At 40.6% G+C, this 69358-nt stretch overlaps 8 protein-coding genes across 15 annotated transcripts in view; 3 read left to right on the plus strand and 5 right to left on the minus strand.

The window, feature by feature from the left end:
- Positions 1–1276: 1276 nt before the first annotated feature.
- Positions 1277–3925, plus strand: cdkn2a/b (cyclin-dependent kinase inhibitor 2A/B (p15, inhibits CDK4)). The gene is made up of 2 exons (XM_061679934.1): positions 1277–1617; positions 2940–3925. Exons 1-2 carry the CDS (start codon positions 1492–1494, stop codon positions 3189–3191), a joined length of 378 nt encoding a protein of 125 aa, XP_061535918.1. The 5' UTR covers positions 1277–1491; the 3' UTR covers positions 3192–3925.
- On the minus strand, positions 3835–15555 carry mtap (methylthioadenosine phosphorylase). 2 transcript variants are annotated; one of them, XM_061679933.1, is made up of 9 exons: positions 14801–15555; positions 14345–14431; positions 14205–14263; positions 13460–13627; positions 9339–9441; positions 9024–9263; positions 5426–5548; positions 4857–4942; positions 3835–4630 (listed from the first exon to the last, which is right to left on the minus strand). In XM_061679933.1, the coding sequence occupies exons 1-8, from the start codon at positions 14822–14824 to the stop codon at positions 4904–4906; spliced, it is 843 nt and encodes a 280-aa protein (XP_061535917.1). In that variant the 5' UTR covers positions 14825–15555; the 3' UTR covers positions 3835–4630; positions 4857–4903. The 2 variants fall into 2 exon arrangements, with proteins under 2 accessions (XP_061535917.1, XP_061535916.1); XM_061679932.1 differs by having other exon boundaries at positions 3835–4942.
- A 100-nt stretch (positions 15556–15655) lies between these two features.
- toporsa (topoisomerase I binding, arginine/serine-rich a) lies at positions 15656–20407 on the minus strand. The gene is made up of 2 exons (XM_061679931.1): positions 20256–20407; positions 15656–18743 (listed from the first exon to the last, which is right to left on the minus strand). Exon 2 carries the CDS (start codon positions 18738–18740, stop codon positions 16584–16586), a length of 2157 nt encoding a protein of 718 aa, XP_061535915.1. The 5' UTR covers positions 18741–18743; positions 20256–20407; the 3' UTR covers positions 15656–16583.
- Positions 20408–20751: 344 nt separating this feature from the next.
- ndufb6 (NADH:ubiquinone oxidoreductase subunit B) lies at positions 20752–24320 on the minus strand. Of its 2 annotated transcripts, XM_061679662.1 has the most exons (4): positions 24045–24320; positions 23737–23829; positions 22387–22431; positions 20752–21414 (listed from the first exon to the last, which is right to left on the minus strand). In XM_061679662.1, exons 1-4 carry the CDS (start codon positions 24222–24224, stop codon positions 21349–21351), a joined length of 384 nt encoding a protein of 127 aa, XP_061535646.1. In that variant the 5' UTR covers positions 24225–24320; the 3' UTR covers positions 20752–21348. The 2 variants fall into 2 exon arrangements, with proteins under 2 accessions (XP_061535646.1, XP_061535647.1); XM_061679663.1 differs by lacking the exons at positions 20752–21414; positions 22387–22431 and adding an exon at positions 22440–23203.
- A 237-nt stretch (positions 24321–24557) lies between these two features.
- Positions 24558–27620, plus strand: LOC133404247 (uncharacterized). 3 transcript variants are annotated; one of them, XM_061679970.1, is made up of 3 exons: positions 24558–24821; positions 26325–26589; positions 26912–27620. In XM_061679970.1, the coding sequence occupies exons 2-3, from the start codon at positions 26326–26328 to the stop codon at positions 27581–27583; spliced, it is 936 nt and encodes a 311-aa protein (XP_061535954.1). In that variant the 5' UTR covers positions 24558–24821; position 26325; the 3' UTR covers positions 27584–27620. The 3 variants fall into 3 exon arrangements, with proteins under 3 accessions (XP_061535954.1, XP_061535955.1, XP_061535953.1); XM_061679971.1 differs by lacking the exon at positions 24558–24821 and adding an exon at positions 25060–25438 and having other exon boundaries at positions 26963–27620; XM_061679969.1 differs by lacking the exon at positions 24558–24821 and adding an exon at positions 25065–25438.
- Positions 27621–29748: 2128 nt separating this feature from the next.
- LOC133404541 (P2Y purinoceptor 1) lies at positions 29749–31460 on the minus strand. The gene is made up of 2 exons (XM_061680522.1): positions 30962–31460; positions 29749–30276 (listed from the first exon to the last, which is right to left on the minus strand). The coding sequence occupies exons 1-2, from the start codon at positions 31307–31309 to the stop codon at positions 29749–29751; spliced, it is 876 nt and encodes a 291-aa protein (XP_061536506.1). The 5' UTR covers positions 31310–31460.
- A 2033-nt stretch (positions 31461–33493) lies between these two features.
- On the minus strand, positions 33494–52347 carry sun2 (Sad1 and UNC84 domain containing 2). 4 transcript variants are annotated; one of them, XM_061679887.1, is made up of 17 exons: positions 52273–52347; positions 52051–52110; positions 45631–45739; positions 45442–45545; positions 44297–44701; positions 44164–44211; positions 42936–43010; positions 42697–42842; positions 42151–42201; positions 42018–42053; positions 41465–41659; positions 41260–41388; positions 39367–39463; positions 38530–38645; positions 38264–38437; positions 36744–36833; positions 33494–35627 (listed from the first exon to the last, which is right to left on the minus strand). In XM_061679887.1, the coding sequence occupies exons 3-17, from the start codon at positions 45735–45737 to the stop codon at positions 35511–35513; spliced, it is 1890 nt and encodes a 629-aa protein (XP_061535871.1). In that variant the 5' UTR covers positions 45738–45739; positions 52051–52110; positions 52273–52347; the 3' UTR covers positions 33494–35510. The 4 variants fall into 4 exon arrangements, with proteins under 4 accessions (XP_061535871.1, XP_061535870.1, XP_061535873.1 ...); XM_061679886.1 differs by having other exon boundaries at positions 52051–52337; XM_061679889.1 differs by lacking the exons at positions 52051–52110; positions 52273–52347 and adding an exon at positions 48699–49055.
- Positions 52348–68857: 16510 nt separating this feature from the next.
- The window catches only part of pdgfba (platelet-derived growth factor beta polypeptide a), an 18120-nt gene continuing 17619 nt past the window's right edge, over positions 68858–69358 (plus strand). The window contains exon 1 of the mRNA XM_061680345.1: positions 68858–69358. This exon is cut by the window's right edge and continues 202 nt beyond it. The gene's annotated coding sequence lies outside the window, so the exon portion shown is untranslated.

The raw sequence follows: 69358 nt of genomic DNA on the forward strand, positions 1-69358 counted from the left end.
CAATCTCCTGCAGGGATCCAGATATAAAACATTGCGCTTTGAAATGAAAAATCCAAGTGCAGATGATTTTAGCCATGGAACTATAATAATACACACAAATACTGTTATGGGTCTCTGTACACTGTGTGTCAGGGGTTTTACGCCAGGAAAGATCTCACTTTACATCAGTAACAAACAAAAACAAAAGTTATGAAAGACAACACCCCACAGGGAACAATTTTAAGTCCCCTATTGTTTAATCTGAATATGCTCCCTCTTGGCAGTGTCATCACGCAGCATAGAGTAAACTTCCAAAGTTATGCCGAAGATACGCAGCTATACATCTCTATGTCTCCTGATGACACCAATCCCAGAAATGCTCTTTTTAGCTGTATTTTAGACATCAAATCCTGAATGGAAGAGAACTTTTTCCACTTTAACCAGGACAAAGAGGGACCTGGGCCCAGAGAAAGAAACTTCAACTAAGTGACTAAAGTCAGGACTTTGACCAGGCCACTCCAAAAACTTCATTTTATTTTTTTATGCTATTTGGTGGTTTGTTTTGGACCACTGTTCTGCTCCAGAACCCAAGTGCGCTTCATCTCGGGGTCACAAACTGATGGCCGAGCAAATTGCTTCAGGATTTTTCTGTTAAAGACCAGAATTCATGGTTCCATCAATCAAAGCAACCATTTAAAAACTGCATTTAATTTTTACCTGGGTTATCTTTGTCCGATTTGACATTTATTTGATGATCTTAATGATGATGACCCAAGCTCAGCCGTGACCCGAATGATGATTAAAAAAACAGATGAAGGGATGGCTGAATGGATATTGGCAATATATGGGTTCAAACAGTTTTATTTTATTTATTTCAAAAATACATATTTAAAAAAATGTATGGATGAAATATATGAATCTTCTATTTTATATTCCAATTCGTTTACTTCCAACGCAATGTTACTCTTTTTGTTTTGTATGTATACTGTTGTGAAGCCTTCATTTCCCCAATTGGGTCGATCAAGTTTATGAATTCCTGTGGCTACAAGACCACTCACATGACACGATTAAAAAAAAAACACACACACACACACATCACATCACATAAACTGAGACCGCAACCGCTCTTATTTACAAAAGCAATCGAAATAATATCAAGTCATGACTTTATGACATGTTATCTCAAGAGTTTCTTTTCTTTTTCTTTTTCTTTTGTCACGCGGTTGACAACGCGGAAGCAAAACAAAAGGAGTGCGCATGCGCACACCACGGCAAACAGGGCGATGACATCACCCATTCAAAGCAGACACGGAGAGAGAAACAAGCCCGGGCACATTACTGCATTTATGTCGCCTCACACTGACAGCTGCTCCGCTTTACATACCAGCACCGAGACTAGAACATAAACAATAACAACAACACGCGTGGATTGTCAAGACATTTTTTTTTTCCTTTCCCCCCCACTATCGCGGAGTACCTGTGCAGGGGACCAGGGCGACCGCGACTGCTTCGATGACGACTCTGGAGGATGAGCTGACGTCGGCGGCCGCCACGGGGAACGCGACCGAGGTGGAGCGACTCCTCCGGGCAGGGGCGGACGTCAACGCGGCCAACCGGCTCGGTTACACCGCGCTGCAGGTCATCTTTTTGTTGTTGCTTTCCCCCCAACCTGTGCACCTTTCACACACACACACACAAAACAGAATCAATTATAAAAGAAACGGAAACAAAACACATTATTATTATGCCGACTATGCCCTGCTCTATACAACAATAAACACGTAAGGGCTATTTTGTGATTTAAAAAAAAAAGGTTTTACTAATTATTGATTGATTGGTATCATATATCGTCAATGACAGAGCACACCCTCTGTATATAAAGAAGTATACAATTAAAATACAATGAGATCAAATTAAAATATATATATATTTTATCTATAAAATGAAAAGTGCTATTTTCTCATTACTAGAAATGAAATACGATTTCAATAAATTATATGCCAAAGTATTGGTTTGTCCATTCATTTTTAATCGAAATGAATTAAAAGGTTTTTTTTTTTTAAAGTTAGATTTTTGTTTCATCTTCAGCATAAATAACATCCAATCATGAAATGAGCCGCCATACTGTTTAAATAGGAAACATAATGCAGTACATTAGGAACTATAAAATAGATGATGAGTGTTTAAAATGATGGTTTTGTTATTTGCTAACAATTATGTATTTAATCCAGTCAGGTGTTGCCTCGTTTTCCGCTCATCAAACAACCGACTGAATGCCCCAAATAGAACTTTTATGACAAAGTAACAAAGTAGTTACTACAGAAATAAATGACCGTGATGATGGCTGCAAAATTGATTAAAATGAATTTTTGTTTTGTTTTGTTTGTTTCGTTACATTGTCACCATAAATAACACACAGCCATTAAAAGAATCGCCATACATTCTAAAAATTACAATTTATCTTTCAATATTCAATGTTGCGTTGAGGGACAGTTAACAATGACTACAAAAACAAAAAAGGTACAGGTACTTGCGATAGAAATGATCTTGAAGAATGTTGCTAAATCATTGCTTCTACATTTTTAGACGATAGATGATATGATTAAAAACGCAGTTCTTAGGTTCAAGTTATGTTTGGTTGCATTTTCAGCATAAATTAAACAACGCTAAATCAATCACTGTAGTAAAGCGTTTTATTATAGCCGTTTTGTTGTTGTTGTTTTTTTGTTTTTACATTTAGAGAGCATTCATTTTCAATCAAAAGTGATTACAACGCACCCTGTGCAAAAAAAAAAATGCTTCCATGTTTTTGTATGTATTGATTTACCCTCTGGATGCTGAATATTCTTTTAATTGAGATGAAAAGGTCCAAAAATAATGTTTTATAAGGCCTTTTTTTTTTTGTTTGGGTGTTTTTCTTTCCCCTTGCAACTACCTCGGTCCTGCTTTCCCGTCCGAAGGCGATGATGATGGGCAGCACCCCGGTGGCCCAGCTCCTGCTGGCGGCTGGCGGCGACCCGAACGTGGCGGACGCGCGCACCGGGAGCACGCCGCTGCACGACGCGGCCCGGACGGGCTTCGGCGACACCGCGCGGCTGCTGGTCCGCTTCGCCGCTTCCCCGCAGGCCAAGGACCACGCCGACTCTCGGCCCGTGGAAGTGGCCCGGAGACACGGCCACGCCGACGTCGTGGCCTTCCTGGAGACTTTGTGAGGAACAGTTTTTTTTTTTTTTTTTTTTTTACTTTTTTTGAAAGGGGACTGGACTGTCCCGTTGAATTTATTTATTAAAGGGTCAGGCACTAAAGACACTTCTCTGAATCCGGATTAGGTTTATATAGAAAGAAGGTTGGAAATTTCCACCAGACTTTTTTTTTTTTTAATGTTATTTATTTGCATATTTGGACTTTTACTTGAATAACTCAAATCATCAAATTGACTTATGTCGCTAATATAGTCTATAATTGACGGTTATTAAGATTATGGATTTTAAAACACTGTCTCGACAGAGCTACATATTTGAAAAGAACAGCTCATAAACAATTAAAAACCAAGTTGTTAACAACATTTATAAAAAATAAAAAAATAAAAAATAAAATAGTTGTACGTCAATAAAGGACATTTTGATTAAGGTTTTTAAGTAAAATGAGGTTAGTGTGGAACGAAGATAAATGGTGACAGCATGGAGAGTTAAGACGGAAGGGAATCAATAGCACTTTTTGCACAAATCACACACCCTTCCAAATGCCTTTTGATTTTCATTTGTATCATTAACTCTTTTATGGCTCATAAAGTGGCTTTTACCAATCATGTGTGTATTCTGCATCAGCATGTAAGAAATAAAAGTGAATTTCAAATCTGTCCAACATTCACATTTAATAAATCCCTTTAGAGCATGCGAGTGAGTTTCATGTGTTCTACACTTCAGCATCAAAGCATCAAAGACAATCACAGTGTTTATTTACTGTCATATGGCAATAGCTGTTTTCAACAGAGACACTTAAAAAAAAAAATGAAATGAAATTGAAAGAAACAAAATGAAAAATGTGTTTTTAACGATACAGTTGGGGGCATTCACCGAAGTAAAATTTTTTTCAATGGTTGGGGAATTACTTCTAAACTACCTGCTTATATATGTGCGTGTGTGTATTCTTGATACTGCATGCTTTGGAACATATGGTGTTTTTTTGTTTTAAATGTACAGAGAAGCAGCATTACACATTTTTTAGTAAGGATAGAGTTCCAGAGGTGGGGGGGGGACAGGGTCACTAAAAGAAAAAAAAAAGAAAAAATATCCAATAATAACAAGCCAAAAAATATATAAGAAATGGAAATGTGTACAGCGGCACGGTGGACGACCGGTTAGAGTGTCAGTCTCACAGTTCTGAGGACCCGGGTTCAATCCCCGGCCCCGCCTGTGTGGAGTTTGCATGTTCTCCTCGTGCCTCCGGGGGTTTTCTCCGGGCACTCCGGTTTCCTCCCACATCCCAAAAACATGTATTAATTGGAGACTCAAAATTGCCGGTAGGTGTGACTGTGAGTGCTAATGGTTGTTTGTTTGTATGTGCCTTGCGATTGGCTGGTAACCAGTTCAGGGTGTACCCCGCCTCCTGCCCGATGACAGCTGGGATAGGCTCCAGCACGCCCGCGACCCTAGTGAGGAGAAGCGGCTCAGAAAATGGATGCATGGATGGAAATGTGTACAGCATAAAATTATAAAGCATACAAAAATAATATCGAGTGAAAATGTTCAGTTATTTAGTATCTGAGGAAGAAAACTCCTCCCTTGTGGAGATATCAAACCACAAATTGTTGCAGAGACTAAATTAAAATCACTTATGACACTGCGTGGTTTAATTTCCAGTCATCGATGACAAACCCGCAGCTGAGCCGAGCATTCTTTCCTTTTTTTCGGGAGGGGGATCTTCAATGTTTGGGTAACATTACTGCCGACTGAGCCGTCGCCTGCAGGGGAGCAAACAAATGATTATTTATCATCATCGTGTGTGCATTTACAAGAAGGCGGAAAACGTGAAACATTGTTCATTAAAACAATAAAAACTCAAAATTGGAATATTCACCATTCTGTACTCGCAGCAATTGGCCACTTCCACTTGTGCGAGACTATTAGATTAACACATTCACTGCCATTGACGGCTTTAGAAGTCAAATATCCATGTTAATTGGGAAGGATGGCAGTGAATGAGTTAAGTGGATAAATTATGCCTTTATAATTATAATAATGCACAGTTTTGATGGAATATATTTCACAATATGGTTAATAGTGCGGTTTTAGTTTGCAGCGTACAAAACTGACCTGTGTTTTAATATTAGAATACAATATTACAGCCGTATCATCTTGTGTTCATATAATAAATAATTATTTAATTTGATTATTCAACACATTAACTAATACCAAAACACAGTGATTAAAAGCCAGCTCCTTACTTTCAAGGAGGTTATGGTCTGGCTCCAGTCCAACTGGCTGATCTGAGGTATGACGGTCAGCAGGATGCTGCTGGCTTTGTTGGCGTTCTCCTTCATGGTCTTCATCACGTTGTCCACGCAGACCTGCAGAGCGGGAGGACGAATATTGCGCAATCTTTTGAATTTGCGATATATATTACACAAATCACCCCCCCCCCCACACACACACAAATTATAATAATTCCCAGGTGTCTGAAAAACGTCTTGATTAAAACGACTGTGGAGTGTGGAGGAGAAAGGAAAGTCATGAATACATTCAATACTTGGAAATATTTTTTTTCACTTCGTTACTTGTTGGCATGTAGGTCAAGTTGATTCATTTTTTTTTTCTGGCTGTGGCAACTATGCTAGTGACTGCTACCATGTCATATATATATTATATAGTGTTTTGTCTTTACTGTATGTGCCAGTTATCAGAAGCTAAGGCAGAGAGCTCCAAATGTTGCCTTTATCATGAAAGCGCTGCCGTGTAGCCTGCAGGCTTTCACTTGCGAAAAAATAAAATAGCTGAGCTCCGCCCAGGTCGCTGTCAAGTCATGGGTGGAGAAACTCAATGTGAGGATGCTAATACTTAAATTAACTTTTATGTCACAGTAGGGCCAAAATCTGAACAATTTGCTTAAAGGCACCTTTTTATGACACAGGCAGATCAGTTTTTTTAATTTCTGTTTGTATACAAGATATTAAAAAAAAAAATAATAATAATAATGACTTCCATAAAATGTCCCCTTTAACAGCAAGGTGTATATGTGGACATTGTTGTATTGAACGAATACAGTTACCACTAGAGGTCAGTTCTATGTCACAACACCCTCCCCGTCTTTAAATGAAGAGGAAACACCAAAACATATTTTACAGATGTCCCTGCCCACTTGTAGTGTGACTCATTCAAGGACGGCGTGAAACTTGACAAGTCCTCAAAAAGGACTCCCGTGATAGGGAGGGAAAGGTCAGGGGAACAAGCAAATGTGGCCCCTGTGCAATTTGGGTTTTGGTACACTCAAGACCAAAATAACCAAAAACGTACAGTTGAACATTTAAGGTATAAATTTGTCCATTTTCCCACCGAAAAGAATGGAATCTGGCAGCATGCTCGACTTGTGATTCACATGTGCGCCTCACAGTTCCGAGGTTCAGGTTTCGCATCTCTTCCTGTGTGGAGTTTGCATCTTCTCCCTCCCAGTGTGGCTTTTCCTATGGGTACTTCTGGCTTCCTCCCACATTCCAAAAACTTGCATGTTAGCTTCATTGAAGACTCTCAATTGTCCATAGGTGTTTATGGTTGTTTGTCTATAGGTGCCCTGTAATTGGCTGGCAACCACTCATACATCATGTTGTATGTGCATTACACGTCTAACAGTGTCTTTAAAAAAATCACTGAGACACTCCTCTTGTCATTTTTGGCAATGTTTTCACTTGCTCAACACAGAGTGCGTCTGCAATAAATGTCTGGGTGAAACATGAACATGTGTAAACATGGTTCTGGCGAACCTTTTTTGTTGTTGTTGTTTTTCTGGCGGAGCTTCAAGGCAGAAATTTTGCATCGACCTATTTTTGAAGTCGACTTAGTCGAGTTAGTAGATTTTTTCCCCCAGCCATATTGGCGACCATACATATATATTTCTTATTATTGATCCATATTTTAAATCTGTATGAGCCACCCCAGACTCTTATTAATCGTCCCCAGACTCCTATTAACCTCTACCACACTCTTGTAAACATTTTCTTATACTTTTAAACACCTTTTAAACTCTTAATGTACATTTTGTATATTTTCTTGTAATGTTTTTAAAAAAAAAAATTCCGGTTTAATGTTTCAGGCTAGGAAGCGTTTATTTTACCACAAACAAATTGCAGCACACATTCAAAATCCTGCGATACGGCAAATTATGCGTGATATGAATATGAAAAAAACTAAAATAATAATCAGCAATGCACTGAATCTGAAATAGGTGAACCACGACACGATATAGTAGAACACAGTATATCGCTATATAGATTTGCCAGGTGACAAATGTGTCAGCCCCGGCTGTTGTTTGTGTATCATCATATTGAACTTCGTGTGACGCGACAGCAGAAACGGAGTGAGAGGGATTATTTTTATGAGTGCGATGATTCAACGGAGGGATATCAGCGCACCGGTGGCTTCGGAGTGAGCAGCAGGCCGGCGATAACACAGCGGCTGCGCCACGCGTGGGCGACCTTCATTGATTCAAGCCGACTCCGCTTCCAAAGTTCTTGCCGCTGACCTCTTACAGAGCGCTGGCCACATCCTTCCGCCCGCTCCACAGCTTCACAACTACCTCCTGACACCCCCCACCCCACTGCCGCTCCTCTGTCTTCTCAGCTGCCAGCCTCCGGTGCGAGCCCTGCCAGAGGAGGTTGACTCACAATGACTCATAAGCTTCACTGTCTTCATCCTGGCAAACGGCATGAAGCCAAGCCATTGAGTGTGTGACACAAACAAAAGCAGTGAAGGGTGAATTGAGGTCACGGTGCGAGATTCGAGGTTATTCCCCCGCTATCCCCTGCCGGGAACAGCGAAAATCCACGAGTAATTGACAGTTGATATCACCCACAAACGGTTATAATTGCCTATACAAGACTGCGGCAAAGAACTGCCTTTGTCTAAATGAAAACCCTCAAGTCACTGCAACATAGCTCCCTGGCACCAAGATGCAACAAGATGACAGCAAAGCACTATTTGCCTCTAAAAGAAGCTCACCAATTCACTGCAACATGAGGTGTGTCAGAAAAAGTCCAGAAATGATGTCACAAAGGATATATTGTGTTCCCTCACTATATGGCGGTTATGTCCTACCGTTTTATCCCTTTCAAATTTTATTATCAGTTATTGTAATGATTCTTATTATTTTTATGACACTAAATATGTAACTTAAAGCATTGCCTTTCCAATTGTTGAAAGATTTTTGATGGCGGCAGTTTGACTTGGAACAGACTATTTCTAAAGCCATTATTTCCCATGGGAAAGTTTTTTGTTTTCATTTTTTTTTAATTGAAGAAATGGACCTGTCAGTAAAATTACGACTTTTTATCTCAAAGATTTTACCTTTTCTTTAAGAGTATGACTTTTTTTTCCCCTTAAAAACTTATTTCAAAAACGATTTTATAAAATCAAAACACTTTGAAACACTTTCGATGACTTTTTATTTTGAAAAAAATTCAACTTTTCTTTTGGAATTATGACTTTTTAACTGGGAAAAAAAACAATTTTAGTATTAAATGAATTACCCCCCACCCCCCTTGGAAAAAAAAATTGATTTTGTAAGATTATGACTATATTCAGCTCAAAAAAATATTTTCTTGAAAAATATTGCAAACGAATATTTCACGTTTTTGTAAGAACAAACTTTTGTTTGGGTAAATAAGGAAGATTTAAAAATGTATGTCATTCATACAGGTTTGCTAAACTTGCAACTGCTTACAATTAATGTGACAGACAAAACAGATCGTTGTACAGAAAAAGAAAAGTAAAAGTAAGAAGCAGGAGCAGCAAAGACAATCAACAGCACGCCTCTCACAAGCCATAAAAACTCACCGCCTCCTCATGCTCCTTCCAGCAGTCGTAGTCCGTCGCCATGGCGATGCTAGCGTAGCACAACCCCGCCTCCTTGGCGAGCACCACCTCGGGCACCGTGGTCATGTTGATGACGTCGGCGCCCCACTGCCGGAACGTGAGGCTCTCGCCCCGCGAGGAGAAGCGGGGCCCCTCGATGCTCAGCATGGTGCCCCTCGCGTGGCACTTGACGCCTAGCGAGCGTGCTACCTCCACTAGCAGCTGCGAGTGAGCAGGGTTGGAAAAGTTATGTCGGCGTGGAAGGGGACGCATCATTGGACGAGTTTACGTGCGCACCTCTCTGGTCCTGTTGCAGAACGGCTCAGCCATGGGGATGTGACACACACCCGGAGGACTGGTCGGTTGGCCGTCGTAAAGCGTCTGCGCTCTCTTGGTTGTCCTAAAAGCACACAATTTGTTCGTGAACGTTAACTATATTAACCTTGCTTGCAACACAACCGTGCCCATCCCACCCAAAAAAATGCCACTAGATGCCGCCAAAGCACTGGCGAGTAGGAAATTAGTAATTGGTGTCAAGGAGGTATACGAAGTGAACCATCTCGACTGTTTACGATTGTCCTATGTCGGGGAGGAGCCAAGTTTAGCCTGGGTTGTTCATGGAAGTTACGGAGAGTTTTCACTGCAAGTGTAAGTTTTTGCGCTGATCAGTGGCTACTAAAAAGCTCCACAGAGGTCTCGTTATTGCGTGACAATTGCTATTTTTACGCTGCATTTCCTGTACATTTTTCAAAATCTAATAATCTAAGTCTTTTATTTTTAACGGTAATATTGGCAGATGAGTTTGAAATGATAGTAAAGTGTTTTAGGGTCATAGTTTGTGGTATATTTATGATTTAAACTTCTAATATAGGCAATTATAAACATCTTTAGGGGTGGCATCAAGCCTCTTTATTTTTGTTTTTTAGAGAGGATTAGGTCGTACGGTTTACTATACACAAAATTACAGCCACACTATATTAGTGCAAATTTGGCGCTTATTTCGAGTCCAACCCTCCATTTTCTAATGTGGTTGTCCTCATTAGGGTCACGGATGAGTTTGAGCTTATCTGAGCTGACTTTAGGCGAGAAGTGGGGCACACCCTGGACTGGTTCCCAGCCAGGACACTTTTAGACAAACAACCATTCACACTCGCATTGACACACTGAGACGATTGAGAGGCTTCACTGATCCTAACGTGTGTTTTTGACATGTGGGGAAAACGAACACACTAAAGGTTCATTGCTTCTATTTTTGCCCCAGGCCACACCCTTGCAACGGCTTTGGCAATTCTGTTTTGCATAATCCTGTGACCAAACAAGTAAACGGTCATAGAAACATAAAGGTTGTGGCAGATGTCATCATGTCTCGAGCTTCAAAACGAAAGAGGATTCCAGGACAAAATAACCAACGCATCTTCAACATGTCATATGATTCTAAAAGTGTGGGGGAAAAATAAAATAAAAAAAAAAAAAGTAAGCAACTACAATCTGAAAGGTATAGAAGTATTTAAAAGAGCAAGATTTAAAACTTAAGAGATGGAAAAGAGTACAACAGTGAAAGGTATAAAGCTGTGGAACAATCTAAATATAGAAACAATAAAATAAAGCTCAATTAATACATTTAAAAAGCGTATTAAATATAATTTATGAGATGGTTAATTAATATAGCAAGCGGCAAAATAGATAATCATTTGGAAGTTGGGGAGATGCTAAAGGGAAATTTTATTGTGAAATTAAATGTTTTTTCTTTCTGTAAAAAGGCGCGAAAAGCAAGATTTATTCGTCCTCGGCTCCAATTCATTTTAATTTATTTTGTTTTAATTTAAACGTTTATCTAATATGCAATGAAATTAAGTTTTTTTTTTTTCAATAACGCAAATTTAACTTTAGTAATTGAAAAATAGTTACGACACATTTGAAGCACCTTTTAAATCTGTGTTCAAGCTTTCCCAGCATCTGAATTTCATTTACACACAACAAAAATGAGTCTTTCATTATCAGACAAAATCCGTAGAGGAATCTTGTTTAACTTTTTACATACATTACATATAGGTGACTTTCAATAACTTTGAATATCATGGATATTTATTTCAGTAGTTTAAAAAAATGAAACCTATAGATTTACTACACACGTAGTAAACTCTTAACGACTTAGAAAAAAAAATAATAGAAATTGGAGATACTAGGTTGGAATTGGGCTTATGAAAAGTATTTTAAAGTTTCATGAAATTACTGTATACAGTATATATAATACAGTGAGATGGTGCTTCTCAAACTACAGACTTATTTAGAACCTTTAGAAATCTAAAAAGCAACAACAACTAATTGCACGCACACACTATCCAAATTTCAAGTTTGTTTTGACGACAAAATTCAAGAATTTCAAACATCCATGCGAACCGCATTTATGTAACAAGGCAAGACAAATGCGGAAGTGACACAGTAAAAAAAACAAAAAAAGCCACACAAAATAAGCGCACGTAACGTATACGTTCATTTTTCTTTGTGGTACACGAATGAGGAAGAAGATCAGACTAACATTTTCTGAGTTTGTTTGGTCAGCTAATAAAGAGTGCCAAATTCTGTTTAACTTTTATTTTTTAATCCCGTGAGGAAGGTCGTTTTTCCCGCAGGGGTCTCTTCCTTTTCCAGTCATGACTCAAAATTCAGTTCATGCTCAAATACAGTACTGAGCTTCTTCCAGCAGGTCCAACTTGTTCACAAAAAGGAGTTGGATGCTGCCCCCCATTGACTGGGCTGGAAAACGTGAAGCATTTTGTATGGTTACACAAGCTCAAAATGGCGTCTTAAAAATAAATACAAATGAATCTTAACCTGTGGCAAATGGAAGCTAGTCAGTTTAAAACAAAATAATAATAATAAATTAAAAAAAAACAAAAATAAAAAAAAGTCACAGCTGAACTCACAAGTCATACGAGAAATGTGAGACAGACAGGAAAAAGAGTTCCCAAATGTTTAGAGTGTAGTAAAGTTCCTGGCATTCTTCATCTCGCCTAAGGTGGAATGTCAGATTGTTTACATTTTTTTTAAAGGCTCTATGACACTGAAAAAGCATCAGGCAACCAAACTGGACTGTTAACGAATCAGTGCTTGGAGGAAAAAAGAAAAATGTTTAAAAAAATGCATCGAACATGAAGAATTCCTTGCTGTACCACTCAGACACTTGTCACGGTGAATCATGTCCGTGAGATGTGTGGGAACACGCCCGAAATTGTTACAGACCTCCCGTGCAATAATTACAATCACACACGTTGCTCGATTTCTTTTTGTTCCAGTTTCCTATTCCTCAATTGCAATGAATAAAACAACCAGAAATTGCGGTTGTGACAAAGGCGACATCACTGCACATGGTGGCACTGCCCAGATATGCCACAAATTAGGGAACATAGCTCGGTTTTAAAGTCATGCTTCAGTACATACTGGGTACAGTATGGGAACAAAATGCAAAACATGACATGCTTATCCATTAATTGACATTTAAAATGACACAATTAAAAAGATGCATCCAGTAATCACTCGTGAATTCACCTATTCACATTCTTTACTGTGAAGCCTGTCCCCAGTTACTTGCTGAAAAACTCAACTTGCGGTTTAGTGCTCTCGCAAAAGCCCTGAAATGTCACATGATGGCGCCGAAGCCTTATCTAAAAAGGTAAGTAGTACAGTAATTGCACCAAAGTAGTACATTGACGAGCTAGATCTTGACTGAGAGACAGTCTTTGTCAGGGAGGACTGCGTTTAACCTGGGCTGTTAAATAATATAGGTGAATCTTCACCGCATGTGCTTGTACAAGTGCAATTAGAGTGCTTTTTTTTTTTTCCTTTCAAAATCATACCTGTAAAGCCATTTATTTTTAAAGTTAATAGAAGATGGGTTTGAAATTAAAATGTTTTGGGGTCATAGTTTGTAGTATATTTACGGCCACAACGATTAATATAGGCAGTTATTAACATTTGTTTTTGGGGGGTGGGGTGGGGGGGTGCGTCGATCGGGATAGAACCAAATATATTACCAAATATCTACATTAAAATACAAATATGTAGAACTGCTTAAACCTTTTCCACTTAGCAAAGCGCAAGAAATAGTTTGCCGTCTTTTTAGACAAAAAAACAAAAACAAACGCAGACAAGTGTAACGGTTAGTTTGAATTACAGTATGACGCTATAAAACACCAACGGAATTTGCTATTGCTTTGGAACATCAGAGTAACTTTTGGACCCAAGTGGCGATTTGTAGTGGAATGAAAATCCATCCATCCATTTTCTACACCGCTTATCCTGCTCAGTGTTCTGAGCAGCTGGAGCCTATCCCAGCTGACACGCCGGACAGGTCACCAGTCACTCAATCACAGGACAAGAATGGAAAATCAACAATGTGACTTTTGACCTGACCTTACCGGTCAATGAATTGATCTATGAGGATGATGTCGCCAGGCTGGATCTCCTCTCGCAGCGATCCGCACGCCGTGGTGACCAGCAGATGTGTGCAGCCCTCCTCCCTCAGCGCCCAAATGTTGGCCTGGTAGTTGACGTTAGATGGCATGATGGTGTGCTGTCTTCCATGCCTGAAAAGCCCAAGAAGCAGTCACAATGGTTCTCTAAAATAGATCATTTATGCTAGGTATGTACTGATAACCAGGGTTTCAAAGTTTGTTTGGGTTCAGGAAAAATAAAGCAAATGGGGAGCGGACAAAATAAACACTTGTTTTAAAGTCATTTCCATTTGCATCAAAATATTTGTAAATGTTATTTTTCGGCAATAATCGCACATCTTGTGTGTAACCAGTTTACTACCACTCGTGTTATGTAAAAGAATCAGTACTTGCATACAGTTTAGTTGCATTTAACTTTACAATACATTTGCAATTAATCTTTAAGAACTGTTTACAACGTTTTTGTTTTAAAAAAAAGTACTTTTATTTGCAATACATTTTACTTGAATCGTTTTCCCCCATACATTCAAGCATAATGGTCCATATAGATCCAGAGAAAGACACTAGATGGTATTATTACATTTACTCACATTTTGATGCATCTGAAATTCATGGATGGATAGATACTTTATTCATCCCGTGAGGAAAATTAAAATAGATAGATAACATTAATATTATTCTACTATTCTATCAGATAGATGGGTCTTACCTTGCCAGGAGCACACATTCAACGTTTTTTATTTTTCCCAGAATTAAGGCATCTGATGGCTGTCAACAAAAAACAAAATTGATAAACAAACCAAAACAAAAGTGTTCATGTGTCAACGTTGAAATGAGGACAAATTTAACCTTTCCGTACGGCGTGTCAACATAACGTTCGGTTCTTCCCTCCAATATATCCGGATCGTCCAGACCCGAACCGCCGATTATACCAATCTAGGAACATTAAAAACAATTAAAATAAAAAGAAAGAAAACAAAATAAAAACACATTGCATTTATGTGAGATGGTTTGTACTTGGCGTACTTTTACTTTGAAAAGTTAGAGTGACGTAATTTTCCTATCAGTAGTGTCCTCGTGTGAGTGCTATGCTAGCAATGAGGCGTAATTTTGCTCTTACGACTAGAATAAAAAGCACGACTTTGCTCAAATGAAACCAAAACGTGAACTTGTGCCAGCTGCCAGTCTCACGTGAAGCCTCGTGTTTGGCTGTGCTGCTAACCGGCCCGTTTCCGCGTTGAAACACCCGGCGGCTGGTATGCAATTAAACATGGTAAAATTAACTTTTTTTTTTTTTTTTTTTACCTTAACGGGTGCCGAAGAAGACATGACGAGAGTGCCAGATATTGAGAATATTAGAGCAAATTGCGAGTCGAGCAAGTTGAAGCTACTGTACTTAGTGGGGCTGGAGGGGGGAAAAAGAAAATGACATTTCTCTTCCTGTTATACGCGCCCTTCAAAATAAAAGAGAGGCAGCAATCCGGATGTTCCAGGTTGACACTCGCCTTTACTTTTTATTCACCATGTCCTATGATGTAATGTAATGGATTAAATATCTATGCATCTACATCACACAGTACAGTTTATGTATTTGCTTTATTTTAATCTGCTGTCAGGTCAGCATTGAAAATAAGAATGTTGTCAATTGCCTCAACGGGATAAAGGATAAAAACAAACAAAACAGGAGGGCTTGAACCCAGACTTCAGAACTGTGATGTGCTACAAGCACGACCCCACCATGCAGCCCTTGAATCATAATCAATTTCAATGGGTAAATAATTTTATTTACCCATTGAACCCAAATCAAAAATCTCAATCCGATGCGTACGATGTGTGTTGTATGCCTAGTATGGAGGTGGACGCTGGACAACATTAAGTTCTCACATCTGACTTAACACATTTAAATGCTGAAAATATTTTTTAATACAAATACTCCTGCTGATCAATAAGCAACATATGGAAATCATGAGGTGTAGGAAGCTTACCATTACAAAAAGAAATCAATCCCTGAGAACACCTTAGAACTCAAACCCTTTTTTAAAATCAAGTTTAAGAGCAATATCCCTCTCAAGTGACCATCGTTCATCATGGCAATTGCAAATACAGGGGTCCCCGGTTTATGATGGTCCAGTCATAAAAACACAATTACCGCTGTACTACTTGATTGTTGTTGGGGTGTTTTTTTTTTTTTACTGTATTTACAGCCGACGGGTGTTTTTCATACAAATATTTATCTACTCTTGGAGGATTAGTGCATACTTAGACTCTGGCACGTACTGACAAAAATTAAGGTTAGTCGGTGCCATAGGAACAGAACTTCATCGTAAACCGACAGACCAACGTGGCTTTAGCATATAACCAATAATAGACTTTTCCTTCAACTTTTCAACAAGCCACATACGCTGGATTTCGACTAAACCGTAAAGGTTGCTTCATTTTTGCCAAGTACAGGCGGCCCGCGGTTTTATTATATTGACATAGGAAGTTTCAAGGTTATGAACAGCATGCAATGAGCTAGTTTGCACCGCGGCGTGAGAATATATTGTCACGCGGCACAAGAGGAATGCTGAGTTACCGCCCTATTTACTGGTTTTTATTTCGTTTATATTTATGGCCTAGAAGTATTCTGTAATTATGACTTTGCTACTGCGTCAGTGTAAGTTAGACTACGACTTGTTCTGATTTACGTACAAATTCGGGTTATTTCACTGCTGCAGTGGGAATGGAACTCTGTAAACCGAGGACGCCCTGAATGTTTATCGCGAAAGGTGGTGGGGACCTTGGTTTATTAAAACCAAAGTAACTTATCTTTCTTCTTCACTGTCTTGAAAGTATTTGCTCATTAAAACAAAGAGAATTAAGTGAGAGAGGTAAAAATTCAGGTTGAATCTTCCGCTGTAGGAACGGAACTGTGTCTTAACTCGAGGACCCTCAGTTATAGATCTGCTTAAGGGTGAAGAACATAGTTCATGAACATGATGAAGTAAAGAGGTGTTCTGTGTCTGGTGTTGCCACGCCAGCCAGTATCGCATACTGGCTACTGTACGATTAAAAATACTGCAGGCAGGGACGTGAGGGGTAGTTTTTGCTATAAGCTCAAGCCACAAATAGAGTTATTTGGCTCCTCTATGGCGTCGTTAATGGGGGATGGGTCCTTGCTGGAGGTTCCCGCCCGGGTATCATCGGCATGATCGCTGTCACTGTCGATGGTGATCGGTGAATGTTTCTCTGTGCTCCTGTGCCGCCGGCTCTTCTTCTTGTGTTTCTTCTTCTTCTTCTTGTGACGCCTGCTCCGGACACTCTGACTCCTCTCATCTTTCCCGTCTTCGGGTTTCGTCTCTGTGGTGGGGGTGTCGTCTTTGGGGGACGGGGGATTCTCAAGATGTCGGGTTTTGTATTTTCTCTTGCCGCCGGGCTTTTCGTGGTTAGACCGTCTTGTCGACGGCGAGCTCGAGCAAGTCCTGGACTTGGACCTCCGCTTCTCTCGCCGCCGTGATTCCCTGCTCCGACTCCTGGAGCGAGAGCGTCGGTCGGAATGCTTTCGGCCAGCTTGATGGTGGAAGTCGCTCTCTTTCCTTTTGTATTTACTGTCGCTGATCCAGTCTCTGCTGTTGGAGTAGTAATAGTCTCTCTCTCTGATGTGACAGGTAACCGGGCTCCGGCTGTGGCGTCTGCGCTCCGCACTCGACCTTTTCCTCCTGTGCTTTCTGTCGTTCGAGCCGCGTTTCTGGCTGGATCGCTCGCGACCGCCTCTGTCTTTTCTCTCTGATTCGCTTGGTGCCTTGTACACTTTCGACTTCAGAGTACCGTGTCTTTCTTTGGCATCAAAATGATGACAGCGGTCTGCGCCGCTGGGCTCGCTTCTCGGCGACGCTGAAGGATTGTCGCTGTCGAAGCGAACGTGCTGCGGCAAGGGCGGCACTTCTTTAGCGTCGTCGCTCCAGTACTCGTCGGAGGAGAGCTGGACCAACTCGGGAGTTCTCTCGGAGCTCGGCTTGACGAAAGCTACAATGACACAGTCATCGCTCGCTGAAGACAAACACTCATCGACTTGAATGCGTATAGCGTTTCCTTGCGGGGGTGAAGCTTCGATTTCTTGCGCTTCGTCCTCTACGCTGCTATCCGAGTCGGAGTCATGGACTGACTCCCTTCCTGCTCGACTCCGTTCGGCCGTGGTGGAGTACGACGGCCCCGGCGTCTCGTCGTCCCATAGAGAGTGGCTCAGATTGGACGGGGCGTATCCGGGGGTCCTGGGGGGTTCCAAATCCACATCCACATGCTCATCCTCGGAAATCGCTATGACGGATGAGTTGGAGCTGATGTCCGAATTGGAGGAGTGGGCCGAGCCCTCGTACGTGGCGTGCTGGTCGTAGGCTTCCATGTTGAACGGGGACTTGGCGAAGCTTATGAATTCGTGCAGAAAATGCTCCGTGCGGCCCTGCAGAAACGGCCAGAGCTCTTCCTGGATGGCTCTGTCTTCCATGTCCATGCGGGTAATGCGCGACATGATGATGTGCTGGACGATGTTGACCAGGGAGCCATGCGCACCATATAGCACCACAAGCTCTCTTTTTAGCCAAGGGATAAGTCTGTGCAAGCAGGCGGGGTTTTTGCGATAGAACTCGGCCGAGGTGTCCCTAGAACGTCCGCCGTCGCGCACAGCGCGGACCCTCAAACCCTGTCGGTAAAGTTCTCGCCGGAAGTTGACCATTTCTAGCTCTCTGACATTGTGAAACATCCGGCCTTCGCTCGCGGCTCTCCTCTTGGCCGCCATCCTCGTCATCATGCGCCTGATGTAACGAGTCTGCGGCTGCTGGGGAGGATTGGCGGTCGATTCAAATATGACGCCGTTGTCTGGAGGGGGCGAGGTCCTTCCCCACCGCTGCCGATGCATCCCAGTAAGAGTGGTGCGGTACCTAAACCGCACACCGCCAAACATCCCAAATGATCCATTAGTCACTGGCTTCAGGTCATACTGTTTAAAGTCTTGCTCTGATTTTATACTGTGATAAATGGAATTAAACGGCTGCTTGCATAATGGACATTCGGCCTTGTTCTTGGACCACTCGTGAATGCAGCGAAAGCAGAACTTATGCAGACAGATGTCCAGGTAGGCAATGTTGTTAAAGACATCCAAGCAGATCGGACACTTGGAGTCTGGAGACACTTCGGCAGACTTGGCTTCCGGGGTTTTCCTCCTGTCCCTTTTCTGGTTCTGTTGCAGGGCGAGCTTGATTGCAGACATGGTCTGGAACAAAACCAAGTACGGTTAAGATTCTCTCATCACATCAAGGAAAAGAATATCCTGGCTGTCCGATGACAACTTTGTAAGTCCATTTTTACAATGATTAAGACTTAATATTCTCTGCAATATCCTTCATGGACAATAAGATTGGCAACATGACAATATTTCCCCAAAATGACAGTTTGTAAAATGCTGAGCATGGTTGGAATGCCCACTTTAACCTGAGCATAAAGCACAAAGAATTTGAACATCAGATGATGGATTCCAGAGAAGTTTTTTTTTTTTGTGAGGGAAAAAAATGTTTGTTTGAGGAATGTTTTTGTGGTATCGCCTACAGAAAATCAGGTTTATACATTAAAAAAAAAATAAATAAATAAACACCTTTAAATCAGAGTAAAACTGTATTTCGTCCCATCTGCTACTTGGGAAAACCTTTCTCCGATTGGTTGACAAGTTTTGGTTCAAAATATCCACCAGTAGGCTTGTACAAGCCGAAATTCGGCGGAGTTTTTCCGAGTCAACATCAAAATTACTGGGACTTTTCAAACGGCGACATTTGCCCTCAAAACTCGACTTAAATAGCATAAATGGAACATTAAACGTGATAAAAGCAGCATAGGCAGTAGAATAGGTCATGTCCTTTATTAAACAATTGTTTTTTGCGAACGTATTTGCTTACGTGCTCATTCCATGTTTTTTTTTTGTTTTTAACAAAATTTCGCAAAGATTGCCAACACTTCTGAACTGTAACGTTGCTACCTTAACTCGCCAGTTTAATCTGTTTCATGACAGAGCTCGTAACTTAATTTACTAATACTTTATCCTAAATTGTAGTATACTTAGTGGATGCCGTGGCATTCGCTAAGCTCGTTCGTACCTCAAATGTTTTGCTCGCAACACAAAGAAATTGACCAAGCATTACAGCTCGTAACACGGAAAATGTGTAAATTGATGCACTCATAAGTCATGGTACCACTGTACTAAAAAATGAGTAATGCTTCTCTCTCTAATCAGTTTTGCAACACGACTAGTGTATCAGTGACCAGTAGTAATCTTTCATATTATAAAGCAACGCTACCGTTGTCTGCAGAGCAAATTTGGGCCAGATGACATTTGAATTCCATACTATTCTTGGATCCCTGTGGGAGTCCACACCTTTGTCATAACTGTATTTATTTAGCAAATAAATAAATGCCATTGGATGCATTTTACCATATATACTCGGCATGGTTAGGAGTTACATACGAAACCGGTGCACCTTTCCTATTGCTTGTACACCTCACAAGTCGAATGATAATTTTTAACAATTCGAAACGGTATGTTGCCTCAAAGTACATATTTCAAACAATCTTATCACCTGGCCGCTTTCAAGTGATGGTTGTCTGGTTTAAACATTGATGGTATTGGTTAGGGAGTTTGTTATCTAAGTGGGTTAGGCTACAGCTAATGTTAACAAGCTAGGTCGGCTAACTCTCCTCGAGTAGTTAGGTTTTAGATAAAATAAGACATATTTACCTCCGGTTTTCAATAGCGCGTGTAGTTGACTGCAGTAGATCAACACGCCTTCCTGCGTCCCTTATTAGAATCACACTTGTAGTGACATTTGAGGAATTCCCACACACTTCCCGAGCCACGAAGTGTGGCTGAAAGACGTCATTCCATCAGCCGTTGAATGTTGTTTTTCCTCATCCGGGTTGAGTTTCCGACCTTCACAATAATAGCCAGTCACTTCCGCTTTAAGAAAAATAAAAGCACAGTTGGCTTTGATGGGGAAACGATTGGAGTACATTGTACACATCATCATATTACGCCGCACATGATCAGAGGTGGAAATAGTAGAGAAAAATTGTACTCAAGAGTACTGTTTAGTAAAAAGTAAAAATTAGTCCAAGTAAGTAGTAGTAAAAGTTAAAACAAAAAAAAACTACTCAAGTACTGCATGAATTAGAAACTTTATTTTAAAATAACAAAGCAAATTTAACCGCAAAAATGTTCCGAAGTAAACATTTTTTTTTTCTCTACACGCGTGTAACAGCACATAAGGCTCACCAGGCAGAAAAGATAAAAATACAATTCGTGAGTGGAATGTACCTCCAAGTAATTGAGTAAAAAATAGCATTTCTTAACAAAATACTCACATCCAAGTAAAAACAAATGTTGTATTAAAACTACTCTGACAAGATCAATTTATCCAAGTTCCTTAAGTGAATATTATAAGTAGAGGAAATGTAGCATGTCACTGCACACCTGTGCATATTAAAACACAAAATGTTATTATACAATGTTTTATTCTTCATAATTCTTAGACATGTTATGCATATGTTGACCTAAAATGAATTCACTATCAATGATACTTTTTGAAAGTTTTAGGGTCCAGTGCTGCACACTATCTTTTGTAATGATGCTCATTTGAGAAACAGCAAACTTTTGAGGTTTTAGTGGATAGCACATTTGCCTCACTGTCATAAGGTTCTGGGTTTTAATCTGCCTGTGTGGAGTTTGCCTATGTTACACAACAACATCTAAAAACAGACTCACATACATTACATGATTTATAATATTTTAATTGGCTTATTAACAGTTTTTACAAACAAGACTTTTTTTTCATTCAATGATGACCGTGGCTGTCAGGGAGTTCGGGAACAACTTGGCCTGTCTCCAGAATAGTGTCACCCTAAAAAACAAAAACAAAGGATGAACATATATTTATCAAGAGCTGTTTAACACGGAATCAAACCATATAATCCATATTTATGTCCTCATTTAGTCACCAGGGGCGTATTAACTCATTGCAGAGACTTTTGATTTCTTCTCTCATTTTTTGCTGTTGGGAGTCATTTGTTCCCTATTTCTTGTAGGCTTTTTTGCATGTTAAAATATATTTAAAAAAACAAAATATATACACATTCCAAAATATCTATTATTTTATAAATTTAAAAAAATAAACAGAGGCTACGACAAGGTGTTTTTTCCTTTAAAAGTGTATGTTGCCAATATTTCTTTGTGAGACTTTTTTGCATGATAAAATCAATTTTTAAAATGTACACTGTTCCATATTATTATCGTACAAATAACATAATAAAATGAATTGGTGGGGACTTAAATTGGCATTCGGGACTATTGGGAAAAAAAACAACATGATGCCAAATCAGAATTTTCAGATTTTATTTAAAACAAACGAAATATACTACTTATTTTCTTCTGCCAAGAACAGCAATCATACTGCATTTAAAAAAAAACATGAAATATTTCACGATTTTTAGCCCTTGTTCATGGCTGACGCCATTTTGACTTATTGGGCAAAGTTTCTGCGCATGTGCGCATTTGGCAAGCCAGCCGAAGATGGAAACGAGCCTTCGCTGGAGGGGGACAGTGCAGAATGAAAATGGGAGAAAGTTGATCACACACTGGTAGCCAGCGAGCTACCAGTGTGCTGATTTTTCTGTTGCGTTTGTTTGTCTGTATATATTACAATTCTAAGATAACACACATTTCAAGATATTTATTCCTTTTTTATCCAGGATTTTTTTCCTTTAGATTGTCAAACCGGTCAATTTGACCCCCAACCTAACCGGGAGGTTAAGCACAATAAAAATAATATTTTTCAAGATAAAAGCCAGTGCAAAAATGAATAGGTGATACTTACTGGGAAAAGCTTGGGCTTCAATTCTACAATGCTGTATGGCCTTTTCTGTGAGGGACAATAATACAAACAGTAGTTGTTAAAATGTATTTAACTATGGTGTTGCCTTGACGTACGAGTTAAATGTGTTCCATGACCACACTCGTAACTCAAAACATTTGTTGCTCAAATCATCTTTCCCCATTGAAGTGAATGGAAATGACATTAATCCGTTCCAGCCCCTCGGAAAACACACACACAAAAAAATGTTTAGCGTGTTTTTTCAAATAAGAAAAATAGCACTCTACAGTACTGTCGATCCATTTTCTACCGCTTATCCGAGGTCGGGTCGCGGGGCCAGTAGCTTTAGCAGGGACGCCCAGACTTCCCTTTCCCCAGCCACTTCATCCAGCTCTGCCGGGGAGATCCCGAGGCGTTCCCAGGCCAACCGAAAGACGTAGTCTCTCCAGCGTGTCCTGGGTCGTCCCCGGGTTCTCCTCCCGGTGGGACATGCCCGGATCACCTCACCAGGGAGGCGTCAGGGAGACATCCGAATCAGATGCCCCAGCCACCTCATCTGGCTCCTCTCGATGTGGAGGAGCAGCGGCTCTACTCTTAGATCCTCCCGGATGACCGAGCTTCCTAGTTCCATTTGTTTCTTTCTTCCTAGGGGTTTTTGGAGCCGTGCTTTGTCTCGTCCCTCACCTAGGACCTGTTTGCCATGGGTGACCTTACCAGGAGCGTGAAGCCCCAGACAACTTAGTTCCTAGGATCATTGGGACACACAAACCCCTCCACCACGATAAGGTGACGGCTTCCAGGAGGGGTCTACAGTACTGTACTACATAAAAAACACAGTAATAACATTACAACGAAATAGAATGTAAAGAATGAAACATCAGATGATGTAATATGTTATCAGTAATAACATTACAACGAAATAGAATGTAAAGAATGAAACAGATTTCATCAATCATTAGGCTAGCAGCTTTTCACAAGTTGTGTGGTTTGGTTAAAAACGTAATTCTCTGTGTTTTATGTTTTGTTTTACAGGACACTTCAACTGGGAGTGTCAAGTAACAGCTTGAAGCAACCACGTGACCTCTTTTTTGAGGAAATGTTCAACCTGCTGCTTGTGGTGAAGTTCGCCTCTAGCTAAAGGTTTTGCTCACAACTTGCATTCATCCATTTTCTGAGGCGGCTATCCTCACTAGGGTCTCGGGTGTGCTGGCCGCCTACCAGCCAAGCGATAGCTCGTATCGCGAAAAACTGAGAGGCAAGACACCACTGTAATACTCAAATTCCCCCTAACAGGAATAGTACAGACTACTATATATTGTTATATGTGATGCCGAATTATAGCTTCCAACTTACAGCAACATGGTATTTCACGTAGTAGTGGACAACCCAAGCAGGTATCAACAAGCGTGTTAATGTGAAAACGCTCCCTTTGTAGGCTTTGTATGTCTGGAAAGAGAAATATGTTAAGTACAGTTAAACAATATATAGTGCTGTAATACAGCTATCATTAGCAGTCTACGTAAACTGGCGATTGTTACACTGTCATACTAGGTATCATTTCTCCTCTGTATTCATGTTTGTAAGAAAAATGCACAAATCTCTTGACTATGAACGCCCAGCAAGTGTTAGCATCGCTGCTAGCTAGTGTTTGCATTACTCACGTATAGCCTCCACAGGCTCTTGGGCTCCAGAAAACCTGCCCAGAACTTGGCGACGGCGCCGGGAGGTTTGGCCTGTACGACAGGCTCTCTCGGGCTGAGTTCCTGGTCCTTCAGCCACTGCCTTCGGAGCTTGGTGAGCTGCTCGACGCGGAGCTTCTCGTCCGGAGTGTACCCAGACATAATTGTGTATTTAGCCGATTTTGTTCAACAACCTCAGCAATGACACCATGGAGGACGTCGCGTCGGCTTCCCCGAGAGCAACCAAGAGGGAACCGGATGCGGCATCGACTGCTGTACTAGTTGAGTAGCGACCCCTGCTGCACGGAAGGATTACATGCAAAAGAAAAAAACGCTGCCAGTGTCCTTTTCGTTGTACAGTTCGTCTTATTGTAAATTTACTATCATTTTGTATGAACCCCAAGAGAGTTAATACTACTACTACTAATAATAATAATAATATAATAACACTATTTGAGCCCCAGTTATTCTTAGACCACAAATTTGGGATTTAGAAATATTTTAGCGGCTACCCAATAATTGGATATGGCTTCACCATCAGTCAAATCAAATTGTGATTCTAAAATCTCCCCACAACTGAATTAAAGAGGTGTGTAGTTGGATCTGTTGTGGTTGTCAACAACAACAACAACAACACACGCACCGGGAACGTCACAAACAGCAAAGAGTTGTGTATGGACACATTCGTAGCGGTTGTAGGACACTAAACGCTACAATTGGCAAGATCTAAGGACTTCGAACTCGTGATAGTAAATTCAGGTACGCTGCTTAATATTTATTATCAATTGTATCCATTGATTATGTCGTATTAGTCAGTCATCAACACCGTTGACAAGTTTATCCTGGCGACAATGTATGATTTTGTGACACTTGAAATCGCAACTGAAATATGAACGGTACATTTGACCTGGAAATTATGATTGGAGCGGGCGTCTTTAGATTTGACGTAGGGAGTTAGAAGTTTTTGTGGAGTTGACAGTGCAGTTGAGGCCAGGGTGTGTTTTGATGTTTTTCTTTCAGTCGGAATATAAAATATGAGATTTCCGAGTGTACCAGAACACAGCATAGCTTGTACATCACGTCCCAGTCCTCTGCCTACAGGGGGCGCTACTGACGCAAATAAGCCTCATAAAAAGGAAACATTATGGACGGGACCTAGGAGTATATATATATGTATATTTTATTTTTACTTTTTGGAGGAAATGTGCTAGTTTCACTTCTAGTTCTGTGACTAATATGTCACGAAAGTGACAGTTTTTTGGCTGTTTATGCACTTCACGCGACACTTCGCCACGAGCCTTAAGTAAAGCAAGGCAGGTCGGTTTGAGTCTTTTTACTCAGTTCTACATGCTGTTTACGAGGTTTTGCAGCACAAGGTAGGATTCTTTAGATAAAGTCGCATTTTAAGCGCCGTTCGGGTCACTAACTAACAAAGCTAAAGACGTGATTTATACAAAAATTTCTGGGTCTATGGCTCCCTATACTTTTCCTCAGGTGGACTACACATTTAACGTCATCACTGTGCGCCTGTGTTGTGATCGCTATGAACATTAGGTGTTTTTTTTTTTAAAGGAACTATGACGTTTGTTGTAGTTGTTTGGCTGAAACGTTAGCGATGTAGATCAAAGTAAATTTTTAAACATAACTTTGAGGTTTGAACCAAGATGTCCCCATATGTGGCAAATATATCCACACTTCGTACTCATGTAGAACATTTACAGCTCCTTAAATAAGTACAGTACTCTGAAAAAGTACTTAATTCCCCCCACCCCCTTCTCCACTAATTCACCCATATGTGACTTTTTTTTTTTTTTTTTTACACATTTTTTCAAATTACCTTATTACCAAACTTATTGGAAGTTTATCCCCGCTTATTCAAGTGTTTTGGGGGTTTAAATTTTCTTTTTCAATGCAATTATAATGGGTGTCAATTTTTCGCAGATTTTCACTATTCGCTATATACTATTGTACTTGTATTGAAGGTGGGGAAAAAAAGCGAGCTAGCATTGGGTCAGGTTAAAAGGCTTATTCCGCCACCCAAAAAAGGCATTTGAATAGGGGTGTGTAAACGTTTTATATCAGCTTTATCAGTTTTCAAAAGTAGGCAGTAAAAGTAAGTCGTCAGAAAAATAGAAACTCAAGTGCAGATACCTGAAAATCTCAAAGTAAAATCCTGTGGTTTCATGTTAAGTAACATAGACATTTGTTGTGCGTTATATTTTTGTAGGCAATGTCAATGTAATAATGGCTCTTTTTCCGCAGAATGTCCACCACTCTCCCCCGCCATGTTGTCTGGGAGTCAGAGCGCCTAGTGGCCTACCTTCACCCGCGGCCGTGGACGCCCGGCTCCGTGATCTTGGAGCGCCGCGTGCCCGGAACGATGGCGGGCAGCATCTTTCACCTGGAGGAGGCAGAGTATTTATCCTGGATGCTGGGGGCCAAGGCGGTGGCCCAGCTGCTGTGCGACAAGCTCCGGGTGCACAGGTGTGCCCTGGTCACCAGACCCCACGTGGACAGACCTGCTCAGGTGTGCACCCCCATTACCATTGCACTAATTGGAAACCACTTAATGGTGAATACTTTCTTAACTTGCGTCAAGTGTCCTCTAAGATGGTGGAAGAAGTCATAGAAATTTAACAGTCAGCATCATAAAACCCTTAAGTAACATTTAAGAATTCGTATCCGTGAATATATGGAGGATCATTGTGAACGTCTTTCTGGCCAAGGCAGTTTTTTTGCATACTCCTGCTCAAAGTTGAAAACATAACCTCCCTGGCAGAGGTAATAATGGGAAAAGTTGTCGTTATGAGTGTTGTGATGAGTTCCAGTTGATGTAATCTTACACACAGATACGTGTCCTCCCGTTGCACGGCCTTGATGCAGAGTGGCGTCCTCACCAGGCAGGAGAGGAGGAGCACCACACCCACGATCCAGGGTACTGCACCTCCAAGACGGCGCCTCGGTGGAGCGACGCCCGCCTGAAGGAAGTCCAGGCCAGGATCCGCGCAAAGCTCCCGAACCCGGACGCACCACCCAACCTGACGTTCCTGGGCGACGACCTGTCTCACCCTGGTCTCTTCCCGCGCATCGTCCGGGGCGAGGAGCCGCATTGGCGGCTGTGGGAGGACGAGGCACATGTGTCTTTCCTCACCCCGTTCCCCAATTTGCCCGGCTTCACCGTGCTCGTGCCGCGCCGTCCTCTGTCCTCCGACATATTCGGGCTAGGAGAGAGCGACTACGAGGGGCTGGTGCTGGCCGCCCGCAAGGTGTCTCATCTCCTGGAGAAGGGTTTGGGGGCGTGGGGCGTGGGTCTCATCTTCGAGGGCTTCGAGATCGATTACGCCCACGCCAAGTTGATCCCGCTGCTGCAGCTGCCGTCTTCCGGGGAAGGAAATCACAGCACGCCGCCGGCGCCTCACCAGTGCTTCCTCTCATATCCCGGTTACGTCACCTCAGAGGATGGACCCGGAGCGTCCTTGGAGAGTTTGGAGGAGATGTATGCCAAAATGACCTTAAAGTAGACCTGTTAACAACGATGAAATTGTCATTAAAAGACATTCTCACAACATTTGTTGGTGATTTCAATTTATTCAATTAACCGTTTATCAGGTAGATTGGGTGTATCTAAACCACGGCCACAAATGCCCCCCGTCAGTTCTTTAGCAGCCCACACTGTAATGCTAAAGTTTAGTATTTATTTAGAATTGTTTGCCTGCATTGCACTTCTGTGGTGCCTTGACTTTAATTCATTCCATGACCACACTTATACCGACCCGTCACCAGACCTCAGTCTTAAGGGGGGGACAAATTAAAATTAGTACCCTACAGACAGGACTTTGCTACATATTTTTAACGTTGAGTGTTGGTGCCAGCTTGAATGGCGCCTTGTTGGCGTTGTTGCAGCCATATTGGGTGTGGCAAAGTGAAGCGATCTGTGAAAATGCCTTATTCATTTTCTGCTTGGATATGAATCAACCGTTAACACGCAAAAGCCATAAATCATGGGATTAAGACTGAACCATTACTGATATTTTTATTATTATTCTAAAAAGATTCCCAAGACATGAAAATATTCTACGGACTGACAAGATGAAAGTTGGAACATTTTGGAAGGTGTGTTGTTTTGTTAAGTCTTGCCTAGATGTAACAGCGTTTCAGAAAAAGAATACCATACCAGCAGTCAAACATTGTTGCAGTGTGATGGTCTGGGGCTGCTTAGTTCATTAAGGGCCTGGATGACTTTCTGTGATTGATGGAACCTTGGATTTTGCTCTTTAGCAGAATATCCTGAGGGAGAATGTTCGGCCATCAGTTTGTGACCTCAAGCAGGATAATGATCCAAAACACACCGGCAAGTCAACTTTTGAATGGCTTCAAAAAAATAAAAGGTTTCGGAGTGTCATAGTTAAAGTCTGCACTTGAATCCAATTTAAATGCAGTGGCATGATCTTAAAAAGGCCATGCATGCTCGGAAACCCTCCAATGTTGCTGAATTAAGACAATTCTGTAAGGACGAGCGGGCCAAAATATCTCCAAGATGTTACACTGAGTAGATTAATTGCCAATTATAGAAAACACTTGATTTTGCTGCTGAGGATGGCCCAACCAGTTATTCGGTTTAAGGGACAATTAGCTTTTCACACAGGGTCAGGCAGCTTTGACTAGTTTTTTTCCCCCTTAACTAAAATCACCACTTAAAAACAGCAATTTTTATTTACTTGTGTTCTTTGATATTTGCATCTTTGATTATCTTAAACATTAAAGTGGGAAACTATGCAAAAACAACTAAGAATTTGAGAAGGGTGGCAAATACTTTTTCACGGCACTGTACAAGCAATCACTTTTTTGTCTTGAGTTGCGAGCCAACATTTTAGTTACGAGTGCTAAATGGCGGTAGCCACCTACAGCAATCAGCAGTTCGGCAGCTAGTGAACAATTCTTCCAAAAATACGCCAAGTACTCGCTTCAAGCTTTTAATTGAAACTCCCAGTTACATTTACTTTCAAATTAAACAATCTGTACAATGTGTTTATTTACCAGAGCACACAATTACATTTTCTTACAAAAGTCTGCTTGTTCACACACAATGCAAAACACCAAACTAGCATCGATGTCACAGTAATTATAAACCTTTCAACAACTAATATTTGACACAAGCAGTACTAACACATGCAGACAGAGCATACAACAATGCTCACAGGGATATATTCCTTATCCTCTTTTGAAAAATGAAAATTATTGCAGCTTTTTTAAGATGGTCTTCTGTGTTTCATCTATATACATTATACTGCTCCCTGTTGGCCAAGGTGTACACACCAGAAGGAGCAGCACGATGCCCATTGAATTTTCATGACGCACTGGTTATAATTCTTTACATTCTATATAATTATGTCATTACTATCTTTTCATAAAGTACAGTACTGTAGAATACACATTTTCTTATCACATTTTTATTGGTGGTGTTTTGAGGTGCAGGAACAGATTAATGGAATTTCATTTCATTGAAATCAGAGTCACAGAACATATTTTGGCCTACTTGTATGCCAAGGCACCACAGAATTGTTACATTTGCAATAACACAGCTGAAATGTTTTAAAAAAAACAAGAAAAAATAAAGAAACAAGGTGGACACAAGCCAGCATAGAGCCCAAACGGGGAAAGGGTATAGAATAAGCAGGAAGCAGCGTCAGACTTCGACGCGGTGTGGCGTCCTAGCAACGCAGCACCGGCAGCCCCAACCTCCCATGCACTCCATCTTGGTGACGTAGAGCAGCGGCTCCACGCTGCAGCTCAGGTCCATGATGGAGTACACGCTGATTCTGATCTGGCAGCGGAACTCCATCAAGGTGTAGTAAGGCGCAAAGGGCATGAGCACGGGCGGCAGGTAGTTGACCACGATGATGGCCAGGACGACGAGCACCGTTTTGAGGGCCTTCTTCTTGGCCGGGTGCATGGCCTCCTGGCCGGCCACGGAGCGCCGCAGCACCCAGATGACGGAGACGTTGCACAGCACCATGACGGCCAGGGCGACGAGCACCACGGCGGTGAACACGCCGTTAACGCTCATGGAGCCCAAGACGCACTTAGTCAGGGCGTACGCAATGATCGCGGCCCACGCGGCCATCGAAACGCCCGTGCGGATTTTGTTGTTCCGGATGCTAGCGAACAGCACGGGGTGAACCACGGCCATGTGGCGGTCCACACAGACACACACCTAAAGAGATGAATCATCAAATAGTAATATGCATCGATTCATTTTTTCCTGCTTAATACTTATTCCATGAACGCATTATTAATCAGAGTACAGTGTTGTGATTAGTGCTGGCACATACAATGTATCCTCGCTTTGAATATTTTGGGGTTAGTTCCCTTTGAATAAGTTTTTTTTTCTTTGTTAATCCAGAATATGTGCACCCTACTTTCATATTTGGCAAAACAGGTCTAAGCACTTCCTCCCTGTTCAAGTGAATCCCAAAGGGGACGGTGACAAAGCAACCGTAGGGCCTTTAAACATCTACAATGTCTTTTTTTTTTATAACGTAAGAAGTCACCACAGAGCCACCAAAAATGAGAATAGATTGTGTTTAGGGTTCATTTCTGTTTGCATATATCATATTTGTATACATAAATTATATACTGTACATGTATTTGTCCGAAGACACCAACCATAAAGAAAACACAATTTTAGCAAGTTCAGCTTCAAACAATGGTCATCAAACCGTATGCTCGTTAGCATACAGGAAATCAGCTAACATGTTTTCCGGGTTTGGTCACGTGATGTTCCGCATACGGCGGATTGGCCGGGAGAAATATCATGGTTGCTTGCTCTACGAAGAATCTAACGAGCCTAAAATTCCAATTACAGCCACATGGTGTCGCATATTGCGATGTGTACTCACCAAGAAGAGCACCCCCGCGTCCTTGACGCCATACGAGAACCTCTGCAGGTACCAGATGCGCGTGTCGTCCAGCAGCAGGGTGTTGAGCAACTCGCCGGGCGTCATGAGGCAGAAATACACGTCCAGTACGGCCAAGTTGAGGATGAACACGTCCGAGGTGCAGGAGTCGCTCTTCTTGGCGACGATCTGCCAAATGACAAGGCCGTTGCAGGGAGTGCCCACCACCAGGTTGAACACCTTGACGCCGTAGTAGAAGACAAAGCCGTACGGGGCAACGGCGCACATTTGGTACTGGTACCACAGGGGGAGGCCGACCGCAGCGCTCAAGTTCACTGTGGTGTTGAACATCCTGGAGTGGATAAAAATGCATGGGATGCAAGGGGATATGGATGGGGAATTTAGTTTCTCACATGCGCAAGAATGAGAATATCCATGTTAATATGGATATTTGAATTCAACAGCCGTCAATGGAACTGAATGAGGAAAAAGCATTTAAAAGTTTTAAATAAGAACATTTTTCTTAAGTGATTTTCTAACGAGAAAAAAAAAGTGATGACAAAGTTGAAATTGTATTTGAGATTATAGTCGTTGGGAGGAATACAAATATCTCTAAAATCCGACAATATATATATTTTTTGACTTTCCAAATACCGCATTGTTACAAGTTGGTATACCTTATACAGCTATCATATACTGTCACACACCAAAATTAACACCAAAATATGTTCATTTGCAAATTTAATGAGCTAAAAAAACCCACAAAAATCTAAAATTAATAAAATAAATTTGCTATGCTATCACCAATTAGAATGGTAGACCCGTCCGTCACTGCCAGCGATAAAGACAAAAAGCATCAACTAGAGAGAAAAAACTTTAATTTACATTGAGAAAAGGTAATTTTATGAGAATAAAGTCACTGTATGAGAACAAGTTAAAATTTTAGGAGAATTGCCATAATAGTTGACAAAAAGTTAGAACTTTTAATGTGAAAATCCCTGACATGACGCAATGCATTTGGGACAGTATGAGGAAACTCAACCTTGGCGGATTGCATTAACGTGTTAGGCTAACAATATTAGAAGCGTGATGTTACAAGATTATTTTTTATTTTTAAGACAAAGTTGTCATATTACAAAATATGTCCTACTTTTAGTAGAACCCAGTTACAAAAATGTGGAAATAGTCACAATTTTCTGAGTAAAAAAAAATTTTTTTTTACTTTGGTAGGACAAAGTCTGCTTATTCCCAGAAAGTGTTTAATATTATGAGAAAAGATGCAATTTTACAAGAATTTAGTCATTACATCATGAAGGAAGATACAATTTCATGAAGACTTCTTGTCAGATGAGGAAAAAAAAATCACTTTTACATTTTCATGCAACAAAAACAGTTTAGGATAAAAACATTTAATGAGAATAAAGCTGTGATGTTATGAGAAAACGTACCATTATATCAAAACTTAAAATTTTACATTTTAAGTAAAAAATTTTTACACAACCTTATTTGTCATCTATATTTTTAGGTTTTAAGTCTTTTACAAGAAACAGTGGTGAACAAAGCTGAGGGGAAGCTTGGAAAAAATGAATTTAAATTGTCACATAGGATGTACAAAAATTGTAGTTCTTACCTCAATGGCGGTTGCAGCAGCCTCAAGTCAAATGCTGTCTTGGAAACTAGAACTTTGTGCGCACATCATCAGCATAAAAACACACTGGACATGAGATGAAAGGTGGTTGTCCATTGGTTAGTCCGGTAAGTAAAGAGGGGCGTGGACTCTGCCTGACGTTACCTTTGCATGGTCTGACTGTGTGCGATGGCAACTGAAGCTATTCCTGGGTCCTTGTGCCTCTGGCTGTTTTGTACAAACAGGTGACGCAAGCTCAGAAATCTAATAAACGTCTTACCAGAATGCTTTAACCTTAAAAAAAGCCTGCTGGGAATATGAAACAAACAAAAATAATAACAATTAAAAAAAAAACAGTAAGCAATTCGGATTAAAAGTGGTATGAGGAGGGCAATAAGTGATGCAGTGTTCCACCTGATCCAGTAGATGGTGCAGTAGTGAAAAAAGCTTGTTATGATTTAAGTCTTCCTGTGTATTTTATATTGATTACAGAGTAGCGTTTTCGTGGTAAAACGTGTGCAGTGGAACCTCAATGTGGAGTATGCGGCTAACATTAGCAGTGAGATGCTTTGTTTATATTTATGCAGAGTAGAATTTCAGAGGTAAAATGAATGCGTGCAGTGGAACCTGAAACTTGAGTCCATGGCTAACATTAGCATTAGCAACTAGTTTGCTAGACACTTGCCGCATGTTTTATATTTATATTTATTTATACATAGTGTTTCAGTGGTGACATGAAGTGAGAACTCAATCCCCAGGTAACATTACCAGTTAGTTGGCTTTGGCTATATTTTGTATTGAAAACAGCAGTTTCAATGGTGAAATGTGTGTAGTGAGAACTCAACAGTGGAATCCACTGCTAACATTAGCATTAGCATCTAGTTGGGAATCTAAAATATCACAACACATTAGTATTTGAACAAAGACTATTTATTAATTCTATACATTCAAATAGAGTGAATAAAAGCATCTTTGTGTTAAGTAGTTTAAATACAATATTCAGAGCATTGTTATAAATAACCTACCAAATATGACACATCAATTCCAGACCAAAAAAAACAAGCATTCGTATAAACCCATTTATAAATATGATGAACTTTTCAAATACAATCTTTACTGTCACATAAACAAGATTTTTCAAACTGCTTGAAAATGACACTAGCTTTTTCATGATCCAAATTAGGATTGCCTTGTTCCAAGTGCTACGTGTTCTTTAAGAACAGTATGTATTCACTTCATATACAGGTGGCTGCAACACAATTCATTTCGAGCAGGACTAACCTGTAGCACACTTCATCAGAAAAACATGCAGACTTCGCACAGAAAAGTGTCATCGAAACAACAAACATGAATCAAAGTAACTTTTTTTGTGAGAAAATTGTACAACCTCGCAGGTCATCTTCAAAATTACAAACTAGGTACACTGAAAAGACCACACTGCTAATATAATTTTTAAAAATACGAGAAAAAATAATTACAAGAATAAAGTTGTAATTTTGAAAGAAAATCAAATATTTGACAAGAGTGTCATAGTGGGGGTAAAGTAGTCCTTTTTCAAGACTAACACAGCAAGAATTAGCCTCTTAAAATTATTAATGCTATGACAAAAAAAATAAAATACATTTTGAGAAACGGCTTGTGATTTTCACCTTTATTATTTTGCAGGTCAAACTGAGCTGTTGTAAAGTATAAACATCAGGAAAAAAATGGTGAATGTGTAAAAGACTTCTGCTGGCCTTACTTCTTTTTATTATATTGCAGGTGTTGGGCAGGATCTTTGCATCTCCAAAACCATTACTTTTCAGGCAAACAAACATTTTGAGCCATTGCATCATCGAAGAGCAAGCCATTTTCATCATCCATCCATCCATCCATCCATTTTCCGTACCGCTTACCCTCACGCGGGTGTCCCAGCTGACTCTGGGCGAAAGGCGGGGTACATCATGAACTGGTCGCCAGCCAATTGCAGGGCACACACAGATAAACAATCACTCACATTCACACCTACGGGCAATTTAGAGTCTGAAACTGTAGCCTTACTTTTTAAATAAGATTTTTTTTTTTTTTTAAATAATTATAATATTTCAAGAAAAACTAAAGTCAATTTTATGGAAAACAGCTAATAATTTTACCCTGAACAGCTCAGAATTTGCAGAGAATAAAGTCATATCACGAGAAAAAAAAGCATAATTTAGCAAGAAAAAAAGTCTAGAAAAACTTGACCTTTCACAAATTGTAATTTATTCTTGAAATGGCACTTTTTCATCCATCCATTTTCAACACCGCTTATCCTGGTTAGGGTCGCTGGGCGCTGGACCCTATCTCAGCTGACTTCGGGCGAAAGGCACACTACACCCTGAACTGGTTGCCAGTCAGTCGCAGGGCACAACCAAAATATCACAACAACAAACTACAATTCGAGTAGTCCTGCGATTGCATTGTCTTTTTTTTATTTCATGTATAAAATTTTCTTTATTTTTTTTCTCGTCACATTACTACTTTATTCTTGCAACTATAGAGTTTTTTTTCTTCTTTCTTGCCCCTAATACTCCCATCATTCATAAATATTTCATACGTGACATGAATGACACAAGGCATGACTTCGCTAAAATATATTCACGCTCACATCAAATACATTTTCCACTTTCCTGACTTTGCGCCCTGAGAAAATTCAAGTGCTTCTTACAAGGATCAACATGATGGCAAGATAAAAAAAAAAAAAGGGTATTCTAGTATTTAAGTACCAGGGACGAAATTAAGTTTTTGGCCGGGTTTGTAACGATTTTGACAAAATATTTACATCCTTCAACGATGTTACCAGACATCCTGTTTCATGCTATTCATTTGACAGTCCCAATATCTGAAAGCGTCAGTGCGGCCTTTAGTGGTGGAAACTCACCACTTCATCCGAGGAGTGGGGGCGCATCATGTCGCCGTTGCCAGAGTTCCGTGCACTCGGAAGCGGTAGAGGCAGGTGTACTCCATGTGACCCCAGTTGCTGAGGACGCGCAGTTCCACCACGTGGTAGATCACGTCGCTGGGCTGCGTGAGGCAAGATCACGGATATGATGTCACCACGCTTTTAACGAGCAATTTGTAATAACTTTCAGATGAATAAATAAATCTCTAAGTCGAAATCAAGGTTTAGTTCCTATGTTGCCATACAGGGGGTAGCAATTGGGCCAATATCCCAGAAAGTGATGTTCAGAGATTGAAAGAAGACTCAGAAAGTAAGCAGTGCTTTCGCTTGGGTGCCAGTGTATCTGCATGTGAGTATAAGTGAACGTTATTTATCATCTTTCATGAAATATTGATCTAGATTTGGCATAGTTAGAATAAGACCACTGTTGCACTGAACTTTCTTTTCCTAATAGCCATTTGTTTCTTTTCTTTCAGGCAATCTAAATTAGGGATCGGCGAGTACCGATACCAGGTATCGGTATTGGGCCGCTAACCTTATGTCAAGGTATCGGGTACTCGTGAAGGCTGCCGCTGCCAGCCACCGATAATTAAGGCCAAAAAAAAAAAAAAAAAAAAAAAGTAGTTTGACATATCGGCGAATTATCATGTGCGGCAGAAAATAAAGGTCTGTTTACAATTACCTGTGTTTGTGTTAACTGAAATTTCATATATAAAGTACTCGTGGTAATGGCACCAGATATCGGTAAGTACTCAAAGAGTGTTTCCTTATAATGTTATCGGTCCCCCACCCAAAAAAATCATTGCCATCTAAATCACCGGGATACAAATCCCCTAGATTTTAGTGCAGCCATAAAATTTTAAATCACTCTCCATGTAAAATGACAGGTATCATTAGCCCATTATAGTTCTCATTGGCTCAAATATGAGCCTCTACCTCTAATAGGCGATATGGAAATACCCTGTTTAAATAGCATATATAGCACTTCAAACTCTTTTTAAGGTCTTTAAACAAACCTTTAAAACAATCCAAAGCGATTCAAACATACAATATTGAGAGAACGCAAGAGCAATGGATAACACAAAAATATTATACAATCAGTACAAAAAAAATAGAGTGGGACTCTGATCGGTGAACCGTGATATAGCGGGGGAATACTGTATTTGCTTTCTTAATGCGCTCGACTGATTGGTGCAGCAGGTAGGTAAAAGGTTAAGATGCGTGGCTTTGAAACTCACAGGCAGCTCAAATGTCTGCGTGGGCTCGCCGTCCTCGTTGTACGTGAACGTTCCCAGCAGCGTTCCTTCTTCCACCTCATTCTTCATTCCCTGAGGGATCCAAGGCAAAAAAAAAAAAAGTCACACCAACAGGCAGAGTTTGGAAAGGTAAAGCAAATGAAGTGCTGTACAGTAAATCTCGTCGGTATTGATGTCTTAAAGATGCCAACAACATGACATCATCTACCAGAAGCTGAGATCCACTGTGGCACAAATCCTACGGGCAGCATTGTGTTCTTGTTGTCAACCAACTTGACATCCAGACTCATGCACATAGAAGAAAACAGCTTTTGTCCACTATTTACACAGCATAACTCTGCTTAGCTCATCAGTACGGCACTAATATTAGTCATTATTAGCGGAGAATAAAGAATATATGACAGCGCTTTTATAATTCCTGTCTATATCTGTTGCTGCACCGTTTGTGTTCCGTCTGTTGCTTAAAGGGTTACAGCACTGCAAAATAGATGCTCTTTAGCGTTATCATTAAGCTAGTCGACTGAAAAGCTAAGCTATGCGGTTGTTTGAAAGACTTAATCGTATCTCAAAGCACCACTGTATTGGAATATGTTAAATGACACATTACACACATTAGTTACACATTAGCAGAGGGTAGAGTAGCCAAATACTTGAGCCATATTACTTGAAAGTAATATGCCTCAAGTAAAAGTAGAACGTGCTCCCCCCAAAAATTATTTGAATAAGTACTCAAGCACTGAGTAAATGGATTTGTCAGAGCATGAATGTCAAATAAAATACAACTATAAGTAAATAAAATGTAAATGTGCAGTGTGTGTGGTGCGTGCATGTGAATGAGATTAGCGCGTACCCCAAATGTTTTACAGTTACTTATGACCATAAAATAGGGCTAATGTGGGCTAATATGCACAGCCAAAAACATCTGAATCTTACTAGAAGCTGTTTTCTCATCTTAGAAGTGGGCTGGAATATCCACGTTTGGTCAGACAGTGCCAGGCAAATAATACAATGCATGAAAGCTGTTGTTTTTGTGGTCTGAAATGATAATAATCGCGCGCCGTTGCTTTCTAGGGGAACGAAAACATTCCCAACATGGCCGCCACACAGGCACGTCGATTAGCCGGGCTGACGTATTTCGTTTTTATATCTATGACCGCCAAGCCCAATAGAAAACGTTGTGTGTTATTGCACACAATATAAAGTCTAAATAAGTAACAATTGATAAATAAAGGTATCGAACAGCATGCAGATCATTGTAACGGAGTAAAAGTACCGTTTCTTCTTCACATAAATACTCAAGTAAAAAGTATGCTGCATTAAAACTACTCTGACAAGTAGAATTTATTCAAAATGCCATTTGAATGCTATTTAAATGTAGCGCATTCCTACCAACCTCTGCACATTACTAACACTGAAGTGAACTGTCCCACTAGGTGGAAACGGAGCAAAAAAAGAAAACAAAAAAATAATAATTTTAAAAAGCCTTGCTTTGGTTGACTTACATAGACCGCAAAGTCCTTGGGTGCAGAGTCGATCCGGCCTTGGGGGGTGATGTGACGCGGCACGTGGTCCAGCGTCACATGGGTTATCCGTATGGGGTGAGACAGCGCGATGACGAGAGTCCCGTGGGCACCGTGAAAGGCCCAACATTTGCCAGGGAGCAGCACTGGCTCGCCCTGAGGCGGGAGTGACGAAGGTTGAAGTGGGCATGGATAGATACCCTCATAGCAAACAGGGAAAGACGAGGAGGAGGGGGGAAGATGGTTACCCGAATGACAGTGCGAGGGCTCTCCGTCAGGTACCACAAGGGGAATCCAAGCAAGCTGAGACACGCTGAGCGGGTGTGATATGTTTCAGAACAGCGGGTGCTGATCACGCTGGCACCTGAGCATTACACACACATACACCACGTATAAAAAGGTGCCCCATAAAAGGCAAGAGGTGAAATGGGAAGTATAGATGGATATAGGTGTGCTGTAGGTAGGTTGGTAGGTAGATTAGATAGCAGATGATTGACCAGAGCTACCACTAACTTGCAGCTAAGCTAACTAGCTGGCTCAGTAGAAGCAAATGTGCCCCGCCAGCGTGGAATTACGCATTTTATGGCACCGAGACCGGCTAAAAACAGACCACAGCCATGATGCAGTGAGGGATCCTTGTTAAAGTAAACCATTGTAAATTAAAAAGAAGCATTTTGGCAACAGCTTTTCCCAGGGTGAAAAAGAAGCCATTGCTCACACCAGCCAAAATGCGTCTTTTCTATTGTTGTGACGAAATCCGCGACCCCCCCAAAAAAAACTTAGACTACGACTTAACCAAGGGGCTAGAGTTTTCAAATATTCAAATATAATTTTTCATTTGTTGGACAATGACATGTCTTTATTTCAGAATAGTACAAGGAGGAACTATTTAATTATCATTCGCGACTGTCAAAGCGAATAGCAATTGGGGATTTAGATGGAGTTCTAATAGATGAAAGAATACATGCCAAATTACTAAAATAAATCGGAAAAATATTAAACATAGCATCTATGAAAGTCTTTTAGGTTGCAGCAACATCTGCTAGCAAGGTCCCGAATAAGGTGCATGGTGTCAACTGTCATACCTTGAGTCTCAAGCGCAAAGTCAGCCATTTTGTTAGCCAAGGGCTGTGTGCACGCTGAAGAGATTCCTTTCTGCTGTAGGATGACTGCATTCTGCGCCTGTGCGAAAAGCATGATACATAACACGATAAACGTGTTCTTTGGCTTTTTGTGACTCTTAGTGCAAAAGAGGGACCTGTATCAACATCTGGCTTTATGAATGTTAACAGAGGAAGAATACAGCAGAACATCTATTCCGCGATCATTATCAAAATACACATTTAAAGAGTTTCATATGCCACAATGTTGTGCGACACTTTCGTTCAATGAGCATCATCAAACGACTGAACCTGTGTATTTTAAACGATACTTGATTATGTTTTGCACATGTATTCAAATCTACTTAAGTCCAATTCAATAGTGTTGAGCGAGACATCAGTTCACCGTGCGTCCAATGCGTTTGCTTCTTCTTTAGCTTTTTGCAACGTGGACCTACGTCAACAATTGGTGTCAAGAGAATGAGGAGAAGAATGTATATTGGAAGTTACCAATGTATTAAGAGTCAGTCTATTGTTATCAAATTAAGGTTCCATTTTCGCTTCAGCTGCCCCCTGCTCCAGGGTGTTCCACTAACATGTGTATGTGTTCACTGTGATGGGTTAAATGCAGAGAACAAATTTTGTGTGCATGCATGCATGTTCATGACAATAAAAGGTGATTCTTCTTCTTCTTCGTTCATTGTGCATAAAACAGAAAAAAGGGAAGGCTGTCTTCTGCTTTAATTTACTAAAGACCCTCGAAACCATAGGTGTCAAACTCAAAACCCGGGGGCCAGATGTGGCCCGCCACATCATTTTATGTGGCCCGCGAAAGCAAATCATGCTCGTCATTCCGTGATTTTTGCTAAAATCTGTACCCAAATTCCAAATTGTCATAATAATGAACAATAATGTTGAGATATTGCATTTTTCTGTTACCAAACCCTTCTTCTACAGCACAAACTGGTGGCCCGGGGGCCAGATCCGGCCCTCCACATCATTTTGTGACCCACGAAAGCAAATCAAAATCGCTAATTGCTCTCTGGTGTAATATCATTGAGATATTTGCAAGCATTTTTTTTGTTACCAATCCCCCTTTGAAAAGAAATCTAATAGTTGAAAAACATCTTTTTATAGGCTTCTGATTTCAAAACTGGTTATTCATCAATGTGCTGTGTGTACTGTGGTTACAGTATATGAATCTTTCATCTTCATCTTTCATTTATATGGGTCCGCAGGCGCAGCGGCCCTCCGAGAGAAGTCATAACTGCGATATGGCCCATGACAAAAATGAGTTTGACACCCCTGTTCTACCGTAACTTAAACAATATTTGAGTAAACTATTATCCCTTTCTTCTGATTTCAAAACTAGTTATCCCTCCATTTGCTGTGTAATGGTAATAATATTATTTGGTGATTAAACATTTCATGGTTCTAACGGCCCTCTGAGGGAAATCATAACTACAATGCGGCCCGAGACAAAAATGAGCTTGACACCCCTGCCCTAAACTGAATTCTGAGATTTGTTTTTCAATCAATTATACATATTTAAAGATAACAGGTGAAAATATTTACAAAGACTGAGACCAATGTAGTACAGAATTGTTGTTTTTCAGATTTTCTTTGGGTGTGGCTAAAACTGCGCCCAGCGACGCACTCAGGCATCTGGAATGGGTCTCCTGTCATCTATTATTAAATTGAGCGCCTTCGTTCGCATAAGTGGTTATCTGGTGCAGTTGCGAGTAACTTAATTATTACTAGTACCATTTCTACCACTACAATGTGCAGTTAGCTAGTTACCTATGCCAACATATAAATATGCATCTTCCTAGGATGCCACAATTTACCGAACAATTAAGCGGTTCGGCCGGCCATTACCTGGATGTGGTCAGTGAGCCACTTCTCCATGGCCTGCTGGAGCTCTGGCGTGAGCTGTTTTTGGGCAGTGATGTCAGGACAAGGCAGCGCAGGAGGCTGTGAGTGGATGGACAACAACTCCTTGGACAACTGCAATCAACATGACTTTTGCGTTACAAACAGCATGCGAGAAACATCCGCATTTGTATGTTAACATCACCATTACCTTGGCAATCTGAGTCTCTAAAGCTTTCATTCTGCCACTGAGACCTGAGCGGGACTTATTAAAATCCCGCTTCTGATCGTCCATTTTCTTCCCCAGTACGGTGACTTCCTGGTCCAGATGGCGCCCACTATTGGCCTCCAACACCTTCATGTCGTCCCTCATACTCTGCATGTCCACCTCGAATTGCTCCTTGATCTGAAACGGGTGATTGAGAAAAATTATTCAGCTGAATGCAAGGGGGAACTTTAGAGTGGATATGTCTCCATTCCGTTGTTCAAAGATAAGCTTTTTGTAATATGAAAAAAAATTAATAATAATAATAATAATAATTTCAAACCTTTTTCCACCCTTAATGTGATCTATGAACTGTATATGTATTGGGCTTGTTCTAATTAGGGTCAGGGGTGAGCTGGAACCCATCCCACCTGACTTTGAGCAAGAGGCAGAATAGCTGTACACCTTGGACTAGTCGCCAGCCAACTCCAACCAAACCTCAATTGTGCGCTGTAATTTATCTAACTGGAGTAGAAGCTCGTGTAAAGCTATATTTTACCTTGTAGAGGAGCTCCTGCTTCAGCTGCAGCTCCTCCTGCATAAACACAAAAGATAAATTCCTGTCAGCCTTCACTAAATGTTATAGGTGGAATTTAAAAAATATAAATAAATAAATAAAATCTGCTTCTTACCAGAAGATGCTGCATTTTTGCTTCTATATCAGTAGGCACTGTGCCCAAGTCCTGGAAAGCAGAATACGACCCCCCCAAAAAATCGTTTTTAATTATTAGCTGGAATAGAGTTGACAATTACTGGTCACTTATTCTAAACAGCATCTGCGTCTCCAGGGCGCGCATTGGTCCATATGACAAAAATATCGTCATTCACCCCTGTTGTGACCGTGCGGACTGAATGCATAAAAGTGCGGCGACCAAGAATATGAAGAACAACCAATAACAACAGCAATGGATCGCTGCTTCGCATTTCGCTTGTGAGAAGATCCGCTGGTATCCCCATCTTTATAATTCTAATTTACCGGAATATAAAGAGAGCCAGACGGTGCAAAACTCCTGGCTTAAACTATGCCAAATATTACAACAAACACATGAGGAACACACATTTTCCCGAGCTTGGGTGTTAGCCTTTTTAGGCATAGCCATAGCTACTTATGAACGCCAGAATATAAGAAACATTCCTCGGTACGGTATGATACAGTAGCGAAATAGAGTGAAGCGTACCGTTGCGAATGTGGATTGCATGGTGCTGGGTGGAGGAGGTACAATGGCTGGGAGAATAGATTGGTGCTTGAGCTTGGCAATCTGCGAATGGGCCTTTATGAAGTCCATGAGAGTCAGAGGCAACAAGGGAGGGAGGAACCAAACAACTGGAGAATAGCAGAAGGAGCAAACACTGGCTGACTAAAAACAAGAGCATTTACTTCGGATAATCAAATAATGTGTATTTAAAAGTCACTTACAGGCAGCCACAACAGAGAGCAAGATGAGGACAATGCAAGTCGTCTTTGTTTGGGCGCTGATTAAGGATCTATTGGCTGCAAGACAAAGCAAGTTGCTTTAGGGTAGTTTCCACATGACCACTTCGAGGACTCAGTGATTTGAATGAAGATTTCAATGCAGATTTGATCAGAAGCAGTGACCTACATTTAGTCGTCCCTCATTTATCCATAGATGAAATTCCACGGGATAGCAACCATATAATATATGCGTAATATCAATACAAAATATGCATGCGAGGCGCAGATGTTATTTTTGTGCACTTGGGATCACCATCCTCATGTTTTACTGTGCAGTATCTTTAAATTTGAAAGGCGGGGGTTAGCCTGTTGACTGACGTCAGTGTCAGCGAATAAGAGTGTAGATTTGGCCGACGGCTAGCTGGCTAGCCAAACTGCGTGTTCAGTGCCTGGAAGTCAGTTGTGGCCATGCAGCAAGTGTATGAATGTGCTTATTTTTTGTTACCACTTGTTCAATAGAAAAAGGGATTGAAAGTGCACCGGCGATTGGGTCTACCCTTGAGCACCTGTGGAAAGATTACAATTTTGCACAATCAATTAGCAAGAAAATCCGCAATATAAAATTAGATATGTACGAGTTAAACATCTGCGATGAAGTGAGACCGCGAAATGTAGATGTCAGATTCTTCCAATCATATTTCAGCCACTGCCATGTAGATTTGACTACCCCAGGGCCTCCTTCAGAATCACTAGTGCCGGCCGATGTAACTTAAACCACAAAAGCAATGGGACTGTTTCTTTAACCAATCAAATTTCATGTTCATCCTCACAGGTATTCTGGCCCTCAATGACCTCAAACATTTTTTTGTCATCTGATTGGTTGGTCAGAGCAAAACTTGACACAGCCAACTTTGAGAAAACAGTCTGTAGTTATCTACTGAACAACATAACTACATTTAAAAATCAGCATTGCTGGTAAATATTATGTATTTTATTTAACGGTTTTATGTTTTGGTCATGTTCTTAGCTAAATATTGATTCTGAACTGCTCCAGATATACGTGGCACAGTTGCATGCTGTTATATTGTGTTTTTGTATCATAGCAACGGTTTCTAAAACTGACGTGATACTAGTTTCTTTCTCTTAGTTTCTGAATTCAACCCGCCACTGGGTTGAATTCAGAAAGGTGCAAATTAAAATGCTTAGCAACACACAAGCGCACACTTCTTACCAAAAGTGATAAGATGCTTTATCTTTGCAGTCAATCTTGATAGTGAGTCTGCAAAAAAAATAAAAAAATAAAAAAATGTGTTATTCTACAGTTGAGTTAAATGCAGCCTAAACATATGAAAATGAGTACCCACCCTTCACACCACAGAAGGCGCTGTTGATTTGGCGTCTGTGTTCGACGACACTGGGAGCCACGTTGTTACTTTTGACTTTACTGGTGGTGTTGCTGCTACCGGACCTGGTGGTGGTAGTTGGTGTTGGGGGTTTAAAGTTGATGCCCTCAGAGGAGAAGTAACCCGAGCTGTCTATGCAGTTCTTATCCTGGTCCTTGTGGTCCGGTCGCAGGTACACGACAGCCTGGCCGGAGCTGTGGAACCTCTCTGGAGGAGGCGCAGGGGAGCGGGTGGCGGTCTGGTGCGTGGTCGACGACGCCGGCGTTAGGGAGGGCCGGAGGGTGGCCCTGGGGGTGGCCCTTGGGGTGGCGTAGGACACGCTCCCCATGGTCAGATTCGTCTGGGTGCTTAGGGAAGGTCTGCGGGCTTTGAGGAAAACATTTTAAATGCCGAGAGGATCAGTTTAAGCATTTCATCCTTTTTTACAGGGGAACCTTTAACGTTGAACACAACTTGTCTTTTTTTTTTTATATCAATTTTTTGGAAATGCATATAAATTTACAGTGAAGCCCCACTATTACAAGGGGACACGGACCAACTGCTTCAGCAAATAGCGGAACTTAAAATAATTGACGCCCTCCTAAAAGACATAATTGCAAATAGATGCCACAAGAAGGCGGCAATGCACATAAAACAATTAATATTCTTGTATTATTATGACTAATATAAAAAGAAAATTATCGAATATATAAAACTTTTGCATAATATTACAACCGTGATGTTAATATTTAACATAAGTTTTCAGGAAAATACAAAAGAAATATCTAAAAAGAAATTCTTGAAAAGAAATGTATTCTTGTAAATTGATGACTTAATTTTAAATAAATTCTACTTTTTTTCTCACAACTATAAAACAGGATCACAGAACAGAAAATTAAAAAAAAAGAAAAAAAAGAAAAACAGGATCATAAAGCACCAATGCCATGGATCCAACACGCAGAGATTTTGAGTACCTTGAAGGTAGAAAAGCGCTATACAAAAGTGAAACCCCATTTACCATCTTGATTTGACTTCCTTCGTTTCTGTAGTAGCTCAATTCTGCTGATGCAGACGGGCGACCAAATTCAATGTACACACATTTAATTTAGTTCAATTTACACACTGACCTGTGGTGGACGGCGATTGTAAGTTGCTCGTGCTGGCATTGCTGTTGGCTCTGGTGGAGGCGCGGGAGGCGGCTTTACGGGTCCCGGCCTTCTTCTTGAAAACCCTGAAGATAAACAAAATGAGCAACAGGGATGAATAAACATAACAGAAAAAATGTTACAGAAGATTTTGCGTCACTTGTTACTCACTTGACGGGGTTCTCTCTGTATGAAATGTTGGTTACGCTACTTGAGTCGGATTCGTCATCCGAGTTGTAGTAGCCTGTGGACGCCAGGCGACAGCTCCTGCGAGACATGACTGACAGAAAGACGTAGTTGACGGTTTTATTTGCTTCAAAATAGCCAATGACACTCACCTTCACACCTTAGGACAATTGTGAGTCTTCAGCTAACATGCATCTTTCTTGAAATGTGCGCGTGGGGGGGGGGGGGGGGGGGGGGGGAGTACCGGGAGAAAACCCACGCCAACACACACCCCAAAGCTCCGAACTTGGAGGCAGACATGCTAATCACTACGCCCACCCAAAAAAATATATATATCATGGTATAACCTCGTATGTGCAAATTTGGTTAACTATTGAAGCCTTTTTTTAGGGGGGCTCGGCGTGACTGCAAACTTTGATGGGCACGGCTGGCGTCAGGGGCGTCTGTGTCCTTACTGTTGTTATCAATGACAGCGTAAGTAAATTAGCAATTACACATGCTTTTGGGGAGGTGTTGTACTGATGTTGATTTTCTGAAAAAATATTAATATTATGATGACCATTCCAACTAGCCAGAGGAATGGCCATAGTGGCGTAAAACAATAAAATCTCTGACAGACGCTCCGCTAATTTTAGTTCACAATAATCCAGCTAATCTTCAAGGGCAAAGACTAACACAAAGAGACCAGAGAGAAACATGGAAAAGCACAAAAATATGCAGCGAGGAGGCATACAAGGCAACACATTTGGAGCACATGATTATTCCAAATTAAAACACAACACAAAGTTGACAGACGCCACATCTTTACAAAATATGATCGGTCAAAAGAAAGTAAAGAACCAGTTTCCATGTACGTACCAACGGTCCTGCTAGTTAAACCATATTAACTGACTTATGTGAGAAAATAAATATGAGCAGGAGGTGTGACGAAAGGAAGTTGCGGTGGCATATGTGCACCCAACACACACAGACAGGAAGTCTGTGTGAAAGATCAACTTGACACGAGCCAAGATCATTTAGATACAGGGCGGAGGATGCATAGCAAAGGATGACGAGTCACAACAAAAAGTTAGGCCCGCTAGACAAAAAAAACATACAACGCCCATGACGGCCACCTATGCGTTTGCACGTATAGAATTTATTCATTCATTGATTCGTTCAGTTCACGTGACGCCCGCATGGCAACATTTTGGGTTCAATGTCTTCGTTTTTGCTCTACGAGGCCAAGTAGTTGCGATACGACATATGTAGTTCTACCTCCCATAGCTGACGTCATGTTCAATAGATAGCAATCTAGCCACGTAGAGCACAGTACTTTGCCTCAATTGCTTCTCGCTTGTCCAAAACTGTAAACAAGAACACTTGAGCACATTTCAAGACAGTTCAGAGTAGGGGGGCAGTTTAACACCCTCAAATCCTCTTTCATACTTGAAATGGCATCTTGAGATGGAGCTTAGGATGTAAAAACAGTATTATATTGGAATTTGTGGGTTGAATGTTTTCGGGGAATTAAAAAAAATAAAAAATTTGAGTTGGATGGCAGGCAAAACTAAATGCTCTCATGGGCCTTGTGGGCCTGTTGCTTGCCCACCTCTGCTTAAGTATACAGGAATGTTGTGTGAAGCCAGTAGAGTTAATGAAAACTAAGGAAAGAGCTGAAGGGCAGCAAGAAGAAACGGGAAAAACATGAATGGGTTCGCCGTGGCTTGAACAAACCAAAGTGGCTGGCAAACATTTTTAAATCCGTGGTTAACTTTAGGAAAAGTGCCGGTGGAATGAGTCATACGAAGCGGTGGAATCATGTCTTTTAAAAAGAAAACAACTGGAAAAGTCCTTCCTTCTGTTAATGTGAACGTGGACAAAGGAGCATTAGGACCAAGAAGAATTTTTTTTTTTATAATGACAAGATTACAGTATGCATCCATCCATTTTCCATATTGTTTATCGTGACTAGGGTGGCGGGCATGTAGGAGCCTATCTCAGCTAGTTTATAAAATATAGTAGTAGTAGTAGTAGTATTACGACTTTCATCCCGAGAATATATTTATGCTCAAAAATATACAACTTCACAGATGTACGAACTTAATCTCGAAAGTGTATGATTTTTATCTCAAAAATATGACTTTCCTATTGTAATATTTTATTCTTGTAATATTAAGATTTTAATCTTGAAAATATAAAACTTTATTCTTGTAATATTTCACCTTTAATCTACAACATATTCAAAACGTATTCAACTATTTGTCTAAAAAAATAAATGACCTTATTTTTGTAAAATTCCAATTTGACCTTAATGTTCTCTCGATAACATACAACGGTTTTTCAACTTAATATTCTTGTAATATGACTAAAATAAAAAAAGTAATTCTCAAAAATATCAAACTTTTTCATATTACAACTGTGATGTTAATACATTTTATTTAAGTTTCAAGGAAAATACAAAAACGCTTACGTTGAAAATCTAAAAAATATCTATTGTTTTCTTGGAAAGATACAATTTTATTCTTGTAAATTAATGACTTAATCTAAAAAACATTCAACCTTTTCTCACAGCTATTCTGCCATTATAACTTTAATCTACAATCATGCAATTTTAATTTTAAAAACATACAGAAGTCTTGAAAATTACTTCGATGTTGAACATTTCAAACTATTTTCTCCAAAGTACAAAATGTTCCCAAAAACATACGACTATTTTTGTCACATAAATATGACTTTAATCTCGAAAATACACTTCCTTTGTTTTCCTTTGTTTTCGTAAAATTTCTCTGGAATATAGACCCAAATTTTCGTTTCATCTCAAAATCAACTTTTTAGAAAAAAAAATACTTTTTTTCCCCTCAAAAATGCACAACGTTTTTCAGTCAATCTCTGATTATTTTTATGGCCCTACGTACTCTTTCGCAGGTAATGCAGCCCTATGGGTGGCACAAGTCAGTGCAAACTGTAGGCCGGTCCCAAGCCCGGATAAATGCAGAGGGTTGCGTCAGGAAGGGCATCCGGCTTAAAACCTTGCCAAACAAATATGAGCGTTCATCCAAAGAATTCCATACCGGATCGGTCGTGGCCCGGGTTAACAACGTCCGCCACCGGCGCCGTCAACCTGCGGGGCGCCGTTGGAAATTCAGCTACTGTGGGTCGAAGTCAAAGAAGAAGAGGAGGTGGAAAGCGGGTTCTTCGGCAGAAAGAGAAGAGGAAAACACAGAGCCTAGAACTGAATGTGGGGACTTTGAATGTTGGGACTATGACAGGAAAATCTCGGGAGTTGGTTGACATGATGATGAGGAGAAAGGTTGATATATTGTGTGTCCAGGAGACCAGGTGGAAAGGCAGTAAGGCTAGAAGTTTAGGGGCAGGGTTTAAATTATTTTACCATGGTGTCGATGGGAAGAGAAATGGAGTCGGGGTTATTTTAAAAGAAGAGTTGGCTAAGAATGTCTTGGAGGTGAAAAGAGTATCAGATCGAGTGATGAGGCTGAAATTTGTAATTGAGGGTGTTATGTGTAATGTGATTAGTGGCTATGCCCCACAGGTAGGATGTGACCTAGAGGTGAAAGAGAAATTCTGGAAGGAGCTAGATGATGTAGTTCTTAGCATCCCAGTCAGAGAGAGAGTCGTAATTGGTGCAGATTGTAATGGACATGTTGGTGAAGGTAATAGGGGTGATGAAGAAGTGATGGGTAAATACGGCATCCAGGAAAGGAACTTGGAGGGACAGATGGTGGTAGACTTTGCAACAAGGATGCAAATGGCTGTAGTGAACACTTTTTTCCAGAAGAGGCACGAACATAGGGTGACCTATAAGAGCGGAGGTAGAAGCACACAGGTGGATTACATCTTGTGCAGACGATGTAATCTGAAAGAGGTTACCAACTGTAAGGTAGTGGTAGGGGAGAGTGTGGCTAGACAGCATAGGATGGTGGTGTGTAAGATGACTCTGGTGGTGGGGAGGAAAATTAGGAAGACAAAGGCAGAGAAGAGAACCATGTGGTGGAAGCTGAGACAGGACGAGTGTTGTGCAGCTTTTCGGGAAGAGGTGATACAGGCTCTCGGTGGACGGCAGGAGCTTCCAGAAGACTGGACCACTGCAGCCAAGGTGATCAGAGAAGCAGGCAGGAGAGTACTTGGTGTATCTTCTGGCAGGAAAGGAGAGAAGGAGACTTGGTGGTGGAACCTCACAGTACAGGAAATCATACAAGGAAAGAGGTTAGCTAAGAAGAAGTGGGACACTGAGAGGACCGAGGAGAGGCGAAAGGAATACATTGAGATGCGACACAGGGCAAAGGTAGAGGTGGCAAAGGCAAAACAAGAGGCATATGATGACATGTATGGCAGGTTGGACACTAAAGAAGGAGAAAAGGATCTATACAGGCTGGCCAGACAGAGGGACAGAGATGGGAAGGATGTGCAGCAGGTTAGGGTGATTAAGGATAGAGATGGAAATATGTTGACTGGTGCCAGCAGTGTGCTTGCTAGATGGAAAGAATACTTCGAGGAGTTGATGAATGAGGAAAATGATAGAGAAGGGAGAGTAGAAGAGGTAAGTGTGGTGGACCAGGAAGTGGCAATGATTAGTAAGGGGGAAGTTAGAAAGGCATTAAAGAGGATGAAAAATGGAAAGGCAGTTGGTCCTGATGACATTCCTGTGGAGGTATGGAAGCATCTAGGAGAGGTGGCTGTGAAGTTTTTGACCAGCTTGTTCAATAGAATTCTAGTGCGTGAGAAGATGCCTGAGGAATGGAGGAAAAGTGTGCTGGTGCCCATTTTTAAGAACAAAGGTGATGTGCAGAGCTGTGGCAACTATAGAGGAATAAAGTTGATGAGCCACACAATGAAGTTATGGGAAAGAGTAGTGGAGGATAGACTCAGGACAGAAGTGAGTATTTGCGAGCAACAGTATGGTTTCATGCCTAGAAAGAGTACCACAGATGCATTATTTGCCTTGAGGATGTTGATGGAAAAGTACAGAGAAGGTCAGAAGGAGCTACATTGTGTCTTTGTAGATCTAGAGAAAGCCTATGACAGAGTACCCAGAGAAGAACTGTGGTACTGCATGCGGAAGTCTGGAGTGGCAGAGAAGTATGTTAGAATAATACAGGACATGTACGAGGGCAGCAGAACAGCGGTGAGGTGTGCTGTAGGTGTGACAGAAGAATTTAAGGTGGACGTGGGACTGCATCAGGGATCAGCCCTGAGCCCCTTCCTTTTTGCAGTGGTGATGGATAGGCTGACAGATGAGGTTAGACTAGAATCCCCGTGGACCATGATGTTTGCAGATGACATTGTGATCTGCAGTGAAAGCAGGGAGCAGCTGGAGGAACAGTTAGAGAGATGGAGGCATGCACTGGAAAGAAGAGGAATGAAGATTAGCCGAAGTAAAACAGAATATATGTGCATGAATGAGAGGGCTGGTGGGGGAAGAATGAGGCTACAGGGAGAAGCGATAGCAAGGGTGGAGGACTTTAAATACTTGGGGTCAACCGTCCAGAGCAATGGTGAGTGTGGTCAGGAAGTGAAGAAACGGGTCAAAGCAGGTTGGAACGGGTGGAGGAAGGTGTCAGGTGTGTTATGTGACAGAAGAGTCTCTGCTAGGATGAAGGGCAAAGTTTATAAAACAGTAGTGAGGCCAGCCATGATGTACGGATTAGAGACAGTGGCACTGAAGAGACAACAGGAAGCAGAGCTGGAGGTGGCGGAAATGAAGATGTTGAGGTTCGCTCTTGGAGTGACCAGGTTGGATAAAATTAGAAATGAGCTCATCAGAGGGACAGCCAAGGTTCGATGTTTTGGAGACAAAGTTAGAGAGCGCAGACTTCAATGGTTTGGACACGTCCAGAGGAGAAATAGTGAGTATATTGGAAGAAGGATGATGAGGATGGAGCTGCCAGGCAAGAGAGCTCGAGGAAGACCAAAGAGAAAGTTGATGGATGTCGTGAGGGAAGACATGATGGCAGTTGGTGTTCGAGAGGAGGATGCAGGAGATAGGCTTACATGGAAAAGGATGACGCGCTGTGGCGACCCCTAACGGGACAAGCCGAAAGGAAAAGAAGAAGTACTCTTTCGCAGGTGTTTTAACTGACCATTAGAAAACTAGCCTGACGCCGCAGTGACGTCACTCGCCTTGTCATTAAGGTACATAACTTAAAAAAAAAACAACGAACAAAAAAAAACAACTTTCGTGCAAAAAAACTTAAAAGTGTTCAAAAAGAAAAATTTTAAGCCTGACGAACCACGTTGACAACAACTCACACTACTTTTGATAAAACGAGGTCCGTTACCAGCTAGCTAAACGAGACAAAAAAAGAAATACGAAAGAAACACCAGGAAGAGAGAACGAGACAAAAAGAGCATTCTGAGTATTTCAGTGATAAATTAACGAGACGCAAACGTGTGTCCGTAATTTACCTCAAGAGGCGTTGTGGTCTTGTCCAAGTTGCAGAGAAGACTACGAATTTTGACAGCAGCCTGTTTAAGATAAGACAAAGACAGCTAGAAAGCTACTTCCGGTATGAGGGTCCATAATAAAGGCACATTGAACATAAAGTAGCGATTTCTTTCTCCGGTCGACTGGGTAGCGTTAATAGAACATTTTATTTAGATCCAAGCTTTCTGTTGAGTCACGTTTACCACAACGTTGTCGTTTAATACAGTCGTACAAGGCCATTCGACGCACTCGGCGTCATTAACGTGTGACTGTGTTTCCGGTGTTTGAGAGTCACGATGGAAACCTGACGCAAGTCTGTCTGCGATCATAACAAAACAGAACCCTGTTGCTCAGCTGCAGTTCAATTATCCGACACGCGAGGTCGCCATCTGCTCGTCAGTTACATTGTCGTTCTCAGGGAATTTGAGGGAAAAAAATATACAGTTCTTGCTTTAAATATTGTATTTTTTTAATGTGAGCTTTACAGTGTATTTATTTAGAGCATACTCCAGTTGCCTAGCACTACCACTAAACGAACTAACATTTTGATGAAATCATTACAAATATATACAGAAATAAGTACAATAATAGAATATTAAATGAAATAAAATAATTATTACAAAATAAAAAAAATGTTCATCGAATTCATACACATTAATTTACTTTTATATTTACAAATATAAGAAAATGGTGCAAAATAAATTATACATTGGAAAAAAATTGTATTTATTATTGTATTTATTTCTAAATTATAAAATGTATCGTACAAATACTTATTTATGCACTACCACTATCAAAAAATATAATAAACTAGTAAATAATAAGCTATACATTGTTAGTATAAGCTATTACTAGTATATCATATACCTATTCAATTCAAAATTATAAAACGTATAATAATACATATTTATTATAATAACACTTATAACAACAAAGCAAATAGCAAATTATGTCTTGTTAAGATTATATTAACTATTGCTAGCTGTGGTAATACAATTGATTCATTTTTAATTCTCACATGTATAATAATACAAATAATTATTTCTATTGTTAGCAAAGAAGAACAAAATAGTAAATGGTAAATGAAGCACTGTTCGGATAAAATTAGTTTCAAAATTATTTATGGATATAAAAATATTTTTTTATTATGAAATATAGGCAATAATAATATTAATATGTGTTCATTTATTCGTTATATTTATTGATAATAATAATCATACAAGAAAATAGTTAACAAATAATAGATTGTATATTATGTAATTATTTACAAATAAATTATTTCTGTTAATTATATACCTGAATCGAAATTCTTTACACTTGCGTCTTGACAGGCACGTGCACACATGGACCCCAAGTGGTGCTGAAGCACTTGCCCTTTTGCACTGGGTGAAAATAGTGCCCTTTTTGCTGCTGTCATTTTCTTTTCTTCGTTCATCAATACAGTATTTCTAAAATTTACCCTCTCTGTCATCAATTCCACTCAAAGAGTGACATTTATTTGAGGCCTTGGGAGAATTGTACATATGCTCCCACCTTAGTTTATTTGGGGTTAATCAGAGGCACTTTAAATGGTGGCAGGTGTGTGCTGATGTTATCTCAGTTGTTTATTTTTACTTGCTTTTCTCTATTTGTATTCAAATGAGTTCGAGAGAGTATAGGTTAGCTAATAGTTTACAAAGCTTTAAATGATTTATCTCGGTCTCATTTTTAGATATTACAAAAACCTGCCATTCGAATGAGGGGTGTGTAGACTTTTTATATCCATTGCAGATTCTCTTCACCTCTGTGTTGATTTTGTTAACAGAAATACAGCATTTAAATATATACTACTGTATTTTCTTTATTGTATAAATCATTTTGGCGATGGGTGCCCTTTTATTTGGCTTGAGCACCTGCCCCAGAAATGTCTGCGCACGTGCCTGTGTCTCTATGCATCTAACAATTGATTATTTCTCCCGCCTCTAATAAAAACAATAATGATACATAGTTCTAGGATTAAATAATGGCTGCAACCCAAAAGTCCAGATACAAATAATCATCCGAGTAGCCCAAAAATAGACAAACAGCAGGCAGGAGAAGGTGCGACAGCCACAATTTTCTCTTTTCCGAAAAGGGAGGAAAAAGCTCCGAATTGTGGCTGGTATGTCCGGATTGTTGCATATGTGATAAATAATCGCAAGAGGTCGGCAGACTATTGGCAAACACGGCCCGGCACCCCCGACCCCTGAGCTAATGTGTGTCGTGCATATACACGACGTGTTTGTGTTTACGCCTGTTGAAAGCCATTGTCTTGTGTCTCGTTATCGTTATGCGGCAGTTTCCTCTGGCTGACTCGAGCGAGAAGGGGACACAGCAGCAGGACTCCGCTCGGCCATCGGCTTCTCGACAAACAAAAGGCCTGCGCGCTCGACAGGCTCATCATCGCTCCTGGGGGGTTCCACTTGTATGCACTCTTTCATTCCGTTTCATTCTCTCTCTCTTTTTTTTTTTGCTCGTACGATGCTGGGCAACACCCCAAGAGCGCACGTAACCTCTTTCACCCTGCAGGCTTACTGTATCTGCCGGCCGGGCTGGCCCAGACGCAACCGCCGTGCGCAAACAATTAAACACGCGCACACACTCATACTGTCCCATTTCGGACCTGATGTCATTGAGTCGGAATGTGATCAAAATAGTGCATCGGTGTGTGTGTGTGTGTGCGTGAGAGAGGGTGGGAAAAGCAACAGAAGTAGCAAAGAGGTCTGCTGCACAATCGTAAAGGAGTTGAGGTTCAAAAGACAGACAGACACACAATGAAAACGGAAGAGGAAACAATGTTTTTTTTTGTGTGGATGTTTTAAGCTCCACGCTCACACATTCACACACAAGCACGCACGGCGTTATCTCTTATCAGCACTGCAGGTGTGTATATGTATTTTACAATACAATTACCATACAGGTTATGGCACTTGGTTTTTCAACACATTAGTCACAAGTCTGTGCCTATGAAGCATTTTTTTTAAATTAAGGATGGTGTCTATCCAGACTTTAAGGTGTGACATCGTAGGAGATGAGTAACAATGAGGAAAAGCTCCGATTTTTAGACCACTCAACACATTAACACATTCACTGCCATTGACGGCTTCAGAAGTCAAATATCCATGTTAACTGGGAAGGCTGGCAGTGAATGAGTTAAACTCTGGTTTTGCATTGTTGGGATTCTTTAGTCAAAACGTTGCATGCTATATTAACATTGTGGCCATTCTCTGTTGACCAATCAGCAGACAGCAGTGTTTCTAGCGCCACCTCTTAGGTACTTTCCCACTAAGGTTGGTATCCCAGCAGAGGGGTGCCAAAAAGTGTATTTTTCATGACTTTTCACAATGAAGTTCATCAGAAATATAATGCAATTTTAGCAGGATTTCACACAAAATACAATAAAGATTTAATAGCATTTCAGGTTAAATATAGTTCTGTTTTAGTTGCATGTCATACAGAAAAATATGCAGTTTTAGTAGGATTCCACACAAAGTATAATTCTGTTTTAGTAGGATTCTATCTAAAATACAGACCAGCTTTTGTAGGATTTGGTGCACAATATACTGTACACAGTAACAAACTTATAGCATGATTTGATGCAAAATATGAGGATTGGTAGGATTTCATACAAAAGAAATTTGATTAGGATTTTACACAGTATAATTCTATTTCAGTAAGATTTCATACACAGTATAAACAATAACTAATTGGAACCACACTGGCATATGATTTTCATCTTCATGATATCTCTGTATTTGTATATTAAAGTCACAGTTAGGAAAATAAATTACTTTAATCCAAATATAGCATGATATTGATAATATCATATATTATTAAATTTGGGCTAATCATTTGCTTACAAGGTTGCAATTGTCCTCAAAGTTGACTTTTTTTAATTTTGTTTGTTTTTTGAGAATTCCATCAGTTTGAACTTCGCCAAGACGGATTTGTAAGGTTCCAAAATGTATCCAAACGGGACTATTGTTTGTTATTCACGCTACGTTGCAGTGAAGCACTCAAGCTGCAGTGATCCGACATGTTTGCTTTCTTCCACTTGTTCTTCTAGGTCACATTGACTGAATATTTCATGGCGTATGTCCGGTGAGAAGCTTAAATTTAGACGCCGGAACCTTTTATGCCGTCCGCGCACGGACAAGCGTGCGACTGCTCCCACTTTTAAAAATTTTTGTACAGGTGATTTGAACAAGAATAACAGTTTGGGAACTGTTAATGTTCATCATATACCAAATATGTCACATTTTATTGTCGCTGACATCTCACCTTCTCCCACCTCTCAGGGCTTTCCCCATAAAGGATACTCTCAGTCAATTGTTGATAGGGTTGCTATGGTAGCAGATGCACTCCCCCCCCCCCCCCCCCCTCCTACACACACACAAAGAAAGTGCAGTAACTGGGAAAAAAAAGAAAGAAAGAAAAGCCACAGGCGTGCATTTCCAGCCTTGAGTTTTTTTTTTTTTTTCCCTCTGTGGAAGATGACTAAGTATGACCTCTATTAAGTTGTGGAATGTGCGTAAACAGGATCCCCGTCACAGCGGCTGCCAAAAATCGGAAAAGCAAAACAAAACAAATAAAAAACAAAAACAAAGGTATATATAACATGTGCCATGTTGAAATGTGGACTATTTATTAATTGTAATTTCTTTTTAATTTTTTTTAAAATTAATTTAGGTTTAATAATACATACATGATATTTCATCGGATAAATGAAAATCAAACATTATTTTGAATTGATTAATCAAGTAATAAAAGATACATAATTTGAATTATTCATTTTTATATAACAGCTTAAAAGCAGTTATGTATTCATCAGATAGAAATATATACTGTACATTTTATTACATAAATTAAAATTAAGTCATTTTATTAGTTACATTAAAATAGAACACACGTAAAATAGAACACACACGTTTATAATAGTCTTTATTACTATTATTTTTTATGAAATACATTTTATTTTATCGATTATTTATAAATCATAATATATTTAAAATACATTTGATAATGTATTGTATTATTTAATATACATTTGTCCTTTTTCAATTTTCATCTTAAAAGGGAAATTGTCTTTTCACTCAACTATATACGCTATCAAACAGATGAGGGAAGTTCTTGGAATTTTCTGAAGTGTAACCCAAGACGTAATGTCCACTATAATAGTCATTAATATCCATCCATCCATCCATTTTCTACTTTACGGCTTCTCCTCACGAAGGTCGCGGGCCGCTGCAGCCCATCCCAGCTAACTTTGGGCGGGAGGCGGGGTACACCCTGTACCGGTCGCTAGCCAATCGCAGGGCACATAGAAACAAACAACCATTCGCACTCACATTCGCGCCCACGGGCAATCCAGAGTCCTCAATCAACCTACCACGCATGTTTTTGGGATGCGGGAGGAAACCGGAGTCCCCGGAGAAAACCCACCCAGGCACGGGGAGAACATGCAAACTCCACACAGGCGGGGCCGGGATTTGAACTCCGGTCCCCAGAACTGTGGGGCAGATGTGCGAGCCAGTCGACCACCGTGGCATTAATATATTTAATGAATTCTTATATTTTATCATGGGGTTCTACTTCCTATAGTGAGAAAGGCTGCTATGCCTGATAAACTGCTAATCCATTGTTTTCAATTCCTTTCAATGAATTCATATAAGACCGATAAATCATATAGAGAAATTGCTTTGTCGACTGACTGACGCACACAATCTGGGTCACGAGCAGAGTTCAATTGACTGGCAGCAACAGCATGACCCGCGTCTTAATCTGTTGAGCCCCTCGTGGTCAATCCTAAACTCTCTGCTGACCCATGTGACAGCAGCAGCAGCAGCTCATTTAATCCCGTCTCCATCCAGCGAGACTGTGAGCTCACTACGATGATGTCATGGCGGTGAGTCACTGTCGGTCGAAGCAACGGAGGGAGTGTTACGGAACGAGACGTGTGCCGGGTCACAATCGGCACAAAGAGCTCGCCTGAGTGTTATCGTGCTTGCGGCACATCTTAAAAACAACACTCTGTAATCATTTAAGTTGACAAAAACAGCTGCTGATGACACACTGGCTTGTTACAAGCAGCATCTGTCGTTGTCATGGTGTCCATGAATCTCTAACATCCGTGGTCTGTTATATTAGTGGGCCAGCCGGGACGCCTCTCATGTTATGTTAGAGCTAACATCAGTACTGATGTTTCTTTTCAGAGTTGTGTCCACTTTGTGTACAAATGGACAAAGTAATAAAATATATAATAAAAAAATCTAATTACCAGGTAAACGATTGAACAAAAGTCACTGATGCACAGTGGTACACTCGCCTGACTTTGGTGCAGGCAGCGTGGGTTCAGTTCCCACTCAGTGACGGTGTGAATGTGAGTGTGAATGGTTGTCTGTGTCTATATGTGCCCTGTGACTGACTGGCGACCAGTTCAGGGTGTAGTCTGCCTTTCGCCCGAAGTCAGCTGGGATAGGCTCCAGCGTCCCGCAACCCTAACCAGGATAAGCGGTGTTGAAAATGGATGGATGGACGATTGAACAAACAAACAAACAAACTACTAACTAACTAACTAACTAACAAGAGTCCAACAAATTACCCAAAGTCATCAATCAGCAAAGTAACTAACAAATCAATTAACACATTAATAAAATTACCCAACAGATGGACAGATGGACGGACAGACAGCCTAACTAACTAACTAACTAACTAACTAACTAAGCAACTGAATGAGTTTACAAACTAACTAAACAACCAACTAGATAACAGACTAACAAATTAACAAACAAACAAATAACTAAGAATATAACTAACTCATGAATGAACCAAAACAACCTAAGCAACCAACTGACAAACAAACTAATCAAACTAATGGACTAACCTGCTAACACACTAATGAATGAACAACTGCTTAAACAACTAAATGAACAACCGAAGCAACTGACTAACTGACAAACAGACTGACTAACCAACAAACTTAATTAACGATGAAAAGTAGCCAACAAATCAACTAACGAACAAACTACCAAACAACCATTGAATGCATAAAAAAAGAAAACGTGCAATTTGATGATGTCAAAGAGATCGATCATTTTTGCTTAATCCAGGAAACGACTAACTCACTCGCTTACTGGCTAAAGGTAATCATTCCGTATAAACACGACGTTCCATCCGTGTGACTAAGAGTCACTGAAAGTAAATCCAGACATTGTAAATGACACGATTTCTGCATGAGGACTTGGACTGTGAGTTACAAATTCCCGGTCGCAGTTTGTCAATAATTAACGAAAACCTCCCCGCAGTCCTGCCGAGGGGGGAATTCTTTGTCGGTGACGTCACAGGTGCGAGAAGCACTCAAAGTTTCAGGCAGTCGGCTCGAAAGAGTCCTTAAAAGGAGAGCGCCGTTTTCCTGCGGGTCGGCTTCCTGAGATTGTCTCGGGGATGAGTCGGCCGGTAGGTGAGAGCCGTCACCTCGCCCATACTGTAGACACATTTTTGCAAGTTTATATCATTGCAAATCCACTAATAACTTGAAGGTGATGATGACGTTTGGCCATCAGCTTTCACGTAAGTTCAAAACTGCTGTGCTGTGTAAATTACAGCTACACAATTACATTCAAACTATTTCCAATGCGATGTTTTCCTTTTTCTGTCAAATTACAGTAATTGGAGGCGCTACGCGCTGAGCCATGGCGCTAATAGCGAAAAAAAAGCAAATCATTGACACATCCCAAAATGTTAAACATGCCTATGTTCATAATAGTAAATATGCCATACAATATGACACCAAAACTTGGACGAACTGTACTATTTTCCAATTAAGACAGGGATTTGCCGCCACCTTGTGGCTTCTCAACGCATTTCCGAAACTAGTTTAGTTTTTCAGTGACTCACGGAGGCTAGGTTCCCCCACAAAAATGCAGATAAGTGAACTTGTGAAAAGTGAACCGCAAATATACGGGAGGAGTCGTGCCCTTTTTTTTTTTTTTTTCCAAGTTACCGTATGTTTGCAGTTGTTTTGCCTCCGTCTGCAGCCACGTGAGTCAGAGCATCACAATGAGACAACTTTCCTGTTGTAGTGTACGGCAGCTGTCCATGTCGTGATGGACACGCCCACATCCGCAGAGTAAACACAATGAGTTGTTCATATCAGTGGAACACAAACTTGAAAATGAGTTGTTCATGATGTTGTTTGCTTCTGGTGGAAAAAAAACTGGTGAACTGCACAGTACAGTAGACAGACACTCAGGTGCACGTTTCTAAGCGCGTTCATTTAATTCTGCTGGTATTCACACCCTCACCTGACATTTGCAGACACTGCACTTTTTTTTGTGTTTTTTTTTTATTTTTAATTTTTTTTTAGCCTATCGAACTGATGCCGTTTCCCCGTGAGCTCATGTCTGGAGCACCGACCACACGTCCTGTCTGGAAATCCAGCTACAAAATGATTATGGCAATATGGTAGACATGCTAATGACTGATTTGTAATAAATAACATTCAGATTAATAGTTTTTTTTTCTGAATAGGTTAACCACTGTTAATATTAAAACGTAAAAATAACAATACACTGTATCACAACTTCAATAACTAATTTATTTTAGTGGGGGGCGAACATCAGCTTTAGGCCTAGTGACGCCACTGCTTGCGACCCTAATGAGGACAGGACAAGCGCTAGAGAAAATGGATGGACAAATAATTCCGTTCTGTCAAAAAGCATTCTGCTTGTATTTTTATTCCCATTTTGCGACATGGCAGTAGTGGTTTCTCGGAGAGAGAGAGAGAGAGAGAGTGAAAGAGAGCGAGAAAGAGAGAGAGAGAAGTCAAGGAAGCAAGTGGCGTGCCACAATTCACATGTACAGTAGGTGTACAGTCTACAGTATATAAATCACGTGTTTCACTTATTGTCCATCGTGAAGTCAGTGTGGGTGTGCACAACCAGCTGCCTGTGTTTTGATTTTCACTTGTTACGTCGTATTTGACTGTGAGGCTAACAACAGCCTTTAATACACGTAGACGCACACACACACACGCGCACAGAAACACACGCACACACAATGACACATCAAAACAATCTTCGCAAGTGAATTAGACTGTTGAGTGATGTGTTGAGAAACATCCGATGCTCACTTCACATTCAATATATATAGCTGTGATTGGTGTTTAGGGGATAGGGGATTAATAATCCCTAAAATAATGGAAATGGAAATAATCCGTTCATCATAAAACCTTAATTAACTGTACAGGCATTTTAACACTTTTTGAACTTATACAATCCACATACAGTTTTGCATATTTTTGATATCAACATGTTGTTTTGGCATACAGAAGATATAAAAAGGTTTTTGTGATATAAAAATGAGACCAAGAAAAAATACAATCATATTTTTACCCCATTAATGTGACCTATAACCTGTACATCTCAATTGAAAAAAGAAACACATGTTGGAACAATTTAGATAATGTGGTTGCAAAAGTGTACACACCCTCTTATAACTGGGGATGTGGCTGTGTTCAGTATTAATCAATCACAATCAAATTCATGTTAAATGAGAGTTAACACATACTGTACCTGCCATCAATTAAATGACCTCTGATTAACCCAAAAATAAAGTTCAGAAGTTTTAGTAGGCTTTTCCCAACACGTTTCCGCTTTTGAGCAGAAACCTAAAGGTGTACAGCTAACACCGACTGGTATTTGAAACTGTTCATAATTCCTTCTACGTTCACTAAGGCCCCAGTTCCAGCTGAAGAAAAACAGCCCCAACGCATGATGATTAAGACTCTCAATCGCTTCGTCTTAATTTTAGTTACGCGTCCCACGCACTTTTTCCACCTCAAATTTGCTGATTCTGACCTTATTGTCACTTTAGCTATCTCTGTACTGAGTAGCCAGGACGGACACACGTCGCAATAAGTTCCATTTCCGGATGTATTATAATGATCAGATTTTTACGAGATGCCATCATTGATACCCTTCTGTGGCAGCATCACACACACACGCAAAAAAAAAAGCAAAAGTAAAAAACAAGCTTGTGGAATGAATCCTTTAGTAGCTCACTGAGCTGAATTGTCCGTGGATATGCTGAAGTAACGGGGGCACAGGGGGAGCTCGCCTGACATAGGTTAACATATATTTAGATGTCTCGTCGAGGTTCGATGCCATAAATACTTGGGTCACGTAGGACACATTTATATTTTTATTTTTTACGTCAGCTAAGGGATGATGATCCAAATGGGAATTTCCCAAGAAGTGTCGGATTCAGATTTTTATTCTGTGCTGAGTGAACGTGGGAAAATGTAGAGATGAACGCGTGGATGGAGTAAGTAGAGGTTGAGGGTAAGGTAAGTGAAGGGTTTGCAGTCGGGAACGTAATCTCGACGTGTCGATATTTGGGATAAAAAAGAAAAAAAAAGAAAAACATACACGGCCAAGGAGATTATTTTGATAGGGATTGCGTAATCTCAGTGTGAGTGAGTGAGCGAGTGTTATGGTGAACAGACGGCGCAATTAGTCACCCACTCCGATGCCTCGTCACATCAGATGTGTCACACGCACGTACACACGCATACACCAAAGCACTGTAATGCCCTCGCATGTGGTTAAGGACACGCTAACTGATATGCTCACTTTAACAAACATGAAACACATTCATACAGGAGTTACTGTTGGTTAAAACTCACTCCCAGTCACTTCACACGCAGACTAACCGAAATTGACATCCCCAACCTAGGCTGATGTCGCACACGCCACTCACCAGGCACACAGTCCAAGTCACAGATATTACAGTACAATGATGAAGTCCGAAATCCAGAGATAACCTCGAAAACCGAACATGTTCTAGAATTGCGGCCGGCCTCCGATTTGTTTGCATTTTGAAGCAATTACACTCGTAGAAAATAGTTTTGGAAAAAGAAATAAATCAGTTCTAGTATAAAATAGTAGTAGTAGTAGTCATAAAATAGTATTTCCGATGTACGCAGATTGTTCTTCTCTTAAGCAAGGATTTTCCATTCGGCCTTCATTGACTTTCTTTAAAATGTGAGAGACCCCACATCTGGAAAGTGGAAAACATCAGTGTGCTGACTGCTCTCGTACTGTGTGATGCACTTGAGATGAGCGACTTATCCAGACTGCCGTAAAATATAAAGAAGATAAAACAGAAAGATGTTCGTCTTATCTAGTAACTACATTGCGGTTGCAAACTCTTCTGTCATTTTTTTTTTGTTTTTTGTGGTACTCCGGCTTCCTCCCATATAACGATAACCTGCATGTTGGGTTAATTGAAGACTGTAAATTGTCCAAAGGTGAAAATGTGTCACGGGCAGGACACTCTCCCACCACTTCCACACATATTATATCACTTCTGTAGACACACATTGTGTGTACAGCTGCTGCGTTGAAGATCACGATTGCCATTATTATCGGATTGAGGAGATTAACACACACCTGTGTGGCGGGATATTAAAGAGGTGTTAGCGTCTGGTTGGTGTACTTAAAAGCGCGTCGACGAGAGATGAAAGAGAAAGGCGGACATCCGAGTCGGGCATTTTTAAGCTTCCGACTTCCCTTCGTCATTGATCACTTACTTCAGAGGAACAAAAAGAGACGTTCGGTTATTTATCGACTGTATGCTTGTTATTGTCGGCGGGACTCCTCTGGACGGTCTGTCGCTGCGATTTCGAGAGGAAGTGATCTCGCGTAAACAGGAAGCCGTGGGGACAGTTGATGTGACAGCTACGGGAGGGATGGAAATCCATTCGACATCAAAAACACACACACACACACACACACACACGTAAATGAATGCATGGGTTGGTTTTAGGTGTTTTTTATTGCCCTGCTCGTGACGTATTTCGACATCCTTGTATAGACTTTTCCTAAACCGCAACTGTGCATATATGCACAAAACAAGAAGCAAAAACTTCCCCAGATGGCCAGATCGGGCAAGTGTATTTCCTCTCAGCCCGTGTGTGATCTCTATTTGCATTGGCTTGAGTGTGTGTGTGTGTGTGTGTGTGTGTGTGTGTGTGTGTACAAGTGTGTTCATCATTGACACCAACGTGAACTGGAGGGCTTTTTCATTTTTAGCCCGTTTGCCATTCAAACAAGCTTGTCTGGAAAAATCTGGGGCTCTTAAACAGTACGTCTCTTCTCAGTGGCCTGTGATCCTCAATCTTTTGAGCTAACCTTTGAACCCCATAAGAAGTGACTTTGGCGACAGCTCGTTGGGATTTGCTTTATTTATGCCTTGGTCAGGACAAATCACACATCAGCGAAGGCGTCATAGCTCGGTCAGTGAGCGATTGAGAGATCCCCGTCTTGAATCTCGGGCCGAGACTCCCTTTGTCGATATCGGAGGTTCTACCGACGCAGCCCTCGACTCGCTCATCCGATTACAAATTTAACAGAAGCCATGTTAGATTTGTAATTGCCAGTCACCATGAGAGACTGACAGTGAAATCTACAGTATGACAACAGTTCAGCAGAACATCGCTAAATCTATCTACGACCGCTCGTTGGTGTCGTAACTCTGTGGATCCAGCGGTTTTGAGTTCGTAAACATTAAAGCGTTAACCACTGTAGCGTGAATGTACAAATCCACCATCAACAAGTAAAATGTCTTTTTTTTTTAAATAACTGTAACAGGAAAAGTGTGCTCTGTCAAATGGGGGAATCGCTCGGTGTCAAGACCATTTGACTGCAGATCAAGCAGTTAGTTCCTAGTTCAAATTTCCCAGATGTTTCTAGTGGTCTAGTTCCAAAGCTTTTGCAGGAATATTCAACTTCGCCGACGGATTCAGACTGCAAACCAGTCGGGACTTTCTTTATCCAGAACAGCGACAGGAAGAGAAAAAAAAAAAAAAAACGGGATGTGTGGAGCGAGAATAGCTCGCATTCGACTGAATTTCACTCAAAATGTCTGCAGTTCAAATGTGGGTGCCCCCTTCGCTGTTGTGTGTTGCTATGGGCACATCCACCACCACACTTGCGCTGACATCCATGTTCCACAGCTGTCGCACCTTTGCTACCTCATTGTGCCCTTTGTATATTTAGCGACAGCGTTCCACTTCCTCTGCTGTTGATGCTGGGAAACCCCACAACAATACGTCGTGATTCAGACCTTCCTCTCGTTCCCTCTGCCCACTGCATCGTCTCTGCCCGCTTCCACCTTCTTTCCGTACGCCTCAGATGAACCCTCACTCACTCTGCTGTCATTATTTGACACAATTCCCACGCGGCGAGAATACTGTACATTGATCATAGCCTGTAGTGTCTGAATGACGGCGTGGTAGTGCTGTACAGTGTCAAACGTTTTGTCTTTGACAATTCTTTGTTTTCATTGCTTTGCTAAATCGACCGGTACCGATCACTTTCCAATTACAACAGGTCATCGGAAGCGGCGGATAGCTGATGACAGTTTACATCGGTTCAAATCTTGCTTTGGAAATTTGGTTTAATCAGCATTTAGTCAATGTGGAATGTTAAAAGGAGGTTAATGTTGAAGTACTGCTGCAAAAAAAATAATAATAATACTAATAATCCTATGATAGAAATAAAATGAATTCACTTCACAGTTTGAGTAACAAAGACATCAGATTATGAAATCTGAAAATCATGACAAGTCGATGCAAACTTTCAAAAGTGTCACTTTTACTTTTTTCAAAATTTCCCAGTTTTGCCTATCCTTTTTTTAAATGTATTTATAGATTAAAGTAGTAAATACTTATTACAAATATTAAAATAAAATTAAAACCTTTTAAAATATATTTTTATTGATGAAACATCTATTTTAAAAAATTCTACAAAATTAGTATTTAATATTTTGTTATTAAAAATATATAAATATATTACTGTTGATGGAACATCTACTTCTTGTTTCTTATTTTGATAAACTATCATTTAAAATAGAAATATGAAAATGTACTTTAATTGAATGTTTTAATGTATTTAGAATTATTGATCAATATACATATATTAATACACAAATATTATGCATATTATGGTATATGTTATTGTTTATATATTAAACATTTTGTTTAAAAAGCATTGTTGATGGAACAACTTTCTTGATACACTAAATAAATATTTTAAATATTTACACACGCCATACAGTATACTGAATACACGATTAGAACATGTACACAACAACGCAACAACATAAAAACATTTATTTATCTTGTGGATGGGAAAAATCGATTATTATTTCTTAATTTTAGAGACTATTATAATTCAAAATACAAATTACAATCTTCCTGTTTTTTGAGCTTGTACATTTTTGTCTTTTTTTTTACACTCTTCCATTTATTTTAGAAATGTATTTGTAATGTTGTGGTTGTAAAGAATACAGTGCAACTTTGCACACACTCAAAAGAAATCACTGACTTCATCGCTATTTGCCCATACTTTCCCCCCCGTTATACCGTTACCGTTACTTCAACAAGAAATATGAATTCAAGTCAATTTCATTGTTTTGAGTGCTTGCCAACTAAGGGGTCAACCATTTTCCATTTGCCGACATCAAAAGCAAACTTTTGCCGGGAACCGCCGCCGTCGAATGTGTACCTGCGCTTGTTCGTGTTGAAGTGCTGAGCGACGTTTTCCCGATATAGTGCGGGAGAAGCGGCAGAGGCGTGTTAAGTCTGTGACCCGAGTTTGAACTCGGCCTGGACTTTTCAGCGCCTGACGAGCAGACGAGACGACGACGACGAGGCCGGGAGCAAAGACATGCGCTCTAATTGCTAATTAGATCAGGCTAACGGAAGGGAAGTTAATTAACACTCGCTGGTCGAAAGAAAGAACAGGAAGGATGGTGACGGGGAGATGAGGAGATATGAAAAGGAAGGGAGAGAGAAAGAGAGAGAGAGAGAGAGGGAACACAGGTAAAAGCAGTTAATCAAATAAAGGAAAACGAGTGGCGTGGATGACGTGGCCTTCAAAAGGCCTGATAAGCAAACCCAATATGAGCCTCTTGAAACTAAATGGGACTTGTCTGAGACCTTTCATGACTTCACAATTGACTGTCTGGACCTACTTGAACTTCAATCACGTCACACGCGCAAACACTTTGCCTGCGGTCTCGTGAAAAAAACCGGTTTTAGCCTGCTGGCGTTCGAGACCGATTGGTTTGCCGTGATTTGAATGTGGGCGGAGCGTGGCGTCAGATTGGGGATCGTTTGCAAGAGTTCGCCGTGAAAACGGGGCATCCACGGACGCTGGCAGCTTGAATTCTTCTTGCGTCTGTAATTCTGCAATTTGCGGAAATGAAAAACTGCATTGCGTCATACTCGAGAGGGTGTGTAGACCTGATATGCGTTAAAACCGTCACTCTCGTGCGCGTTTGCGTCATCCGGGAATATAGGCCCTAGAATCCACCTTGAACCTTGAACTCAACGGTGACCCGCGCTGCCGTGACCCCGAAGCGAGACAGTCGGCCTCCTGGAAAACAGTCTCAAGTCACTTTGGTAAACAGCGTCGCCGCACGACAACGCTTTCGGCTCGTCGCTTTCTCGTGGGGAAACGAACGGCCAACGAACAAACAACAAATGAAGAGAAATAAGTCATAAGATTGTGGGAAAGAACGTGTAGAATTACAAGAAAAGAAATGACATTATTATTGTTATTATTATGACTTTTTTACCTAAAAGGCAACTTTCTTGGTAAAATTGCGCCTTTTTCTCGTGAAACATGTTTTTATTATGATTTGATATCAAAATATAATCCTTAAAATGAAGTAGAAAAAGTAGCTAAGAAAGTAAGACATTTTTCTCATAAAATCACAACTTTTTATCATTAAATTCTTACTTTTGTCATAACATTACAACCATAGTCTTGGAAATAATATTTTACTCAAACAAATAAGCCTTTTTCTTATTACATTGCAGGTTTTCTCGTAAATGTAACACCTTTTCTCTTTCTCTTTCTCTTTCTCTCTCTCTCTCTCTCTCTCTCTCTCTCTCTCTCTCTCTCACAACTTTTGGCCCATAAAGATTATGACCATTTCTCGTGGTATTATGACTTCTTTCCGTATATTACAAATGCTTCTACATAAATTACTTTTTTAAAAATACTATTACCAGTTTTTTTCCATGAAACTTGAACAATGCTGTCAGAAATGTTTCCTTGTTATATTGTGACTTTACTGTTGTCAAAAAAAAAGCTCTTTTGTCATACAATTATCTCTTTTCCCGCCTAATATTATTACACTAGTGTCATAAAATTACTACTTTTTCCCTTGTAGTAGTACTACTTGACTATCATAAAATTATGACTTTACTCCCATTATTGCTCACAATATTGACTGTAAAATTAGGACTTACTATTATGACAAAATGTTGTCATAATACTACAAATTACGCCTTTCTTCATCTTTTTTTCAGTAAGGGCCTATTAATTCATTCGTACTATTTAAATTCAAACTTACGTAAGCTGCTTATTTTGAAAAGTGTGTGATTTTAATGTTAAATATAAACATGAGCCCTCCTTGGTCCTAACAACAGGCGATAAGCCATGCCCTCAAAAAGACCCTTGACGAAAATGCAAGTGGTGTGAAGCTAGAAATGTGGGAAAACACGCTTCCGGTACGTAGCTTTCAAAATAAAATAGAATATTGCCAATGCCGTCACCGAATACATAACCCGGACAGTTGTGTGTTTACTCTGGAAGCAGAACCGCTCTATTTCTTGTGTACGTTTGCCTATCTTGATGCAGTCAACTTGAACAGTTAAAAGACGATTTGAGCTTTTTAAGACGCAGTCAGCGAGGAGACGCGCGCAGGGGCGAGATCGCGACGTGACCGTGACGTGGGGGCAGAGAAAACACGTCTACGCACTTACTACACACACACACGCGCACGCACTCAAGCTCGTGGGGTTGTTTTTATTTTTTACATTTTTTTTTTTTTCGATGAGCTGCTTCAAGGAGAGGAGCAGGAGGAAGGAGACCGCTGCCTTTCCGCCGATTTACGCACGACGCGCGCAACTTTTACGCACGGGATATTTGGACACGCTGCACTTGATCCAAGAGGACCCTCGCGCCTTTTGACTGAAGCTTCAAACAGGAAGCTCAGATTTTTTTAAATTTTTTTTTTGTGGCATTTAACGTGGAATTGACTCAATTGGACACGTTTGGATTCGCGTTTTGGGGAAACTTCTTGCTGAGCAATCATCATCATCATCATCATCAACCTCATCCGTGCACCAGGAACCTCCAGGCACCTGTTCGAGCCACGCGTCTAGCCTGAGTGTGAGTCATCGTTATCGCAGTGAGA

The sequence above is a fragment of the Phycodurus eques genome, chromosome 6, assembly GCF_024500275.1.
Source record: "Phycodurus eques isolate BA_2022a chromosome 6, UOR_Pequ_1.1, whole genome shotgun sequence".
In the NCBI taxonomy this organism is placed as follows: Eukaryota; Metazoa; Chordata; class Actinopteri; order Syngnathiformes; family Syngnathidae; genus Phycodurus; species Phycodurus eques.

What these genes read in the sequence shown, in the direction of transcription:
- cdkn2a/b (XM_061679934.1), top strand. Translation starts at nt 1,492, where the DNA reads ATGACGACTCTGGAGGATGAGCTGACGTCGGCGGCCGCCACGGGGAAC. An exon ending in TCGGTTACACCGCGCTGCAG is followed by an intron (nt 1,618 to 2,939) that starts GTCATCTTTTTG and finishes TCCCGTCCGAAG; the next exon opens with GCGATGATGATGGGCAGCAC.
- mtap (XM_061679933.1), bottom strand. Translation starts at nt 14,824, where the DNA reads ATGTCTTCTTCGGCACCCGTTAAG. An exon ending in CTTCTTCGGCACCCGTTAAG is followed by an intron (nt 14,432 to 14,800) that starts GTAAAAAAAAAA and finishes TAATGTTCCTAG; the next exon opens with ATTGGTATAATCGGCGGTTC. An exon ending in TTGACACGCCGTACGGAAAG is followed by an intron (nt 14,264 to 14,344) that starts GTTAAATTTGTC and finishes TTTTGTTGACAG; the next exon opens with CCATCAGATGCCTTAATTCT.
- toporsa (XM_061679931.1), bottom strand. Translation starts at nt 18,740, where the DNA reads ATGTCTGCAATCAAGCTCGCCCTGCAACAGAACCAGAAAAGGGACAGG.
- ndufb6 (XM_061679662.1), bottom strand. Translation starts at nt 24,224, where the DNA reads ATGTCTGGGTACACTCCGGACGAGAAGCTCCGCGTCGAGCAGCTCACC. An exon ending in ACGTGAAATACCATGTTGCT is followed by an intron (nt 22,432 to 23,736) that starts GTAAGTTGGAAG and finishes TGTCCCTCACAG; the next exon opens with AAAAGGCCATACAGCATTGT. An exon ending in TGAAGCCCAAGCTTTTCCCA is followed by an intron (nt 21,415 to 22,386) that starts GTAAGTATCACC and finishes TTTGTTTTTTAG; the next exon opens with GGTGACACTATTCTGGAGAC.
- LOC133404247 (XM_061679969.1), top strand. Translation starts at nt 25,410, where the DNA reads ATGCTGTTTACGAGGTTTTGCAGCACAAG. An exon ending in ACGAGGTTTTGCAGCACAAG is followed by an intron (nt 25,439 to 26,324) that starts GTAGGATTCTTT and finishes CTTTTTCCGCAG; the next exon opens with AATGTCCACCACTCTCCCCC. An exon ending in ACGTGGACAGACCTGCTCAG is followed by an intron (nt 26,590 to 26,911) that starts GTGTGCACCCCC and finishes TCTTACACACAG; the next exon opens with ATACGTGTCCTCCCGTTGCA.
- LOC133404541 (XM_061680522.1), bottom strand. Translation starts at nt 31,309, where the DNA reads ATGTTCAACACCACAGTGAACTTGAGCGCTGCGGTCGGCCTCCCCCTG. An exon ending in ACGCGGGGGTGCTCTTCTTG is followed by an intron (nt 30,277 to 30,961) that starts GTGAGTACACAT and finishes TCATCTCTTTAG; the next exon opens with GTGTGTGTCTGTGTGGACCG.
- sun2 (XM_061679887.1), bottom strand. Translation starts at nt 45,737, where the DNA reads ATGTCTCGCAGGAGCTGTCGCCTGGCGTCCACAGGCTACTACAACTCG. An exon ending in CAAAAATGCAGCATCTTCTG is followed by an intron (nt 42,054 to 42,150) that starts GTAAGAAGCAGA and finishes GTGTTTATGCAG; the next exon opens with GAGGAGCTGCAGCTGAAGCA. An exon ending in TAGAGACTCAGATTGCCAAG is followed by an intron (nt 41,389 to 41,464) that starts GTAATGGTGATG and finishes TGTTGATTGCAG; the next exon opens with TTGTCCAAGGAGTTGTTGTC.